This window comes from Homalodisca vitripennis, chromosome 6 (genome assembly GCF_021130785.1).
Source record: "Homalodisca vitripennis isolate AUS2020 chromosome 6, UT_GWSS_2.1, whole genome shotgun sequence".
Classification (NCBI taxonomy): Eukaryota; Metazoa; Arthropoda; class Insecta; order Hemiptera; family Cicadellidae; genus Homalodisca; species Homalodisca vitripennis.
This window is the reverse complement of record NC_060212.1, coordinates 61,850,592-61,922,680: the sequence shown is the minus strand read 5'-3', so window position 1 is coordinate 61,922,680 and position 72,089 is coordinate 61,850,592. Positions and strand designations below refer to the sequence as shown.

General features: G+C 33.9%; 1 protein-coding gene across 3 annotated transcripts; it reads left to right on the top strand.

Annotated features, from left to right (window-relative positions):
* Nucleotides 1-22,668: 22,668 nt before the first annotated feature.
* On the top strand, nucleotides 22,669-58,068 carry LOC124364376 (chitin deacetylase 1). Of its 3 annotated transcripts, XM_046819782.1 has the most exons (7): nucleotides 22,669-22,802; nucleotides 43,737-43,895; nucleotides 44,197-44,240; nucleotides 53,528-53,677; nucleotides 54,072-54,171; nucleotides 55,746-56,067; nucleotides 56,800-58,068. In XM_046819782.1, exons 1-7 carry the CDS (start codon nucleotides 22,748-22,750, stop codon nucleotides 57,641-57,643), a joined length of 1,674 nt encoding a protein of 557 aa, XP_046675738.1. In that variant the 5' UTR covers nucleotides 22,669-22,747; the 3' UTR covers nucleotides 57,644-58,068. The 3 variants fall into 3 exon arrangements, with proteins under 3 accessions (XP_046675738.1, XP_046675739.1, XP_046675736.1); XM_046819783.1 differs by lacking the exon at nucleotides 44,197-44,240 and having other exon boundaries at nucleotides 43,737-43,939; nucleotides 56,815-58,068; XM_046819780.1 differs by lacking the exon at nucleotides 44,197-44,240 and having other exon boundaries at nucleotides 43,737-43,939.
* Nucleotides 58,069-72,089: the final 14,021 nt, after the last annotated feature.

The window sequence follows — 72,089 nt, the reverse complement described above, 5'->3', positions numbered from 1 at the left end:
TACATGGTATTATAAAAGTTTAATACGTATTTCACCCCCAGGAGGCTTCACTTCTTGCTGGTTTATACCTTCCAGTTCAACGCACACTGGGTACAGCAAAACCGATGTGTCACTTAAATCTGGACCATCTTATGGATGTCCAGGAGCGGCACATCACTAACCGCAAATGTCGAGATTCAGGGGCACAAGGTTAATTCGACAGGTTTAGTCTACTGCAGGAGATAACTGTTGGAGTTATTGGGTTTGTTCCCTAAGAGTCAAAGGTTCTTGCCAGCCTAGACATAAGGGTATCCCTGCCTGCTTTGACTGGAGAGGCTGGTTCAGAGCTGACTTTTACTGCTAACGACAGGTAATGGCTTGAGATTAGTGCCCGAAACTTTTCCTCGTGAATGTTGACAGGAGGTGGCCCCTAGCCTCAATCTTACCCATCCAGAATATCTTGTCGTTCCGGAAGCAGCGCAAAGATCCTTATAGGACTAGGTGCAATTTTCTAAGCTTCTTGTCCTAAGATAACAAAAATATGTATTTCAATCTGTCCGTACGATATCTTGAGAACAAACCAACCTAAGCAACATCGTGTTCGATAATGTTAGATGTTACTTGATGGAATTTGGCTGAATGTTAATTCCCTAGAAATTTCACATTGGCAGCCATGGTGGCAGAATGAATACGTTTGTAAGCAATCCAACTATGATTTGAAATTACTTTAAATTTTGCATGCAACCCTAGTGAAGCCTACGTAACATTTGATATGGTGTACTCCTACTTTGTGTTATTAGTTGTAACAATTTAAATACTATTTCTCATAACAAATTATTGCAGTCATTTCCCTCTTACATCAGCTGCTACTTAAAACTGTAAGTGTATTTCCGGTAACATAAAGTTTATGGCACTTCCGGTGTAATGAGGTATCCAATGAGCTACGGTAGATCTAAATCGGAAAGTCGTTAGGAAGTAACGGTGGAATAAAGATATGTATCGGCACACTGAAAACGTAACACTTCCTACAAAGTCAGTCGTCTGATAACAGTTTATAGCGATTTCCATCACTTTAGTTTGATCAAACTCACGAATAAACTATAGATTTTATCCATATATTCATAAAGTTCAAAGATTTAAACCACTAAACTATTTTTAACTTATAGGTTACGTATATTTGACCGTTTATGTTACATGTGTTTAAATAACAAGAAAGTGAGAGAAATGCTTGGTTTTTGGTTGGAAATGTAGAACAATACGGTATAAATCGAGCATGTATAATACTTTAGAAGATTTGATCACATTTAAACACCTAACCATGTCCCTCTCAATGCCCTCAGGAGAGAGGGATAAATGCCTTGTATACTAATTCTTAGAAAACAACAATAAAGGCATTTCCACTGCCAGTTTGTGCAAACATAACAAACTGAAAGAAGGTCAAAAACAAACTTAATTATGTGAAACTGACGTTTTCTGTAAATAAATGCGATTTACAAAAAGTACTGGTTTGGGGTCAAGCGGAGCAAGTACTTTTTGTGATTCAATATTTATAAAAATTAAATCAGGCATTGTCGCTTATATAAATTTAATGAATTTTAAAAATCATTTGACTGGTATTTGTTTTCCAATAATATTGTAGTTCGATTATTTTTGGCGAAGCAAGTAGCCTTATTTGAGATTCTATTGAAATTGAAATTGAACCACTGGTGATGGTTGAATACTGAAAAACGCGTGTCTGGAAATAAAATAATTTAAAAAATTATATATTTGTATAATATATACATATATATATATATATATATATATATATATATACGTTAACACTGTATAAATGGCAATAGCCTTATTTGAATTGTCTGGAATAAACATAATTTTAAAAAGTATTTTAGTTGAACCCGGATCTCTCACTTGCCGGGTGAATATATACATACACCATAAATATCACTTTATATCCGATATCATTTATTTTGTATTTGGCCGTATCTGTATATATATGCGTTTATATATAAGCAATATAACATAGAGAGAGAGAAAACACCTGTCAAGAGAGAGTTACGTTAAATTGTATAAGAGAGCAATAGCCTTATTTAATTTCAAGAGAGACATTGAGAGAGAGAGAGAGAGAGAGAGAGAGAGAGAGAGAGAGAGAGAGAGAGAGATATATAGATATATATATATATATATATATATATATATATATATATAGAGAGAGAGATAGTTACAGAATTTATTTCTATAAATAGTGATATATTATTATGAGATATAAATTGTAAAACATAAGGCAACTAAACAGAAACAATTATTAATAAATACCTTGCATGAATTATGAAATAAGTACTATCAGAAGTAAAAACGTTGAACTATACCTCGTATTTGACATACAGTCAGTGTTTTTGAAAATTTTCAATACAATCATACATAGTGGTTTTTGTGTGACAGGAATATAGGCATCTAATCTTCAACACATATAATATGTATGATTGGTTAAAATTGCCGAAAGGACACGTATTCGGGCCACCCGGTTCGTAATTTTTGTTTATATCCTGGAAAAATGTAATATCTGTAAAGCTATTCAATACAGTATATTGGACGTTCTTCCTTTTAGATCACTGTTCGTCATATCACTCTAGAACGGTACAAATTAGTATATACCCAATCAGTACTGCTTCTCTTATGGGTACAAAACGATCATGTTCCCACTTCGTGGGTTCACGGCCCTCAAACCATTGCACTCTGTGTCTGGTGCATTGCTCTGCGATTCCATTTGCAATTGCCACGGATTGACTGCGATCGCTGTTTCCTCAAATTGTAGCACGGAACGAATGGCTCTTTGATTCATGTTAGCGCCGGTCCCTCTGTTTTTATTCCTTCTACTACTGTAAATATGCCATGCAACAGTGTCAAAGGAAACCTATTCTGAGTACCTTATGTGTATACATCCACAATTTCGTTCATTAAGTGGAATTTATAGCAGTATTTATTTTAATACAATAAATAGAATAGAATAAAAACATAAACATTTTTTAAACATAATTCATCTGTAGTTTAAAAATATTGATAGTTGAAACAAAGATAACTTTGTAAACCAACTAACCTAGTAAATAGTATCTCATCTAAACAATTTCACTAAAACACATAAAAAACCTTTCGGAAATACAATGAGCAGCATATATAAAAGCATAAGCACATGCTTCTGGTATGCATTATGCATATGGTGGGGGGAACAGTCACTCGAGATAATCCAAAATAAAAAATAATCCTATCCTACTAACTTTGCAGTTTCTGGATTTGTTGGCGTTGCTACTGAATATGAAGGCTCGAATTTGGAATAATACGATCGCATTTATTGACTAAAAAGAGCAACGTCAGTTGTACAGAATTAAGTTTGTTAGTGACCGTTTTTTCAGTTTTTTTTATGTGGGCACAAACTGGCATTGGTAATGTCTATATTGTCGTCTTCTAAGCATTAGTATTCATGGCATAACCCTCTCTCCTGAGGGCATGGAAAGAGCTTGATTAGGTGATTAAATGTGAAAAAGTGTTCTAAAGTATATACATGTTTTATTCATACCTTAAAAACTACATTTCCAACCAAAAACCAACCATTCTCGTAGAACTGTAAAAAATGAAATAAACAATATTTTTTGCCAGTAATTATTCTTATTATTGGCAAAAATAAAATAAAATTCGGGGTTTACTGGATATTTGTTACGCAAAATTAATTTTTGATCGTAAAACGTTAAAGAATGCGTTTTAGCAAGATTCAATCTAAAAATTGGCAAAATAATATCCTACTCACTAAATTTGTGATGACTTAAGAAATTTCCCTAAGGCAAATCAATCAATCAGAGAAAACCTTTTTGTGTGCTAGAAATTAATATTTTTGAAATATTAATACATCCTTATTTTTTCGACCGGAAGTCATAGACAATAAAACCTCAAAAGAAATAAAGAAGATCCGCAGTTCCGTGATATATCTGTATCTTAACTCTAACCAGGAGGTGCGTAAGAATCATAAATTAAAAACTACTTGATTAGTGGAGTAGAATTACTATAATTTAAATAAGATATTAATATTTTCAACCCTCAGGGAGGAGGGCTTTTGAAGAGTGCATTTTTTGAAAAGTATTTTTACTACAATTATAGGAGATACGAAGAAGCCCCAAATTAGGAACCACTATATTGAGTGGAGTAGGTCTAATATATAAACAGAATGTTAATTTTTTCAGCCTTTAGACAGCTCATAATGGTATATTTTGAAAAGAAAATTTTTTATAAGTAGGAGATATGTAGTACTCGTAAATTAGGAACATTTTTAAAAATTGACAGGGCATGATTCTTCTTAACAGTAACTTTTGAGAAGGAGATTTATAGAGTAAAGCAGTCTTATTTTTACTTAAATATATATCCAAGAGATTTTAGTATGTGTTATAACACAACTAGCATGACAAAAACCAAAACTAAAAAGTGGAACATTTTAGTTGTTTTTAGTGGAACATGTTTTGTGTTCCAAAACACAATTATTTTTCACGGTTCAGGTTTAACCCGAGAAGTTATACAACAGAAAGTCTGTAGATTGAATGAATAAGGACATTGCCATTATATAATAATAAGCTAAATTGTACCTAATGGCTGTAAGTTAAAACGACTAGGATAATTTAGCAATCTCAAATTGTACAACGGATAGTTTGTGGATTTAATGAGTTAAGGATGTTGGCATTTACAAAAAAATAAAAAAAACGAAATTGTATCTAAAGGCTGTATACGTTACAACGACTATGATAATTTAGCAATCTCAAATTGTACAACGGATAGTTTATGGATTTAATGAGTTAAGGATGTTGGCATTATACAACATAAAGCTAAATTGTATCTAAAGGCTGTACGTTACAACGACTAGGATAATTTAGCTATTTTTACAACAGTAAACCACACACAATCAGTTGTAAAATGTATTAATGGGTGTTGGCATTATGACATCATAGTTATTCGTATCTAAAGGTATCATAAAACGACTATTGGTTAGCAATCATGAATATATGTACAACGGATAGTTTTTGTTTTAGGATTTAATGAGTTAAGGATGTTGGCATTATAATTAATTAAAAAATTGTATCGACTAGTAGGCTGTCGCACACGATTTCCTACACAGGGACAGGATAATCATCAGCATATCCTCAAATTGTACAACGGATAGTTTTCCTGGATTTGCCAACGCAGTTAGTGAGTTGGCATTATACAACATAAAGCTAAATTGTATCTAATGGCTGTACGTTACAACGACTAGATAATTTAGCTATTTTACAACAGTGAAACCACACACAATCATTGTAAAAGTATATTAATGATCATGACATCCAACTGCTCTTTTTAGGCATCATAAAAGCCTACTGGTAGGGTACGTGCACATATAGCCACTAGTTTTTAATTAACTTAAAAAACTACTAGTAGTTGCCCGCAGGTTCGTACATGATTTCCTACTAAAAACAGGGACTTCATGGGCATACTCCATTTAAATGAAATTATAAACGCCCTGAGCTGGGTAATAATAATAATAATAATAATAATAATAGAACAATATTCCAATCTAATCCATCCATCCAATCTGATCCATTTTATATTAAGTCTGAATAGCAGTATTTTGAGACCCTTAAGCCGGAGGAAGAAACCATTGTATAAATACCGTGAAATGACTGGAATTTGTTTCCAATATTTCATGGTAAACGATTTCAGTAACAATTAAACTGATTTGGACCAGCGTGGAGGAATCCCAACGTCAAGGTTCTTAGCTTTTCAGTTAGTACACTTATGATGTATGATTGAATGATTAGGCTCTATGTTAAAGCGGAAATTGATTTTGTGTTGTTGCCGCGAACAAGAATAATAATAATAATAATAATAATAAACTTTATTGTGAACAGACAATGCACACATTGTATCACAATCGTCCTACCTAACCTAATCATTCACACTGACAATACACCATTCAGACATACATTGTGTCACTCACGCCTCTTTCACACGATTTACAGGCCCGGCAAATTTATTTGTTTTTATGGTCTTTGAGAATTTTAGGTTTTAATCATCCCAGCGACCCATCATAAACTCACCAACTGAGTAAAATGCCCTCGAAATTAAAAGAGTTTTCAACTGAGTTTTGAAATGTTTTCCATTTTGTTGTTTGATGTGTTCAGGGAGACTATTGATCAATCTGACACCAACCTGGGATGGTAAATTTCTGAACGCATTTGTCCTGTGCTGTTGGACGCGCAAGTTGTCCCTGCCTCTCGTCCCGTGTTGGTGAACATCCCGTCCCCTAACCAAAGCACACCTTGACACGGAGTAGAGGATCACCTCGAGAATGTAGAGACAGGGCAGAGTCAGAAATCCCAGCTCCCTAAACGCGCTTCTACACGACTCTCTATTGTTTAAATTCAAAATTACTCTTACGGCTTTTTTTTGGAGCCTGAAGACTCGCTCCAGCTTGTGCTGTGCACAACTGCCCCAAAGTCTGAATATATACTCTTACGCAATGGACAGAGATGCCTATTTCGGTCAAAAGTGTATACCTACGGCTATTGTACTTTATTATGGTCTAAAGTATTTCTAGTGCCATAGGTATTTTATGGTGTTTCTAAAATGCAAAAATAAAACTAAGATGTGTAGACTTTAAACCCGTAGCAAATGTTAGATAGTTACTTTATCTTTGCATTACTTTGCGTTACTTGTATGTCTGCATTACACTATTGATGAAGCAATGCAATACTTAATATTTGCGAAAATTTACAGTTAAAATCGTACTTTAACTAAAACTTCCTATTTTATTTTCTGTGTTCGTCAGTGATTACACAGAAGGTTAAATAAAGAATTTTTATTACAAGCTTACTCTACTATGCTTTCAAAACTATAAACGTGAAGAAATTTTAAATGTTTCTCAAATTAATTGATTTGTGTTACTGTTGACACATTGTAATGTTTACAAAGAACGGCTGATTAAAAAAATCACATTAACTATATGCTATATGATTAAGACAAATGAGAGTTTCCAGGACCAATGGGGTAATTCCCGGAGGAATTTTCAAGCTAATGATGGGCTCTATGTTAACCAGGGCCCCTAAGAATTTCCAGCAAAATTTCAATACAATTGGTACAACTATTAGATTTTTAAATAATAGTACAGGTATTAGTACAGGTAGTACAGGGAGTAACATTGATTATATGTATATTCTTATTACTCTTGTTGCTATAAATGTAAAATGGAAATAATTAATGCGCCTACTTCAATGACCTCACTTTTTAGTCAATTAAGCTATTGACTCTTAATTTAGATCTACTGCTGATCTACAAAATGTTCAAGAGTTACTGAAATAGTTGAAGGTATTATTTTTAGCTCCATACCTCCATTTTAAAATTCCATGAAAATTTGCTTATTAACTCCAAGTTATTTCATTGGTGTTGAAGAAATAGTATCACTCTTTAACTTCAGGGTCCTAATAAATTGTGTTTTAAACTTAAGAGTTCAATCATTTCACTAGCTCAGAAGCTAAGAATATCTTCCAACGGATATCACTATTTCCAAGATGTTTGGTGTGTTATTCAACAACGCCAAGTACCAATGTCATTATCATGATATCTTGTAACCCATCAATCATCTTCATGTTATTAAATTACTGTAAATGGCGTGAAATAAATAAGTATCGTAATCAAGAGAAAGAATGTATAATTATATCCAAGAGCTTCCTTACGTTTCAAGGATTTACTATAAAGGGATTCAGACATGCCATCCTGAATTGGCGTAAGTGGCAGTTACGTCACGGCGCCGAATGAAAGGCATGTCCTTGACACCTGATAGAGGAATCTGGAATGATATATCAACCGTGGCTATCTGTCTTTCCCCTTGACTTTAAAATTCGTAGTAGCATCTTCCTTCCAGCTCTTACTATCCTACACGGATTATGTGGTCATGTGGTTCATTATATTTTGTTAAAATTTTACGGCATGTTTTTACTGCATGTTCAATTTTCAGGGTATATTTAAATACTTAAGTGTCTCGTAGCAGGATTCACTCTGTATGCATGTCCATAGCTCATTTAATTACGCTACATATGTAAGCACGTCACGTGATAAAAAACCATATGATTTTACTTAACAGTTTTACAAATTTATTATTTTCTCGTTCCCATGAATAAAGCGTCATGTAAAAGTTCAAGTCTATAGCTTAATTCATTCTTGAGATACCGTGGATATCTCGAGATGAACTTTCTAGTACCTCGAGTAATAGGCTTCGCTAACGCTCAGCCAGTAACATAATATAATTAATGAAAGTACGAACCTCTTGTTTTGTATTAAAAAGGAGAGGACGATTCCCTTTATAGACTGTTCTCATGCGACCAAACACAGAAAGGGAAATGGAACAGTATGGTAAACAGTTCTCATGATTTGGTCACAGACAGAATTTGAACCTAAACTAGGTCTGGTTCTGATCCAATGTCCGATGCCTTAGATCGTATGACCACCAAGAGATTTTGAAAATAATATTTTTCTCAAAAACAGTTTTCCTCAACAAATCTATAATAAAACAAATACTGGGCATGTTTTGAAATGTCAGTTTTTCATCGCATTGTAAAGAAAAGAATGGAAAGCTTTATAGTTTTTGGACCACAATATTTTTAATCCAGTGGATTTCATAAATTCTACGTGTTACTGTTTCGGTTGACAGAATAATTTTGTAGCTTTACTATACAGGCCGTAAATATACAAGGTTTTTACGGGTGACTCGCCAATTGAACGAGGCTTCTCGTCTTTGGCCACCAGCAAGGCAACATTGTAGGGAGCTTCAACTGATATCTTATTCTCTGCTACAAAACTTCCAGTAGGGTCAGTTTCATACATTTAAGTCCGTCCTTCTTGGCGATGAAAAAGGAGGTTTGTCTTTCACTGTAGAATGATTTGATAACATATGTCGCTTTTATCGTCCAGGCATCATTATTCAACATAGTATGGTAAATGACGTACTGAGGTAAATAGTAACCGTTTTTCTCAGTGAAGGTGAACCCATATTTAATGTAAACATTACAATATTCCTACTTCAACAACACACAATTTACTTCTCACTTTTTTTTGTTTACTGGTTCAACAGACTATGCTACTAACAAGTCATGCAAGCGTTAAAAATTACAAGAAGTACAGCTACAAGAAGTTACATAGACACAGTGAGTACTATATGCCTTATCCTCCCACCAATTACCAGACGAACCGAGTGTAGCATAAAAGTTCCGATATGTTACCAAGGAAGGTGACAAAAGCTTTAAAATTGATTGTACAGCTCTCTATTCCACAGAATTATTACATAGGAAGTAGTAATTGCTCTTGGTTATTACCAATAACGTACCCAGAAAAAAGTTTTTTTTATTGGGGGGGGGGAGGAGGTCCAGACAACTGATATTTTCCCGTAGTGGAAATAGAGTAAGGCCCCATTTTGTCCCTTTAAAAGTTCTTGACACGTTTCTTTGTTGAGAACGATCTTTCAGCGGTGCGTGTCAGTAATACTGAATTATTGAAATAATAATAAACGTTTACCAAAAAAGTAATTAAAAAATTGAACATTTAGGGGGGTCCGGACTCTTTGGACCCCATCACTGGCTACGTCCTTGGCTATTACTATTCAGTTAATTTTATCTGACATTTACTGTTGCCAGATGTACAAATAAAATATTTATATTATTCAATATAAAGGCAGTCACGAATCTGAGTTACTTATATTCTTGTTTTTTTTTTAATTATTGTAATACACTGACGCCTTCCCAAAAATTCTATTACACCGTCCCAGCTGGGATAAAAAAAAATAATTTTTTTTCTCCCCTCAGCGTTGAGAAAACTGCTTCTAACTGTTCTATAATGTGAGGTGATTTTTATAAAATTAACTTTACAGACTGTACCCATGTTTTCACACTTAGAGAAAATCATCTCCCTCCAATAATTGCCAATTTTCTGATAATAACAGTTATGGGAATTATATTATTAACAGCTGTAATATTGTCTACATTTGTCGCCATATTTCTCATTGTGTAACTGAAGGGTCCAATTCAATGGAATCCCAATAGGAAATGAACATCTTTACTAACAAGTGCACATCTTCCTTTGAACATGCATTAATGTAGTCAGGAATGTAAAATTAAATGTTTAATGTTTTTTTTCTAAACATTAGCTGTAGGTTCAGTTAAAGGCGATTTCAATCAGAACAGAATACATAGGGACTGAAGTACATAAATAATAAAATTGATGATACCAACCGAGCCGCGCAAGATTCCGGCACACCCTGCGATAGTCGCAACAAGAGAGTCGTGAACATTCTCGAGGCTCAATGAAGATAACAGTACGATATTTTCATTCCGCGCGCGCTTACAGTTTGTTCCATTCGTGTTCCTTCATTGAGCGATTCTGCGAGTAGCTCTCGACATAATTAAACGCCAACGTACATTAATTTGGCTTCAATTGTGTTAATCCTTCTTACAATTAAATTTCTGTGTGAGCTATAGCTTATCATCTCCTAACAAACTTTAACAAATAACACAGTTGTTTGAACCAATTACTCACTCATATAAGCAGTCTATAAGGTAGGCCGATGCATACTAACAATTTTGCACTGTGCCGAAAGTTCTGTAGTATGGTAGGAAGATTACATCAATGGTCATTGAACTTCTAAGAAATTAGGATGTGAATAAATGTGTGATTAGTCTATTTATTTCAATAATTTATGAGGTATTCCATCCAGTATGGAATAAGTATTTAATACATCGAATTAATAGTCGATTGTTCTAAACTAGTGTTTATTGTTTAAACTTGTTTGGTGGTTATTGTTTGTTTGTTTTTTGTTTTATTTGTTTTATTGTTTTGTTTTTGTGTTATTGTTGTTTGTTGTTTATTGTTCTAAACTTGATTACTAAAATAGATTATTTCCAGTCATTGTGAATGACATTTCCAGAACGAGTACTCTCTTTAATTATACTACCCAATATGGTATGGTGTGTTAGGTAAATAAGCTTCGTTAATTATAAGTTTTAATTTACAGTTAGACTATTTTACATTAAATGAGCATGATAACCGCTAAATGTTAAAAAAAATTAATTTAAATAGTTAAAAAAATGGTTTAAAATTTGTAATTTAATAAATACATTATTTGCAAATAAAATAATTGTTATTTTTATATTATATGCAAATAAAATAATTTTTATTTTCACATTATAGTAATATTATTTATAAGAGATTAATTTAACTAGTAAATAGCCCAAAAATAGTTCATAAATGCATTATCTTAAAAATACAATAGTTAATAGAGTAATAATATCGTAAATCAACATTTTACTTTATCAAGGTAGAAAATAATCAAGTATTCTTTAAAGATGAATAGGCTACACGCTTTTTATTTGATATAAAAGTATTTACTATCAACACCCATCCGTTAAAAATAGTTCAGTCATTCGTTATTCTACTATTCGTAAAACACTGTTCTATATAAAATATAAGTTTGCTCCAACAAACAAAGTATTTGAGTATTGGACTAGAACAAACTCTAATTAATTAGTGAATAGTTTTCTATTAAAATATCCGTCTGGCTGTTACAAAGATAGCCAGATTGGTTATATCGATACATTACATCACCAGTGTCAAATTATCAGAATCAGATTGCGGCAATATAAAAATAGTAATTTGTTTTACGACAGTATCGGATACATGGTGCGTGACGTCCCTTCAATGTCGAACAGCTGTTTCTGTTAACTCAGTAAAATAAGGCAAAATAAGGATGCAACCTCGGAATGAAAGATAATGAGCTAAAAATTTTGCATACGTCTTTATTTTGATGGTATAAAACTTACCTCAAAAGTCTCATATAATCACGTGTGTACGCGTCTCTTAGATATTTAAGGTCAAAGTTCATGAAAATCAGCTTTTTGCAAATATCTCGTTTACCTTACGCTAAATGACTTTGAAGGTGGTTAGAGAAATTGTAGAACGGAAAAATTTCTCTTCAACTTTTGTCTGAAGTATTTTTATGTACGTTCAACCCTTTTTGAGATACAGCGCATAGAGTAGGGGACCGCTTACCTGTATATATACGGCATACGGTAATGCGAGGTCAGCCAGTTAGAATACAATAAATAAATGTGTAATATTGTTAATTATTCATTGAATATTATTATTATTACTCAATACTATTATTATTGTTATTATTATTATCATTATTTTATTAAATATTTATTATTATTTATTATTTAATTATACCGATACGAAACCACTACAACATATCCTATCATCGATGGTGGTTTTGTCTTGCATCGCGTTGTATGGAATAAAGATGATACTATCTATGATATTTTGAATAAATACGTCAAATATATTTACAAAACACAATTATGGGTCAAGTATCGTTGTTGTATTTGATGGTTTACTCAGACTACACTAAAAACATTAAAGCAATGGAACAATTAAGAAAAACTGCTGGTGTTTCAAAAATCTTACGAACTCAGCTTTGATGAAAACAATGGAGGTGCCAATCAGCTAAGAAAAAGTTTTATCGAATATATCTAATAAGAAATATTTATAGACATGCTTATCAACAAATTAAAAACTGTTAATATCACTACAAAACAAGCCCAGAGATGATGTGATGCTCTAATTGAAGAAACAGCTATTGTAGACGCTGGAGTCTGAACTTAAAAAAAAAAACTTCTGTCATTGTAGGCGAAGATACTGATTTGCTAGTTATCTTGATAGGACGTGCGTGATAGAAACGAAAAGTTTTGATAAATACCCTCATTCTAAGAAACACATTATTATTTTTACACGCATTTTAGTGGATGTGATACGACTTCTGCGCTTTATAAAAAAGGTAAATTATCGTTTATTAAAATGTTCGAAAAACATCACGATTTAAATCAATCAGCTGAACTATTTAAACAAACAAACTGCTCTGTACATGAATGATTTGAAAATGGAGTACGTTATTTTCTTAGCAACGTATAATGCTCTCGAAATCAGAAGACGATATAGACTCTTTTCGATACACCCAGTTCATCAATCAACCAAGACTCAACAAACCAGTGCAGTTATCAAGTCTTCCTCCTTTAAGTACAGCAGCTCGTCACCATATCCTTCGTGTTTATTATCAAACCCAAATGCCAGGAATTCGGCTGGAGTACTACAAAATGAACTCCTGGAACCAATAACAACATTATTACCACCAGCACCAGATGAACTGCTGAATACAATATTTTGCAATTGCGAGAAAGGTTGTGGTTCTAATTGCGGATGCAGGAAATCAGGATTGCGATGCACTTTAATTTGTGGGCAGTGTAATGGACTAATCATGCCTCAACGATTCATCAACTTCAGATGGTTTCAATGAAGAAAGTGAATATGCACCTGATATTCTTGAATCTTTCTATTCTGATAATTTAGTAAACGAGAATGATGATAATGAATCCGATATTGAACAGCCAGAGGAAGAAGAAGAAGACGATGAAACAAGAAGTAAATTTAAAACAAAAATATTAATCATTAAATCATGAAAACAAAATTTTACATTTTTAATTTTAATAAATTGATTATTGGATCAACAAATAAATATATAATTAAACTTCATTTGAAATATTTCTTTAATATTGTATGTTTGGTAAAAATAAAATATTGTATCATTCAGAGAATACATCATTCATAATTAATATGTATAAATATGGTATATTACATTAACATTAATATATTAATAATAATGATAATAATGCTAAAAATAATGATAATAATGTTAAAAAATAATAATAGTATTAAGTAATAATAATAATAATAGGTAGTGAATAAATAACAATATAACTCATTTATTTATTGTATTCTACTGGCTGACCTCGCATTATACCGTAATGCCGTTATATACAGGTAAGCGGTCCCCTACTCTATGCGCTGTATCTCAAAAAGAGTTGAACGTACATAAAATACTTCAGACAAAAGTTGAAGAGAATTTTTCGTTCTACAATTTCTCTAACCACCTTCAAAGTCATTTATGCGTAAGGTAAACGAGATATTTTGCAAAAAACTGATTTTCATGAACTTTGACCTTAAATATCTAAAGACGCGTACACGTGATTATATGAGACTTTTGAGGTAAGTTTTTATACCATCAAAATAAAGACGTATGCAAATTTTTAGCTTATTATCTTTCATTCCGAGGTTGCATCCTTATTTTACCGGACTATGTAGCAGTTTGATTAGCATCAGGAAAGCAGCATCCTCCATCTTTTATCTGATGCATCCATGACGGAATCATGATGAGTTAGGTGGTATCTCTGAATCGTTGATCGTTTCTAATAAGTGACAAGCAACAGGGCACAAATATCGTTCTTCTCTTGCACAAGAACTCCAATGGAAGTAAACGTCATTGAACTTCTTTACAACTCTTGCCCACAACTTTTTCAGTAGATACTATTTAAATATTGTAAATAACTTCATTCTTCTCGAGTAAAACAGTTGGGTTTTTGGGTTTTTAGTTGGGATATTCATTTTAAAATTTCTGACTTTTTAAAATTCTGTAATTTCAAATTCTTTTTTTAGAAAATACAGGGAAAATAGATAGAACTTTTTTGTCCGTCTATGAGAAATTATGGGCACTATAGAAATTAAAGAAGGAATGTTTTAAAATTTCAACCATATCGATAGAGAAACTACTAAATATACAATGTAATTTTTTACTGTTTGTATCTGAATTATTATACTACAGATTATGTGTATATTGAAATGACATTTGAAATAACTCATATATGGTAATAATTCACATCCTTCGCTTCAGCGGGTTTTATTTCGGCCTGATTTCAAAATCCCCTTAAATACTTCTATATTTTAAATAAAATTTCTCCTGGAATAATCACAAACACTATATTGTAAGGACTATGTTTAAAATAAAAGTACTAAAAATATTCCGAGCAAAAATCGGTTTTACCACCTTAATTAAAAAATAAATAACTACATTTATTTGAAAGAATGTTGAAAATTGGATTATCTTAATTTGTATAGTTTAAAATTGGTTAAAATAACGTGTTGTCCTAATGTCACGAGGCATAATTATATCCCATGGCCTGTTGTACGAAGCACATTACTGTGAGAACGAGGCTAGTCTAATTAGGAGAGTGCTCATGTTGTGCTAATTAACTTTGGCAATCATGACAAATTTCGATGCAAGTCTTGCCAAAATGCAACATAACCACTTCATAATTAATGTCCTTGAGTGGTTCGATAAATCTTCTTAACCTCATCGACTTGAGTGCTTCTAGATTCACCCGTTCCCAGGATATGGTTTTCTGCAGATGTTATCCCACCAATTAATTACCTTCTTCATGCGACAATGCCCAGGATCCATCCTGAAGGGAACAAGTTATGTGCCTAGTTTGACTTTTTTGCGGCAAAAATATCTTCCCTAAAACGAATTTTCAAATCACCCTGAATTAAATATTTGTTCTCAAGCCTTTTAGTTTACCGGCTAAGCTTTTTCGTTATTTCCTTTATATGTACATTTTTCACCTCTTCCCTAATCTATTTTGCATAAAGTATTTCATCAAAAACTCTTGGAATGTCTGTTCCAATACCTGCAAAGACTATAATTGACTGTCAAAAATAGCTTGTTTGCTCTAATAGTGTCTTATAGTTATACCTAAACTAATATCTTTACTACAACCAAAGGAATCTTAATGACTTAAAATCAAAAGTCAGGATTTCAGGATTATTTTTATCTTATCGCTTGTATCAGCTTTTGCGTAATTTATTGTAAAATGGATTGTCCGTTAATAACATAATTAAAAAACTTGATAACGTAATATTTTTAAGTTTTTAAAACATAGCATACATTTACATTAATCATTTGTACATTGTTTGACATTGACGATATTTATAAAAATTCGTGATAAAAACTAATTCAGTGTTACAAGTTAATATAGATTATATTACATATATCTATTCAATTACAACATTTCCTTATAAATTTAGGTTTTCCCAAGTCCAGTGGACTTGTCGGCAAACCCGATAATTTCCAAAAACTTTACATTAATTACATTACAATAATATACATACCATGCATTTATATTATTCTATTAAATAACTCTAAACTTTGTGTGGCTTGGGTGGGAGAATTCATTACTTACAGTATATTATAACAGTGGCATTATAACAACTATAATCTCTATAGTATTGTTGACAAAATAACTTTTTGAGCAACGGATTATTGGAAAGTGGACAGCACAGAATAGCAATCAAGAGGGAGGAAACATGGACTGTGAATTATGAATTATGGAACAGAAGACCGCTGGAATCAGTTTAAAAATGGTGAAGCAATCAGAAGAGGCCCTAGATGGTCTGGATGGACAGTTGTCTGTCATCACCGAGTACAATAATGAAATATATTCTCATTGATGAGACAACACCACCAATGTGACCCATGTTTTAATTTGCACTCTCTCCAATATTTGTATTGTTTTAAGTGTTTAATAAGCTTCGCCAGTTCTTAAGAGCTATTATCAACCAAGGAGTGCTAACTGCTAACTGTTTTGTGTTTATTCTATGAACCATGGTTTATGTTAGTTTGTGTTTTGTGTTTAATAATGTTGTGAGTTTAATTATATGTGAGTATTAACAGCTTTTGTAATGTCTGTGTAAGTTTCCTATTTGGATCCAGTTGCAAACAGCCAATAACAGCTGCTGTCTCTCGTGGGATGGACACCAGTTATTGGGCTAAACTAACTAATAATCAAAAACAGATCACATAATTTTTTTAATAAAAAAAATAACAACAATAATCTTAACGCTAGCCCACGAGAGATAATATTTTTAAAGTGCTAAGAAAATTACTATGGAAACGTTAATTATTATTATTTATTAATGAAATAATTGTTTTACAAACTCGCAGTTTCAACCTATTTTGTTTGCGCATGTTTACTCTGAACATATTGAACAATGTATATACATAAGTTCATTTTCTTAGATAATAATTACATAATTGAAAGTTTATGACTATGTTGTGGGTGGTTTAAGGCAGGTGCTATTAATACAATCTCGGTATAAATTGTAGAATTAATATTAACTAAATATATTGCATTAATTCAATTAGATAATTTTATATTCAAAATTACAATGGATTAGTATACTGTACGTGTTATATTTGTTTTCAAGATTGTCAGGTAATACGTTTTTAACCCAATACAAATGAAATATACGATACTTAAGAATAACAGTCAATTAAATAATGTAAGATAATTGAGTAACCTCTATTAGTAAACAAGAATGCAATTACAGATAATTCTTCCCGTTACTGAAAGCCATTAACGTGGTTGGAAGAAATTCCGAGTTCTCAAACAGACAAGCTTTTAATCAGTGTTGGCCCTCAACATGTGTGGGATTGCACTGCAGTGCCAGCCGCTCCTGTTCAGAAGTAATGCAATTACTCAAACGATACGCTCCAGCTGTTTTCGTTTGAACAATGTCCACAATTTCACGGATTAGAACAAAAACTGTTATCAAACAATAATCTTTTACTGTTGTTGACATGTTACATGTGTGACAAAAGTAAAATAAAAATATTATACATACATAATATAGGGGACCGACTGTCTAGTTTGTCATTTATTATATCAATATATCTGAAATTTATTACATTTAAATTTTTTTAAGTTTCCAAATGATTAATTACTTTTAGGCAAAATCAATTTTCGAAATAATTTTTGTTGTGTTGAATTGCAGGTGCAGATAATTATTTCTAAGAAATGTTATGAACAATATCAAACCAATGATTATTTACTCTTACTCTTAAGGGAGACTATTGCCAATATAATCTTTAGTTAAAATTTACAGCTATATGTATATGCACTTTGGAATGAGAAATCTACTACTGCTAAAAAGCATCTACTTCCGTATCAGCATCTAGCTTACATACTACTTTGAGTATAAGGAGTAGGAGAGTGAACAATCTAAACTTCCGGCTGTACTTCCTCTTCAATAGACCTACATTGGTGCTAAATCTCTTCACTGTACGTCAAAAGGCTTTCAGATAATTTGTGGGCAAACCTACGTGAACAATGATACAGACAACGGCAAACTAGAACTTTTCAAAATATTCCTTATTTACGATTAGTATAATTCCCTGAGAGGACACGTATGCCTATTTTGCAGGCCACCCGGCACGCTGCCATTGATTATACCCTTGATATACGTTTTTCGAAGGTATGGATATCTTCAATTCTGATATAGTACAGTGTATGCTCTCACTTCTCAATCGATCTTGGTTACATCATCCTATTTCCTTGATTTTGCCTAGGAATTATGAAGTAAACAAAATTCTTCCGAACATTTTCCATCGTTTAGTGACACAAAAAATCAGTAACACTACGTTTCGAGATCTGCAATCTGATCTCTTCTTCATGTACATAACTAACCCAGTTTGTAATTATGTGTTAGGTTAGTTATTTACCTGAAGAAGAGATCAGATTGCAGATCTCGAACGTAGTGTTGCTGAATTTTTGTATCACTGAACGATGGCAAATGTCCGGAAAAAATTCTGTTTCCGTCACAATGCTTCCATCGTCAAAAACAAACACTTAAACTAGGAATTATATCAATATTTATACACCTAACCTGTATCGTATGCCTCATCAGTGAAAATGGACGCGATGTTCTCAACGATTTTCTGTTGAAAAATGTATTTAGTGTATGATGCATTGTTTTGTAACTACACTAGCTACAGTGACGCTCTCATTGCGGTCGCGTTTACTTAAAATTGCAGTCACGTAACGAATGGTTCGTTGGATCATATTAGTGCCCCGTCCCTCTGTTTTTGTTCCTACAGCTACTGTAAATATGCCGTCCTACAATATCTAGAGAAACCAATTTCGAGTACTCTGTGTGTAAACGTTCACAATTTTGTTCATTAAGTAAACGCACCGAATAAACTAAGAGGTCAGAATTCGACATTGCTTCCTACTATGATAAAGTTAGATAATACTACTTGCCATTACTAATTGCTAATTTTATCACACTACGACAGCTGATATTTACTAATACAAAATACTGAGACACTGTGTGGCATGTTGCGTTCTGTGACTCAACCGGCTGTCTAAAATATAGCTTACTTGAAAGTAAATAAATGTTCTTTAAACTAATTTTAAGTTTTCGTGGGTGGTATTTTGAAATAATAATATATATATATACACACCATCATAAGTGGTTGTAAGTTTAAATTTATTGTATTTGATGTTGAGTGGTAGAGATTCATTTATTCATTATCACAGTAAACACTGTTGATGAGAAGAGTTTCAAGCATTCAAACACCCAAATATCTAAGCATTCAAACATCCAAACATCTAAGCATTCAAACATCCCAACGTTTAGACATACAAACAATCCAAACATTTGCACAAACTTTCGCATTTATAGTACATATAACATTATTGTATCCTATTTAAAATATTTAACAACTGATTTTGGAGCTATTAAGAAGTTTTCACGAGCTTTATCGATGTGTTTCCTAGATTTAAACTGTCTCTGTTGTTTATATTTACGCCTGAAACTATACACGGTAACTACATTAAGCGTGTTGTTCCCCAACAAAGCTGCAGGATATTTTCTGGGATGTATTTAACCTGACATGAAGTTAAGTTTATATTACTAAGATCACTTTATAATCAAGCGATTAATAAATAAGGCCTTTTATAATTTATTAAAAGGTTGCACTGGCAAATGTTGAACGGAATGAGAATTAAGATTGTAAATAAATAATAAGACTGGATTGGATTAGAAACAATTATTAAATTGATGCATTAACAAGTATAACTAGGGTTATTAAAATATTACTGATTAAGGAGAAATGCTTTAATTACTCTATAGCTATAAAAGTAATAGTTAAAGGTAAAAATGGTCATTTATGAATGGATATTCTTCACAATAAATATCCGAAATCATAGAAGACCAGATATATTTTAGTGACCTATGCAATAGCCAAGAGTAGAGCACAATCAGATCAATATTGTACATTCCATTTGTGCTAGTATTGTCGATTTGGCCAAGTGTTCAAAATGATAAAAAGTAGGTACTTTTGTATTCCAATTGATAATCTTGAGACAAGAATTCGAGCCACCACGTAATGCATGATGATACATTATGTTTTCATAGTCGTCTAGTTAAGATCAAGAAAATATTACTGAATGTAACCTGTTCCAATCCTTCCTGCTAATATTTTCTCTCTTTCCTTAGTGTGAGTTCTCCATCAATCCAACACAATACAACTCTCAATATCTATTCCTGAGTTATCAGCTATTATTGGATTACAAGCTGAGATCGTCAGTCATGACTGATATATCTGTCTAGGTTACAAAAAGTTATAATTGAGTCGTGTTATCTTTATTTTAAAGATGAAATAGCGACACATATAATTTTCTACCGAAGTGTGCACTTTAAGATTACACATAGTAACAATGACACAATATCTATAGAAGGCAAAGCCCTCACTAATTCACCGACTTTCCGATATCTCTGAAAGTTGAAATTTGACTCACATGTATTGTGCTGCAAAAGAACAAATAAAAGACACCTACCCCGGAAGTAGATTGCAATGGCCGAAGTTTTTTCACTTTAGACCAAAGTAGACTTTTGAGACCAATGAATTTATATATTTTCTTGAAAAAGGCAACAATGCAAATGCTGATATGACACCAGAAATACCTTAGGCCAGAAGAAGATTAAAATTGGTGGAAATAGACGCATATTTACCGCAGAAGAATATTCAGACCTATGTACGTATATATTTTCTAGATATATACGTATAAATTATATCTAGAAAATATGTTACTTTTTTCTTTATTTGCAACAAAGCAAACTGTCCTTAGGGCAGGTTAAATAACTTAAACCTGAAGAAGATTACAAATGAAAAGTTTAGTGAAAACAGGCACTTTTTGACTAAACTGGGATTCTTAGACTGAGGAAGTATCTATTTTTAATTGTAGTAACAAAGTAAACTCTTCTATGGCGTGTGAAACATAATTAATTCTAACCAGTGGCAATTTTGTTTAACTTTAGCACCTCTTAACAATGAACACTGCATAATTTGTAACTTAAACATGTCCACTTCCGAATTAAAATCATCATATGGCTTAATCATATTACATCATAATATGTAATACTATTACATATTATTACGCATTTAGTATTCCTGTAATCGGGCTTAAAATAGTTAATTACTGAGATATATGAAGAGGTATTCTGCTGCACAGTTGAGTGCACTGCTATGTTTTAGACATGATTTTAAAGCACGGTGGAGCTTCCAATTTTTCTGCAAATAACGTAGCTATGTTGGGAAGGGTTAGTTTAATGAGAATGTTGAGTTCAGCCCCGTTTGACCTTCAGCTTAGTGCAGCACCTGAAACATCTCACCTCTGGAATCTGGAGTCCGCGTCCATCTGAAGAGATCCAAAAAACGGCGGTGACGAAGTCTTTGCATCGATTCGATACCAGAGACATCTCTTCATCTAGATTAGACTTAAACTGGTTGTCTAGGTTCATCTAGATTATATAACTTATAGGTACTGAGTCTAAGAATCTTATTATTTTTTCGAATGTAAATAAATTTATAATAATAATAGGTAGTTTAATAAAATAATATAAGGCTGTATAACATATGTACCTAGTTTTTACATTAACTTTTATATTTTACACTACTCTATGTACAAAATATGGCTATTATTACTATTATTATTATTTGTATGTCTTTTGTCAGCCTTCCAAGTGAAATTTGGACATTGTAGTTTTGAAGATTCGATTTAGAGTTTTTGTTAATTATAAAAGAATACGAATTATTTTGACGAAATATAAGGTATATTATATTTGACAGAATACAAAGTCTCGTATTATTATGAACTTTTATTTTGATTTAAAAATAGCTTAAATAGATCAATAAAATTGCTTAATAAATAAACTTAGTTCAATATGTGCAAAAGGGTAATGAATTACATTTTAAGCAAATATAGTTGATGTTGATATTCATAACTATGCTAAAAACGTTCAATATTATGCTATAGGTAATATATTGTGAAAATTAGTTATTTGTTATAAAAACAATACCAAGGTATTTTTAGCACAAGTAACTAATAACATTGTAGTTTTAATTATTTTCTCGTGTCTGGTGCTTAAGTTCCAGTAAGAACATACTATCTACAAAACACAATGTGTAATAATTTAAGCAGTTATTATACAGGCTATAAAATTAATTCGTAGAAAATAATTTTGAATTTTACGAATTTTTAAATTGGTGTAATGACATTAGATATTATGTTTTATTGGATAAGTAAGTCTGTTCGTGTAATAAAAATTATAACGATATTTTAAATGAAACTAGTTTATATATCTTTTTGAAGTTGTGTAGGACAAGTTTGAAATTTGTTATTGTTTAAATAAATATGTGTTATTAATTAAATCGTACTCTATAGTTACTCACACCTACAAAAAAACTCTTTGAAGGTCGTACCAAATATAGTATGTATACTTTTCTGAACTTAAAATGTATGAAATAAGAAAACCGAGTAATTTAACCTTTTTCGTGCAGACCAAACCACCCCCATAAGGGTCTATAGGCCGCGGCGGGGCTGGTAAGCGCTCGCGGTTTCTCCCCGCGTCGCTATGTAGGCCGCATATAAAAGCTGCGCGGAGGTGGCGGGGCCTCCACTACAGTAGTGTCCACGGCAGAAGGAGCATGACGTGGAGACCCCTAGTGTGTTGTGCGTTTCTCATTTGCACCGTACAAATCGGTAAGTACCTCTTAATTGGTTAATTAGTTGTTTAATTGATTAGGTAATGAGGGTCATCCCAAGGCCACATTGCTGGAGTCGTTTGACCACTAAAAATCTCAAATTGGGAAATCATTACTACCTTACTTATTTTCGTCACATATGCTTCTTACCTATTTAGTCAAATAAAAAAAAAGATTTAGGCTATAGATCTATTTATTCTGTTTGTACTTTGATAAAATGTGCTTTTAGTGTTCTTTTTGTATATATAAAAGCATTACGATACTACAATCTTTGTTCAGTGTTGCACATTCACTTTGCTGCACAAAGCTAACAGTTTATCAGCACCGTAAGTGCTAAAGCTACGGAGACTTTAACGCTGGTATTACGGAAACCTTTTCTCGAATACACATTATTTTGCGTTTCCATACGTAATACATAACCGTCTTCCCGTCTTTACACTTTGAAGGGGAACCTCATGACGTTATATATGCACTTTACACATTCCTAAAACACCTGTGGTGCAAGGAGGGGCGACCTACAGCAGGGCCAGGCGGGTCTGGTTCATTATGTATTCAGCATTATGCAACGCGGAGACATTCCTGAGTGTCGTAGACTTGTCCCATAGTATGCTGACCTAATGGAGGGTTTTCGTAAACATCTTGGCCAGCTCTTGTTCAAACATCGCCTATGCTAAATGGATATATGATGTTACTTTCTATATTGGGTTTAAAAACGAAATTTGTGGTAGTGTTTTGATACTATATGTGGCATCGAAGATATTACAAGAATCAATACAGCTCCATACATTTTAATTTTAATTGGCTCTTGGAAATAGAATTATGCTTTTATATGTATACAGTGAAATAAATATTTTATTTATTTATTGTCTACTAGACATCAAATCCATTAGGTAGCAAGTAGTATTAATCAATTTCTATTTATTCAGTGTGTTTCCTTCATAGAATGTTTCAATAAGTTTGATATCGTCCGACCAGCTGAAACTGCAATTCTCAGCTCTGTTGCACTTCTGACATTTCCCTGGTGCGGGGATGCGGTTAGGTTGTCAAGAGCGTGAGAATGGTAAACGCCTCGTCGAGCCGGAGGGAAGATTATTTCGAGAGGAGAGTTGCAAAACAGCACAGGAGGGCAATCTTGTGTCGTGATTACCCATTGTCAGTTGGGAAAGTACAACCTTGAGATCCTTGTGCGAATAGAAACCATCAGGGAGTCAGCAGTCCATCTCCACACCTCCCCACCACTCCAGAGGGGCCTCCCCCACCCAACCCTCCATTTGTACTTCATTTATCAATATCTCATTATGATTGCTTCTACCTGGTTTTATTTGTTCTCATTAGTATCATTCGTATGATTAATTATCAAAATAAACAAATTGTCAGTTTTTTATAATAAATTTACTAAACAAATCCTATCATTAGCCAAACAGTCGTACATCCAAAAAATTAAAATTAAGGTTATACATATTCAAATATCGGTTTGTTGCATTAAAATACTTCAATGGGACTACTTTTACAATCTATTATAGCAATAACAAAAATTAATGTTCTTATATTTTTTAATCACGATCTGAATCTTTGACTTTTTACTTTTAAGATAGTAGTAGGTTCTATGGTTCAATTGCATTGGTTTAATTTACAAATAGACAATTGTTTTTATTGGTGAAATTGTACTTTTTCCATTAAACTTGATTCATATGAGATTGGATTTGGGATACTAACAGAAGGCAATCGTTTTATTCAATTTTATTTCTACAAATGTTTTCATGAATTACATATTTTCCGTTTTGTTCAGTATTCAAGGACAGTACCATAACTCAACATGCAGTAACACTTTTAGTTTATAGATAAAACAACCTGATATATAGCCTGATATTTATCAGGTTTCAACACCTAACGTGTTTCAATTTTTACTTAAATAACATGCAGAAAAACTTTAGTTTACTATTTATAGCGTTATTGCTCATCGAATATATCGGATCACTTAGATACATCCAGTACAAGGAATTATACCCGTATTACTTTACATTCCATTTGATTGTTTGGTAAGAGATTCAATTTCATGTGCCCCTTTAATTAAATTCTCCAACCTTCTCCAATATTCATTGAATGTGATTTCTATAACAAAGTCATTTATATTACGTACATTTTTTATGAACTTAATAATTTCTTGTATTCAATAAGCTTATATTATATGGACGCCATGCATTAGGGACAGCTGAAAAACATTTCTGTTTACTACCATTATTTGATTTGAGGCTGCGACTTTGAGGCTCAAGAAAGATAACAGGAGGAGAAAATTACAATAACAGTATAATTGAATATATATTGAAACATATTAATGTATCTCATTGTAACATTACATTTATTTAATAATTAGAGCATATAAATTAATTAAAACCGTAACATACTTTCAAGTTATTACAATTTACTGAATTGATATTTCCTAAAGTTTTCTAGGTATTGGATACGGGTGTGGGTTTGTGCAATATAATACTGGCTAGTAACAGTGGTAGCTTCCGCAATTTCATTAGATACTTGCTAAACCTGGTATAGAAGTGTTATTTGGCTAGGATAAGTTGATCAAACACAACCAATAAACGTGTTCCAGAGGGCGACCGTACGTATTTGTATCACAATTATTTTCCAAGATACACCAAAAATAGCAAATTTAATTGAAACACTTAGCAATTCTAAACAACGTTTAATCTTTTCAGTGTATTTTAAAGTTTGAAAATGGTGGCCATAGGAAGTATATAGTATTATAGCTGACAGGACAATTATTGTCATTAATTCCATCGGATTCTGAATAAAATATTAAAGATTACAGTAGACGTGCATAGGTAAATTACAAACTTCAGTGAAGAACTATCTCCAGATGGTGGTCGATTGAATTTATGAAAGATTTATATTTAAACTATTACTGTTACCTAAATTATAAGAATATTTTTAAAACTTTCAAGCAACTCCAATAACTTTTTATGCCTACACATGCTTTGTATATAATGTTAATATAAAGATGATGGCCGTTAAAAATATTAACAACTATAAATAATATCCCGGTTATTAAACATTTAGAATAAAACGGAAAGTGTTTTTAGATTTATAAGTTCATTTACAACAATGATTTGTTCTTACACTTTTTCTATCACATAAGGTTCAACAAAATAATCAATATACAATAAAAATACCAATTTTGAGAAGTATACAGTAACAATACAAAAATATACGTGCATACCTATATACACAATAACATCGAATCATTAGTGATTGTGTTAAGGAACATATGTTTTGTCTCATTTCATCAAGTCCAATATAGAAACGTTATTGTCCTTATATGCTTAATGGTAAGGTGATAAGATGAATTTCAAAATTTTAAGCGTTTACCAATCATTACCATCACTGCCTTTAAAATTTAACCATATAATTGGTAGATTTGTAAAATTAACTCCATAATAATAATGAATTTTTCGTTGGATAATACATCCTAACATCATCTTCTCAACCCTAACTTCGCCTTGTGAAATAGATATTCCATATTTTTAACATGAAATCTACCTTTTTTCCTTTTACACCGGAAGGAATATTTTTATTTCCCTAGATATTGTACGTAGAGTAATGAAAAATATGATAGTTTTTTTTAATGAGGAGGATAGGTTAGCTGAGTAGTTTTGTTTAGCTAATGTTTGAAAGAGACATTAGTTCATAGCTAAGTGGTTAGGGAAAACTATAGGGTATTGTTGATCATAATGGCAAGCTGTATGGATTTCTTTAAATACATTTACAAAATGTATATAAGCGATAAATATTACTAATGTTCTCGTATGTTGTCATTTCATATGAAGTTAGTCTGTTTAGTGAAACTGCTGGTTTTATATATTTAATTTTTATTTATTGTTACATTTATTGCACATTAAATCACGAATAAAACATTTGATTCCAATACACATTTAAACTATTATTAAGAAAAAGTAGAATTAATATTTATTTATTAGTGTAATGATAGACTTCAATTTTAAAGCGGTAGATTGTCCTGATTGTCTAACATTATTCAATCTGTTAGAGTTGCGTCATCATTGTGAAGCGAAAGTGCAAATACATGTTAGTAATAATAAATCAATAATAATAAGTATTTATCCAAATTAACAATTATAAATCAACACAATATCCTATGTTTTAAACATCTTCTAAATTCAGTTCAATCGAAACCAGTATCCGTGTCCTTTAGACTGCACACCATTAATACCACTTTCTAAACCTGCCCGACCTTGCCTCCAACCAGAGCAACATGCTGCACTCACTACAGGGCCGTAACAAGACGTTAGGAGACCCGGGGCGGAATAAAATTTTAGGCCCCCCTCTAACTGCTGCTATCAGCTCTATTTCCAACGCTCTTGTTCCAGAATATTCCTGTTAATCAGAATAACACCTTTTATTTATTCTAGGAAGCTATAGCCTGTCGGAAAGAGTTTGGTGTCCATTGAAAGAGATTTCTTGATAATTCTATTAACACAATCCAAAATTTTATTCCCATGATGTTATTTGTCTAATTTTTTAAAGCACATGCAGTGGTAAACCTCTTACTTTTGATGTTACTGAGAAAAATAAGATTTAAATGGCCTGCTGGAGATACCAAGGAATTTACTCAGCAAACTGTCCTGATTAGGACTATTTAACATGTCATGTAACTCACAAAGATACTTAAAATATATTTGATTTCCCATCAACCTGAAATGCCTGCAACGTCAATTTTGAAACGTGAAGTGAAATTTATAATGAAGACTGATATTTATTCAAAATAATACGCATGTCAAGCTAGTAAGGGAAAGTGTGTTGGAGGGGAGGTGGTTGACATTCCTACCCAGTGTAAAGTAGAATAGGAGTAACAGAAAAATACATTACACATCAAAATGATCGTTTGAATAGGGTTTTTTTCTGTGTATGTTTTTGGCTTTTTAAAAGTGAAGGTACCAGTCTAGTCTGTATGTCTGATATACATTTACATGCAAAAACGTTTTCTTTATTCTTCTAAAGTGGATACCTTTAAAGTATTTAAACGATAAAAGACAAAATTTTGAAAAATCAATAAAAATATAAAATAAAATTTTTGGGATGAGTTATGCTATTAAAATAATGACCATTATTTGTACCACGAAAACTTAAAGCAGAAGTACAAGTATATGATTGTAAACCTTGTTCCTATGTGACTAATATCAAAATGGTCTATAATTGTATAAGTAATATTTCGATGTCGTGTGAATCAGAAAACTCACGTATGGAGGTGAGTGCTATGGTTGGTATTTCCTATTTGATAGACCTATTCCACAATTCGATTTGCTATAAGTATTATAACTTGTTACCTCTGAAGTTTACTAAGAGTACTTGTTTTGAGTTGAGACCCCTCATTGACTTTCTCCATCCCTGTTGCTTGGCAAGCCTTGTATATGTCATTATCCCCGGCAGTTATGGCAATATCCTGCTCCCAAATGGGTCAATTGTCAAATTACTGGGGCTTTATCTGATACTGGTTTGTACAGCAGCAGTTGTTCCACACTAATTAGAGACACCATACATTCGACACGGTTTGTTGTCACTGATATACCAAGTGGAGATCCTCCACTTATCACTTTGTTTACGCCAGAGAGTAGTGATGTACGGTCCAGAAGTTCATTGTAAGCGGTATTAATCGTCTACGAGTAGTGTACAATCAGTTTGTCCGCGATCTGCTGGACAGAAAAGAACAGAAGTTTCACTGTAACACACTTCACAGCGCGATCGTTCTGTGAGACTTAGCTAACTCATTTACTGGGTATGGCACAACACTAGTGACTTATACTGGTTCTAGTATTAACCTGTGTAGATTTGGATTTTATTTGATCTGGCCCTTTCGTCCTGTTTTGGATTTACGACTAGGTACTCCAAGAAATGAACTTTGGTATGTGAAACATATGATATCCACTAGCTATGTGAGGTAAGTTGGTATGTGAGGAAATCGGGTGCATTGATAGAGGTGTATATCGCTGGTTTTAAGTTTTTGGTAGTTCGTAAATATCACTAAAAGCGTGGTTAGGCGACTTTACAATATTCCTTTACCCCTTCATTTACTACGCGTACTTTCTCCTCTCCTAAATTACTGAATGAAGCTAAACAAGTTCAAATTCTTTTGCAATTACAAATTTTCTTTTATTAACATATTTTGTTAGGAGAACGTCTGCTTAAAGTATATTTTAAATTTAATCTACAATATAATCTATTTATGTACTTCAGTGTACAAATATGGAAAATCTCTAGAAAAAAACCAATAATTATTGGATCTATATAGATATTTTACAATTGTTTCTTTATTTAAATATCTTTGGAACTGTTATTTTCAGAATTATTCACGAAAATAACATTTTCTTAATGAGTCACGTAATATTTAATTACCATAATATTTAATTAAGCATTTCTATTGTTTTTATTTTTTTTCAAAATTTATTTATTTTCAGAAAAGTAGTGATTAAATTGCATTATAGGTATAACTATATCTAACCCTCTAGCATTGCTAATCGAGGGAGAAAATTTCATTAAAAAACGTTTTTTTTATTATATTTAGTTAAAACACATAATGTGTTCATTATGTGAACGTGTATTGATAATGGATCAATAAAATATACTGCTTAGAACATTTTAAATTATAGTCGGAAAATTATCATATAATATTTCTTTTTCTGTTCCAATATGATACATTGGTTAATTAACCGATACCATAGAGTATTAAAGAATTCCCAACAGAAAATAACACAAGCTTTACAAAAAAAGTAATTTCATCACTCGTGCCCCTATGTCATATAATAAAATAATAATAACTTTAATGTATAATAATAACTTATATGTGTAATGTTTAAATTACACCATAATCGTCTTGTATATATACTCGTACATTTTCAGATGTCATCTTACTTTCACACTTCCATCTTACTTTCACTCACTTCATACCTTACACATCACTGTTAGGAAGTTGCGCTTTATTTATTTGAGAAATTTAACATGTATTATTCTCAGCGACTTTCCACACATTCGCCAACAACGTAAAATGCCTTGGTCATGAAAAATTTGTGGAGTTTAAAATTCAAATCTATTGTGTTAGTCGGTTTCTTACTTTTTCTGGAAGTTGCTAGATTAACTTGACACCTCTGCGATTTTCTCGCTCCACCATGATTACCCATGAGACCAGTATAAAAATGTTGTACCATTTATGTTTACTCTTTAAGTTCTTTCTTGGATCAAGAGGAATATATGTACAGATTTTAATCTTATAGGATCTTTCTATCAAGATTTATCGTTCGGACAGGTGACGTCACGATTTTAAGAGGAGTATATCAGGGCCTTTATAATAAAATATTTACTGATAATTAATATCACGTTCAAGATTTACGAATACCACTTATTCCTCAAACAAATAACTTAAATATAGTTAATAAATTTGATCTAGCGGATAATATAATTGTTGTCCACATCAATGTTGCCCTTGGATTCTAAAAGCAATGATTTCACTGTAACCATAAAAGTATTAAAAACTACAGCGACAATCCTTCATGGCTTTATATTTGAATTTGGCTTTCTAAAGGTTCAATGTATAATGTAGATTTGAAAGAAGGTATTAAATCACTTTTTGAAACAAAATACATAAAATACCACAACCGACTGACAAAAGTAACAAACAGTTTGGAGTGAAGGGAAATGTAGGAACTTATTTTGTTGACTGTTTCACAATCCTTGAGTGTGGGACAAACACCTAGAAATAGGCACCCGCCTGGATGTTTGTTGTTTATTTGAATCTAAACGATAGTTTGTTAGACTGGAAGGCATGTTCCGGGGTTTTTATACAATAAACATCACCGAATGAGGCAACAAGAATGTTGAAAGAAACAAAAGAACGCTGTAAATTCCCGTTGAAAGTATTAGTGGCCCGACGTTACAGCCTCTGAGAACACTTAATATGAGATTAAGTTACGTAAACTTACAAAACCGGTAGTGGCAACGTTGTCAGATCTCCCTATTCTTCTTCTTCACTTTCACTCTAGCCCCGATAGAGCAACCTGTCTGCCTCTACTCCACTCGTTCCGTCGTAGCGCGATCCGTGGTTCACTTAAAATCTTAAAAACTTTATTCATAGACTCCAGATTTGTGACTGAACGCCTTCTACGAGTATTTTTAAAAACTGTTAAAAACTGTGTAGTTATATCGCACCGGTTATTTTCAGTGTTAACTACCATCACAGTCATAGACATTGTAATAATACGTCATTTTAGATATTTATAGTTTTAGATGTGTCTGGAAAGCTATTAGAACGGATTAAGTCACTAAAGAACAGATTTTTTTCCAAAAATAGTTGAAAACGGGCAAGAATGTATATTTTAAGGCTGGGAGATTGTGTTAGGATTGCGTGTATTTTTTAAAAACTCAAGATATCGAAAATTTAGATATAAGAGAATTCTGGAAATTACAAATTAATAAAATATTTTCGCCAAGTACATACTTTTTTGTTCTCTTAGGACAAGAAGCTTTGAAAATTGCAACTAGTCCTATAAGTACCTTTGCGCTGCTTCCGGAGTGACAGGATATTCTGGGTGGGTAAAGTTGGGGGAAGGAGCCGCCTCCTGTCGAGATTCATGAGGAAACATTTAAGACACTAATCTCAAGTCATGTTCCCTCGGAAGAAGGGAAAGCTAGCTCTGAACCAGCATCTCCAGTCAAAGCATGCAGGGAGTGGCACACCCTTATGTCTAGGCTGGCAAGAACCTTTGACTCTTATGAAACGAACCCTACCAACAGTCATCTCCCGCAGTAGACTAGACCTATCGAATTACCCTTGCGCCCCAGATTTAAGTGACACATCGGTTTTTGCTGTACCCAATGTGGGTTCAACTGGAAGGTATAAACCAGCCAGAAGTGAACCCTCTGGGGAAAGTACATACTTGAGGTCCTCAACTCGTACAATGAGTAAGCATTAAGCTAAAATGTTCTCTCCGTTTATTACTGGATATAGTTACGGATTTCTAGCTGAGAGATCGCGGACTGAAATACCTTGGAGGTCGAGAGCCACGCGACTCCATAGCTAAAAGCTGATGGTTAAAAAATAGAAAAGAAATTTGTTGAAAGTTGACTCAGTAAATCTGCCAATTTGTGAGGAGCAAGATTTCTAACTGAGATTCTGACTAAAATCTGTCATAGTTGGATGGAATTTTAGCCGCTTATCAAGCAAGCTCCATTCCAAAACATTTGAGATATTTTAGTATTTATTTTGTTTTAATATCCACCAGTGCCACACTAATATTGGAATTTAAGATAAGTTTTTTACGTCCTGGAAACTTACTAGTTGGGATTAGTTTACGTTCGACGTCAAGTTAGGATCTTTGGTCTTGTAACATAATAACTTTTTGTACTGATTCTCTCTAGAGTTTATATCAATGAAAAGAAACGAGTGATTCGGAAAAGAAATCATTCAATAGATATTAGAATTTTGTTTTTTCCACCTTAAAACACAATCAGGCTCAATCTAGATCATTGAGAACACTACTGAAAAGATACAGTAATACCTCAGCAGAATAATAACCGCGTTAGACATCCGAGAGCCTTTCACTGCTGATATCTCCATGAACTCGTTAACAGCTGTTTGTAATAGAGCTTTCGTAGTTTTAATTACATTTTTGAGGAGAAACGTTTCAATATTTCGATTATGAAAGCATATGTAAAAACATAAATGGAGTTCATTGATATAATTTGAGTCAATAATCTTTGAAACACTTGATGTATCAAATAGTAAAGAATATGAGATTATAGGAAGATTTATATAAATAATATTGGAAATTTAAAAGCATGAGAGGATCTGAACAAATATATCTAACTGAAAGTATATGAGAAGGACGCTAGTGCGTGTAATGCTGACAAATTTTAATTTAACAATATCTACACCTCAAACAGACATGTTAACTTCCCCATCTTCTATAGCTTTATAATAATCTCGTCGAGGTAGGTTTTGAGGCTTTCTCGAGTAACCATTGTGCTAACCACTATCGCCCAAATTTTAATCATCATGTGCCTTACGATCGTGTATATTAATTGGCAATTATAAATAGATTGTCAATCCCATCGTGAAATTTCATGTATCGCTCTTTAGCAAACTTGTTAACGGCTTTTTGCAGTGACCATAAAGGAAATACTTGGACTATTATTATTATAACTAATTCACTGCTAGCGCAACTGGTGTTACAATACAGTACACAGCTATCTACTAATCAGGACAAACATCCAGGTGTTTGCTGATGTAGACCGGATAAACCCATGAAAGACAATCCAAACTTAGTTTTACTGAGAATATTACTAAGGCCAGTAAACATATCCGTTATATAAATAGTGTTGATTTATATGTCATAACGGTACTTTCTAGATATGTCTAGTAATCACCGTTGTGAATCCAGTGGGACTTCTGTATTTTACCTTTTCCTTTGTTTTATAAAAGGAGAGGCCGATCTTCTTTTAAGCCCTGTTATGCCCGTCTGCATGGGCCACTGGCCTGTGCTAGGATCTTATCAAACAGAATGAAGGAGAGAGTTGATACAGCACAAGGTCGACGATGGTACTGATAAAAAGTGCAATGGTCACAGATAGGATTCGAACCTGCGCTATCTCTAACTGAGACTCAAAGTCCAACGTTTTAGACCGCTCGGCAATCGGCATTACCAATTGATGTACTTTCGATATTTACAACGGCGATTGAAAATATTTACTTATAACCCTGGAGCTAAGAGTCAATTTGTACTACATACGTAAACAACATGTATTTTCTTCTAAACGATAGAGAAATTCACCCTATGAAAAAATCGAACGTCAGTTGCAATAGTGTTGGTGGTGGAGGTCAAATTGAAATAGTATAAAAAAGGTTCAAAAATCAAATGAAATAATAATTTTTTCCTAATCGGTTTGACAAGCTTAAAACAAACCATCGGATACATAAATAAATGGTAAATCAGCACCAGTGATATATGTTTAGAGACTCCACTCTCTGTACAGACCTTCTAAGTTGTCTTTTTATCTAGTTATCTGACGGTTGGGTTTAAGTGTATTAAGCTAGAAAAATGTAATCTGAGAAACAATATTGTTTCATATTTCAACACTTTCGATCCCTCCCAATTCGGCATCAATCAAATCTAGATTGGCTGGCTTCTGGATATACATATAGAGATTTTCCTAAGAAAAACTACGAGAGGTTGTCTGCTTATACAGTCCAAATTGACACTTGATCCCCAGACTGCTTCGTACAGTATGATGACGAATAAATAAATTAAGAAGGTGCTTAGTACAAATAATAAGACGATGTAAATAGCAATCACAAATAGGATGTACTAAATCAGGTAACAATGGAGAGGTTGAAATGTGAAGGAAGGCTTGTTGGCAGCTGCCGCGGCACGCCTCGGAAAGTACAGACTCTTGTTCTCACGGACTCTTGTTATTATGCAACACTTCAGGTGGAGATTGTTACCTTCGATACATCACAAGACGATTGGCCTTACACAGTGCAATATGACCTCCGATTGTTCTTCCATAGCAGTCGAACCGCTCTTATGTACGCCGTGAGAACTCAATCACCAGACATTCGTGGAAATTGTTGCCTTCCCTGAACATCGCTTTACTGATAGATCGACGTTTATATTTGGAAGTGAAACATTATTGTAACACAACTATCACACAGCCAACGCCCGGAATGGTATAGTAACGTCACCGGGAGAAAGTGAAAGTTATTAATATAGCTAGATAAGTGATGACCTAATAAACTTATTAACGAATCTGACGCACTGTTATTGTTTTCCAAATTTAATATGTTCTCTGCCACACCCTGAAGGAATTTCTATACATCGCAGAAGATTTTGCAATACCGGATTAACTACGCATTCATGCTTAAAGCTAGAAAGACAGCTATAGTTTGTTTGAAAGTTTTTCATAAATCATTTTAAGGGTATGCTACATCGAAAATTAAAATGGCTCACTATTTTATGAATGTGTCGAATTGTATACTCTACTTGTACAATACATTTACTACGTTCAGACAGAATCGGTCCCAGATTTATTTGTGGTTGTCGACTTTACTCGTAATGTTTTAAAGATTTACAAAACACTTCATAAAACTTCACAGGATATTTGATCACGTATAATACCAAAATTTTATAAAAATGACTGAAAAGTGTTTTCTCTTTAGGTAGGTGAGACACGACTATATCTTTTAAAATATTTATAGTCCGAGATCTGTAGATTGTTATAAATTACCTTAAGTTTCAAAACATTTATATTGTTTATCTTAATTTTGTGGAGGTCGTTTATAATATAAGACTGATTTAAGACCTTTTCAGAATAAAGGTAAATAAATACGTTAACTATTATAAAGCTTGTTACTGCTCCAAAAAAACCCTATACTTAAATGTATGTACTGTTCAAGAGATTGTAGTAGATTGGTTAAAGGTTTCTTAGTTACGTGCGCTGAAGAGTTACATATAGTAAGTAATATTTGATGTTCGGAACTTAGAATCAGCAGAATCATTGGACTATCTTTACAAGAAATGAATTATTGTAGAGTCACGGGGCGTATATTTTTTTACCGGAACAAGGAAGTCTGGAAGGAAGATGAGTTTGCCTTGCACATAAATGTAATCTTCAAGACGTTGTAGTAGATTGGATAAGGTTTTCTTAGTTACGCGCTGAAGAGTTACATATAGTAAGTAATATTTGACGTTCAAAACTCAGAATTAGCAGAATCATTGGACTATCTTTACAAGAAAGGAACTTTTGAAGAGTCACGGGGCGTATATTTTTTTACCGGAACAAGGAAGTCTGGAAGGAAGATGAGTTTGCCTTGCACATAAATGTAATCTTCAAGACGTTGTAGTAGATTGGATAAGGTTTTCTTAGTTACGCGCTGAAGAGTTACATATAGTAAGTAATATTTGACGTTCAAAACTCAGAATCAGCAGAATCATTGGACTATCTTTACAAGAAAGGAACTTTTGCAGAGTCACGGGGCGAATATTTTTTTACCGGAACAAGGAAGTCTGGAAGGAAGATGAGTTTTGCCTTGCACATAAATGTAATCTTCAAGACGTTGTAGTAGATTGGATAAGGTTTTCTTAGTTACGCGCTGAAGAGTTACATATAGTAAGTAATATTTGACGTTCAAAACTTAGAATTAGCAGAATCATTGGACTGTATCTTTACAAGAAAGGAACTTTTGAAGAGTCACGGGGCGTATATTTTTTTACCGGAACAAGGAAGTCTGGAAGGAAGATGAGTTTGCCTTGCACATAAATGTAATCTTCAAGACGTTGTAGTAGATTGGATAAGGTTTTCTTAGTTACGCGCTGAAGAGTTACATATAGTAAGTAATATTTGACGTTCAAAACTCAGAATCAGCAGAATCATTGGACTGTATCTTTACAAGAAAGGAACTTTTGAAGAGTCACGGGGCGTATATTTTTTTACCGGAACAAGGAAGTCTGGAAGGAAGATGAGTTTGCCTTGCACATAAATGTAATCTTCAAGACGTTGTAGTAGATTGGATAAGGTTTTCTTAGTTACGCGCTGAAGAGTTACATATAGTAAGTAATATTTGACGTTCAAAACTCAGAATCAGCAGAATCATTGGACTATATTTACAAGAAAGGAACTTTTGCAGAGTCACGGGGCGAATATTTTTTTACCGGAACAAGGAAGTCTGGAAGGAAGATGACTTTGCCTTGCACTTAAATGTAATAACGAGCCTTTCCTTTTGGATGAGAAGATTGTGGTCATCACAACATGACTCATATTTCCTTTCACTCACGTACTTACGGCATAGACTCGGAGGGGAAGGTTTTTCCAAATTGTTGCTGAACCAGATCTAATACTTTAGCTGATAGATACTATTTCTGGCAAAGCAATTAATCAGTGATTTCAGTACACCATGGTTGTTTTCTTGCTTATTTGGGACTATATCGGTAAAATATTTTGTTTCAATCATATCAATATACTCCTCCAATTACATGTATAGTTTTATCGTATGTGTACAGTTGACAATCCTGTTAAAATATTAAGATGAAAATACCTTAACTTAAAGTTATTTTTAACAATGTGTGAACAAGAATTTACCATATCCTTGGATCCAAAAGCACTGATAACTTAATAACTGGCTCTGAGTGATTCTCAACTGCATCTATAAATTTATGATGAAATCTATTCTTTGTTTCAAATGTGCTTTCGACGATATGATGATTTTTAGGACATTTGCTATCGTACAAGAAATTATTAACACTATGTTTCGAAATCTGAAACTGTTTTATTTTTTTTAACCTATGTTGTAGTTATGTGTTATTTTAGTTATCCACCTATAGAAGAGATCAGATAACATATCACGAAACATATTGCTTTTATAACTGAACAATAGTATGATGGAAAACGACCGGAAACTTCAGTTCCTTTTATTATGGATCAGCACTAACATCAGCATTTTTAAATTCTCAATATTTTTGTCCAAAGTTTCCTTGCGCCTTTTTGAGAACTGCCCAGCGCGCAGCAACTCAAAGGAATTCAATTTCTATACTAATTTGACATTACTATAGTTAAAATTAACTCGATTGTTAAAGTATGTTTAGGTGAATTAGGTCTAAATTCTCTAAAGGTTCATTGAAATCACAATTTTATCTTCCATGATGTACCTACAATTCAATACCATTGATGATTGGCCATGAATTAAATGTTGTTGTTTACAGTTTCTGGTTCAAGTGCATTCAGAAACTGTCGAAATCTCGATTCAAATTTGATTATTAGAATATGCATGTCTGTTTATATGTAAATATTATACAATAATACGTATATATTTTATTCTGAAGCTTGCCTAATTGACCTTTTAATAATCTATGTATTTGAAATAACTGTGACAGATTTCGCATTCTAAATTATAGAAATTCCCTAATAATGTCTTCAGGATATTAAATCTCCAAAAACATCATACCATTGGAATTTCGTTAACTAAACAGCCCCAAGACCTGTTCAGTCTTGGACGGTAATCCCAAGTCATTAGCTTCACTAGTGTTAGGATGTTAGAATAATTCTACAACCACTGCTAAGGAACTTCATAAGAATGGGAACGGGCTGATAAATGTATTTCGTGCATTGCTTAATTCACTTGGTTATTTATAACAAAATTATTGTATTGTTGTGTTTAATATACAAATTTAAGTTATTTCTTTAACACTTACCAAATTACAAATCAGTTAAATTGTTATTGTGATGCTTTAGGATTGAGTTTAATAGTTTCATTTCTAAAAATAATTAATTTTGGTAAACGATAAGTACACCAAAATTGTTTTGTGATACTACATCCTTCGTGAGATTTTAAACGTTAGACAATCAATTTTGCATAAACGTATGGAATTTAAATGAATAATTATAAACAAAAATATATGATTCTGGTAAAATAATAAGAATTATATTTACAATTTTTCAGACTGTAGTGGACTACAAGAGATAATTAGTTTTTTAAGGGTTTATCAAAATTAGTCTAAGAATATTAGAATTTTCTAAGAAATAATATCAAAATAATTGTGAAAGAATCATGATTTTTTGCGAACATTTGCCATCGTTCATTGATACAAAAAATCAGTAACACTACGTTTCGAGATCTCTAATCTGATATCTTCTTCAGGTAAATAACTAACCTAACACGCTTGTCACAAAGTTCTGATATGATTTATTTATTTTAACCTACTTTGTAATGTTATGTGTTAGTTTAGTCATTTACTTGAAGAAGAGATCAGATTGCAGATCTCGAAACGCAGTGTTACTGAATTTTAGTATCACTGAACGATTGAAAATGTCCGGAAATATCATTCACAATCCTTTCATCGTGAAAAACAAACTTCAAACAAAGAAATAAATAATTGTTGTAATAAATTATTTCGGTTTTTTTTCTTGCATCTTTCAGATAAAAATGGTTTTTGTGAGGTTTACTCTAGTCAATAGTATTAATGTAAAAACGAAGAGAGTCAAAAGGGTTTTCCAATTCCTAAGATTTAATATGCAACGGCAGCAACTTCGAATGACAATTATGATCGAACGACATTAGAGTAAAAAAATATCAAAATACTAATTAAAATTGAAGGTTGGCAAACGTATTGCATTTTATAAATGCTACTTAAACGTAATGCAAGAGCAATATATGAGTATGTTTCGATATAAATCCAAAATATGATTCGGGTTAATTAGTGTATCCGGGTAGGGCCAGTAGAAATGTCGCAAACAGTGGAAAGTTGTTGGTTCGGTTACAGAGCTCCTGAGCCCGCGCCTCCCCACTCACTCACTAGCTTTCACTCACTTATTTCACACCGCTACCGAAATACCCGTACGCTTATCCGTCTCCTCTACAGCTGTCCTCACCCCTGTCTCTCTCTAAAAAAAAAATGATTTTAAATGTATTTGTCCGTATAAGCGTCTTCCATACTTTGATTGTGCACTGGACGAAATAAATCAACAGTACAAAGAAGGATTTGGAATTTGTGTTATTTAGACTGCAGTATAATAAGAGGCCACCACCACAACAGAATCATAGTATAATAAGAGGCCACCACCACAATAGAATCATAGTATATCTTTAAAAACAGTAAAACGTAACTAAATGTTAAACTGTTTTGTTTGTTACAATTTATAGGTACACATAACAGTTAGTTTTTATATAACGTAATTCGTGTCAACATTTTTATTTATATAGTTTAAATAATCATAAATATGATTCTATTGTGGTGGTGGCCTCTTATTATACTGCAGCCGTTATTTATAAATGCATATTTGTTTTCACATTATAAAGTTTAAGAGAAAGTATAAGTATTCAATACTAGCTTTTTACATAAAATAGTCATGTGTAATTTTTAATGTGACGAAGTATAGTAAACTCTCAGAGAAGAGTGATAAGCAAAACTGATAACATATGTTCATGTATCATTTTGAAAATCATTACACTATTCAGGAGAAAGATAATTAGTTATGTGTTTGTCAAAAGAGGAAAGTGTTGTTTTCTTTCTAAAGACAGAGAAAGGTGAAGATTATCTCAAAGAGTTTTACTCTTCTTTCTACTTTCCCTGCCATGATACACGTACATTTTTCTCGCCCATTTAATAAATAGACTGTATATTTCAGCCTGAATTCTGAACTACTGCCTAACTCAAATCATGGTAATTTTTGTTGGTGGCGTATTGCTGGGAATGCCCGGAAGCCATTTTTCATTCTTTTTTAGTTTTACAACTAAAAAACAAAATAAGTATTTTAGTTTAGGAGTAATATATTTGCATTGGATTCGGTTACCAATCATGAGACCGGAACGAAAACTTCTTTGATCGGTGGGCGCGGCAAGGTCAACTGGTTTACGCGTCGGATTTTCTTACTAAGAAGCTTAATATTAGTAGCCAAAATGATGGCTATTATGTCTAATGATCCCCTTTTTTATCTTTTACATGCCATAGGAATGTCTAAATAAAATTGAGAATTAATTTAAATATGATGTTCTATATTGTTTTTTTAAGTTCCTTGCATGTGAATTAGTTTAGAAATGTTTACTTGGGCCATTACCTCATTGGACGTGTTAAAACTCCTATGTATAAAATTGGATAAGGTAAAATTGCTAGTTAGTTTCTATTAATTACAATTTTTAAATATAGTTATGAGTATGCAATTAATTGGATACCAAAACGAACCACGTAAAGCTACTATTATGTAGATATATGTTTATATTTTTAAAATTCTTCTTTGGAGTACATTCTCCAAATAGCCTATGGGCTAGCCTTTTATGCCAAATACCCTTATATACAATTGAATGGATAAAAAAGGATATACTCTCACCTTCTCCCTATGTTTTGAAAGAGAATAAAAAAGACTTTGCATAATGGGAGATGAAAACTCGTGTGGATTTTTAGCTCTGTGTTGTCTTTTATATGTGCATTCTTGGGTTTAGGCACAATTTAGAGAGTCTAAAAGTCGAAGAGCCCCTAAGTTCATCGTAGAACAAAAAAATACCGTTGTTCTCTTGTCTTCAATGATTGTTCCGCAGTTATAACATATTTTAAGAGAAACTGTAAGGTGTGTTTACAAGAATCGTATTTTTCTTCAGTGTACGGTAAAATCATAAAGGACACCTCCTTGAATTTGATACTGTTACAAGCCATTGTCCGTACTGCGGCGGTAACCTACCGTTTATAAGACACTCGGACGGCAACGGGCGTTGCGTTACCGGTACCGCAGAGCCGCAGAGACCGATCCGCTTGGCCCGGCCCAGCAGTTGGGCAAGACCGGCTGGTTGTGTAAGCCACGTAGCCGCCGAGATGCTGGTCCCGGTTATGAATATATGGCCCCAGGAGCGGATGAGCTCACTGTTCACCTTCCAGTCACAGGTTACATGTTACGTACCGAGATTGTCTCACCTTACAGCACCAAATTCATCCTTACAGGTGGGTTAGTTGAGGGTACAAAGCTGGAAGAGATAAAGCATACTAGGTCTGTCCCTTACTAACTACCACTTGCGTCACCTTTTTTACTGTCTATAAAATGGTATCAAATGAAGCTTAAGTTTTGAAAAGTCGTCTGCTCTTATTTCTAGACACGGGGTCAGTAGTATTTTTACATACCTGTAAAAAGAAGCAAGGATGGATCCCTTACAAAAGGGTTGGTTGGGGATCCAAAGCTGAAAGATTGAGCTTACCAGGTCTGCCCCTTACTAACCACCTCTTGCTTCATCTCTTTACTGTCTATAAAATGGTATCAAATGAAGCCTAAGTTTGCAAAGTCTTCTGTTCTTTTCTAGACACGGAGTCAGTAGTATTTTTGAATACCTGTAAAAAGAAGCAAGGATGGATGCCTTACAGGAGGGTTGGCTGGGGATCCAAAGCTGAAAGATTGAGCATACCAGGTCTGCTCCTTTTTTTGTTTTTAAAGGAGAAGCCGATCGCCTTTTAAGCCTTTACTCTGCCCGTCCTCATGGGCCACTGGCCTGTGGGAGGATCTTATCAAGCAGAATAAGAGGGAGAGTCGGTACAGTACAAGGTCGTTGGTACTGATAAAAAGTGCAACGGTCACAGACAGGATTCGAACCCGCGCTGTCTCTAACTCAGACTCAATGTCCAACGTCTTAGACCGCTCGGCTATCGGCACTCCCAACCTACCAGGTACCACTCTCTAATGTCTATAAAATGGTATCAAATGAAGCTTAAGTTTGCAAAGTCTTCTGCTCTTTTCTAGAAACGGAGTCAGTAGTATTTTTACATACCTGAAAAAAGCAGCAAGGATGGATGGTATATAGTTGTAATCCGTGTTACCATAAGATGGTAAAGGTCAATTGGTAACGTTCTCTGAACACCAGAAACTAAAGGTACTGAATCTTTGGAAAGGATCTCTAGGATGTTGATGCTCCAACACAGATCACACTCTGATCCTGTCTATACTGTCGGCCAGGGTATGAGGGCGAATACTTTTAGAGACCATGCTTTACTGTCTAAAACATGGTATCACATCAAGCTTAATTTTGCAAGGCTTTTTCTAGGCACGGAGTCAGTAGTATTTTTTTTTTCATTCTTGTAAAAAGAAGCAAGGATGGATGGTACATAGTTGTAATCTGTGTTACCATAAGATGGTAAAGGTCAATTGGTTCTAGGAAATGTTCTCTGAACACCAGAAACCAAAGGAACTGAATCTTTACAAAGGATCTCTAGGATGTTGATCTAAGACTCTGATCCATCACACAATCAAAATCTAAAAAATCTAATTATTCATCATTGATACCACCGCGACAATTTAAACTGCTTAAATCTTTCCCGCATGATCGGTTTCTGACCCACAAAGGAGGTACACCAAGGAACCAGCTCTTTTAGTCGGCAACGTGGCGTATGCAATTCACAACACTGATTGGTATCCTTGAAAAGTGTTGTTATGAAACCAGTTCAACAATAGGTTGAGGTTGTTGCACTGCGCGATGACAGCGCACTTTTACAGTCTGCAAGAGGTCTGTCAACACGGCACTCGCTCGTTTCTATCGGCCAATGAGCCGTTTAGTGGAAATAGCCCAATTTCCGGGATAACCGCACTGGCGGACTACTGAGAAAACCTTCACAACAGATTTGTAAAAGGTCTAAGCGAGATATCGTGCTGAACGGCGTTAAGAAGAGGTTTTTATTTCGATACTCAGCATAAATACAATTAATTCATTGTTACATAGATAAATTAGGTAATCTAAAATTCTATTTCTCTGATATCCATTGAGCCTCTAAATAATATGTGACAATATCAATTTCATTATTCTGAATGTAACAGCTCCGTTGTTGCTTATCGTGATAGAAACTTTGGCACGATGAGATATAATCTCTGATTCCTTGATGGTTCTAAATTAGAATTGATAATTCCAACTTCGTGACACTCTTAAATTGATGTCATTGTGTAGGTAATGGCTCCATCGTTGCATATAATGGCAGAAACTTCTGGAACTACCAGAAAGGACAACTAATCCTTTGACGTTATAAATTAGAATTCATGTTTCCAGTTTCGTGCAATTTGTAAATAAGTGTTATTCTGAAGGTTATGGTTCTATTATCGCTCATTAAGGCAGACTTCTACTATCGGAAAGGATTATCGATTCCTTGACATTAGCGTTGAATATGCTTTATATGTGTATATATAAGCGTTTATTATGAATTATGTACTGAACAAATTTACTTTTAACCCAAGATTATAATCTTAAATTTCTGATGGTGATAGGAGAAGTAACATGTGAATCTAGAAGTCTGAGAAGATAAAATTTGATGCTGGTTTTGAATATGTAATAAATACTGAACAATATTTTTTGGACTCTGTACCTCACACGCCTACTTTTCTGATATCCATATTTTTCTTGTAGGTGCCGCACTCACATACCACCCTCGTCGGCCGTCGTTCCTCCGAGTAAAGCGGCAGCAGCAAGGAACCCCAGACGAGACTACAACCAAGAAGGAGGAGAGCTTCGAGACAGAACTATGTAAAGATAAGGATGCAGGAGAGTGGTTCCGACTTGTGGCTGGTGAGGGAGACAACTGCCGAGATGTCATCCAGTGTACCTCTTCGGTGAGTACCAACTATGTAAGGATAAGGATGAGGACGACTGGTTCCGACTGGTGATGGAGACAACTGCCGAGATGTCATCCAGTGTACTTCTTCGGTGAGTACCAACTATGTAAGGATAAGGATGAAGGCGAAAGGTTCCAACTCGTGGCTGAAGAGGGAGACAACTGCCGAGATGTCATCCAGTGTACCTCTTCGGTGAGTACCAACTAACTATGTAAGGATAAGGATGCAGGACGAGTGGTTCCGACTTGTGGCAGGTGAGGGAGACAACTGCCGAGATGTCATCCAGTGTACCTCTTCGGTGAGTACCAACTATGTAAGGATAAGGACGAGGGCGAAAGGTTCCAACTCGTGGCTGAAGAGGGAGATAACTGCCGAGATATCATCCAGGTGAGTACCACCAACTTATGTAATAGAGACCAACAGTTTTATTGGAGTTCCGACAGTGAAGACTATGACCTTGGCTGAGTGATTGAGTGGTGAAATCCAGCCTTCAATGTCAAATTTCATTGTACCCTCAACCGAGTCCCAACTGGATAGAACTACTAAACTTGGAAACTTTTAAAATTCAAAAGGTCATACAGGATGTTAATAATATTATACATGACCAGTATCAATACACTTCAACCTAAAATTAATTTCCATTAAGCTTCTTCATAATAGCCCCATATCATATTATCCTTTCTATGTGAACAAATCGAAATGAGTTTTTATTTGTCAAAATTAACTAGACCATTTATTTCTTGCCCAGCGAAGAAACTAAGAGGGAAAATCCAGTTCATTTAAATCCATACAGGGTTGGATATACTTACACGAAACTATGGTGCGTATTTTCATTTAGCTGCAGTTTTTTTAGTATCTTAGAACGTAATTTCTATTAATACATTTTCTAGGGATCATCCTTGTTAGACATTGGAATATTACATCACTTTAAGTTTACTTAACACTGTGTTAAAGCAGGTTTTGGGTGGGTTACTTCTTCCTTTCCAGATAGACACCTGTTAACTTTCTCCAAGTATACGAATTCTTATCATTTACGATTAGGATTACATTTTAGGCCTTTAAAGCAGTAATTTTTAGAAAATTTGAAACCAACTCAAAAATGGGCTGAAGGCAGAAGTTGTACACTATATGTGTGAATTATTACTTAAGGTAATTAAATTATTTTGATTAGTTTTGAAAAGAGAGAATTATATTGCTTAAAGAAGTACTAAGAAAACTATGAGCTTTTTTGTTAAAAATTACCTAACGAAATTATATTTTATTAATAAAATTATGTTATACGTACAGTATACTGTAAAAATGTATGCCTTAATATTTAGACATTAAACCCCAAATCTAGTTTCAAGATGGACCAAACGTAATTGCCTACAACTTCTTGTGAAATGAACAAAATTATATTTTCTCTGTGCCTTCAAGGATAAATATCATGAAGAGTTGTGAGCAAGAAAATAAAATAAATAATAATAAAACTCCGTAGAAAAATAATAAATTTCTATTCAGACAAGTTGAAGGCATACTTTTCGATTGCACCGTTTTCTATTTAGCTCGACTTTGTAGTTTTGCATTGACGTAGTGGCTTTAGTAATAATCACAATAACTTTAGACATGAAAACTTATTATGGTTGTGGTCGGTCAGAGGATAAACCTACCTATTTTAACAGTTTCCTTCGGTCCAACTCATCTCATGCCTGACTCTCTCGACCGCAATATGATCACATATGGTCAGGCAGCATGACGAAATGTGTGGTTTACATTAACATTAGAACGTAGTGCAGTCTGTACCAGGCAAGGCGGGATGAAAGGGAAAGTGTCGTCTGGGTACAGCAGTTTGTGAAACGGGAAAGCATGAAATATGCCAGTTGTTGTGTTTACATGGCCGGAGTTATGACTTGACAGGTGAATGAAAATCATGCCGTTTATCGAGTAAGAAGTATTGTTGAAATAGTTTTCGCACTTTAATTTGCTTAATGTTTTCCGAAGCCAGTAAGCAGTTACCCACTATTGTGCAGGCTTTTCACGTGGATGAGCACTTCTGGTTCCAGTGAATTATATTTCCGACGCCAATGTTGAGTTTGCTTTGTTGTCCCGATCAAGTATATATATATATATATATATATATATATATATATATATATATATATATATATATATATATATATATACAGGTCTACTAAAATCCTAACTAATAAGACAGCTTAGATATATTTTTAAATGTATAGTAAAAGTAGCTTTGTTTTTGACACCTACATTACAGTACTGACCAATCACTTAATATTTTCTAAAACGTACAGTTAAAAGTGTATTTTTCCTAAAACTTATTATTTTTTTCAGCAGTGATTCTAGAAAAAGTATAAATAAGAATTTGTGTTGCTATTTAGCTTACTCTTTGTCTTTAAGACTATAAATGCAAACAAATTAATAATAATAGTTAAATTAATAAAATATAGTTGTTCTGAAATCACACAATGTTTACACAGGAGAGATGATTACATGCTCTTGCGATCAATACCATTTCTCTGCAGTATTTGTACTTTAGAGACCAGGAAACCTTTTCAAAATACAAATAGGCCTTGTGTGTTAACTAGGAACCCTAAGAAAGTGTATCTAAAACCTCAGTGCGAAATGTCCAGTAGTTTTTACGTAATCGAGTAACACACACACGTACAGAGAGGTACCAACAAAAATAAAATAATCGAAAAATGTTGTCACAGCTTTTCTCAATTAGTGTTCATATAGCCAAGTGTTTTCAAAACATGCACGAGTTTTAAAGTAGCTTTATTTCTTATAAATGTTTTGTCTTTATTGAGAAGTACTAGAGATAAAAAAATCACACAAATAAAATAGCCACTATATAAAGCACTTAAATTAAAGTAGCAAATATTAAAATCCCTTGTTTTGCTCTACGGTGTTAATAGCTTATATATAACCATAATAAGAAAACAATGCAAATCTCTCGCAATATACTCCATAATGGTGATTGAAATTATTGACAGATTTGTATGAAATGTAACTAATACACCATTAAAATAACAAAAAAAAACAACTAAAACCGTTACAGAAAGCAAATAGAACTGTGAAGCGGATGCTGCATTTTTGTTTTGTTAGTTTATGCTTTTCCATCTCGTGTCACCTCTGTAAAACCATGCACCTAGAGGATGCAAGTATTATATATTGATATTCATTTGTAAATACACCTTGCCAAGCGTAGCTTACTTACACTGCCCATACCAACTAAGTAACTGAGTAAGTGAAACATGTCATGTTAGCAAAATTATGTATGAAAACCATAATAATTTCAACACAACTTAACTCGTTGTTCGCTGAATGGATTCGCAGCGTGTGTCGTTTTGAATTAGAACTATCAGAACATTTTTAAGGTCATTAAAAATATAATAACTGAAACCCCCAATTAAAAAGTGGCCTTGGCGTCCTTGACACGCTCTTTCCAGCCGTCCTTAGGTAGATCAGGTCAGTACATTATATTTTTTGTGAGCAAAACTTGACTCTGAGTGTTTCCAAGTAGATCGTATAAGAACGTGTATACATGATACTTCCACCAAGAGTCAAGAATCATCCATTTGAACTTGTGCATTAAATGGCACAATCTCTTGAATGCAATAACTACACGAATTTTACTCCTTTAAGCACTCATTATAGATGGATTGAGGTTTCAGTAAATTCAAAACGAACCGCAAACTGGTCAGTTCAGGCTGCTATCCATTAAATTACAAAAATCTACATGTCCCGAAGTAAGCAAAAGGAGAGAAAAAGCAGTGACATTTGACTCAGCCTACATTTATTACTTCTACTTCTACAAACGTCTAGATAAATCCCTTTCATGCCCCCCATGATAGAGGTTTTGGTATTCATCCCAAATTTCTGATATCCCTTATGATAATTTCATATTTAAAAAATGTAAAGTCTTGTACATATAATATAAAAACATCGTTTTATCTAAAAATATTATTTTTATGATTGCTATTAGCTGACTTTAATATTAAAAATTAAATATTGTGGTTGCTGTCGTTTCAACATCTACAGGAACATGGTAAAATCTTAGAAAATATTTCAAGGTCATTGGAACCTATTTACTGAAGAAATTTTAAAGAGGCTGTCCAACTTATTTTTTTTAAAATGGCAACCATTACTTTGTAATTCGTTTTTAGTAAGGTGACAAATACCTATAGTATATTTTTGTAAAGCAGTATTTATCTTTATTCGTTTTCCAGATATAGAAGATCGGAATTTCAGCTTGACATATTGAAATAACTAAATAACCTTATTACAATATTGGGGAATGTTAAAGTTATCTGTAAACCCAAAATACTCGTTTTTGTAAGCATTTTAACAAAAACTTCCAATCAACCCTCAATTATATTGAAATTTTGATATTGAATACCGTATCATGAAAACGTATTTTATATCACTTTTAACATTACCAAAATACGATAAATCTATTTCCCAAATACAATAAATCTGAACCTAAGGAGCAGTTTAAAGAAGAGTCAGTATAATTTGAGATAGACAATGCAAACACGAATGCAGTGTTGAACCTGAGTCAGAAATAGAAGTATCTTATACTCAAACTACAACAGCAAAACAGAGTCTCTGAAATACAACACCTTTTGTAGCGTTTCCTTTAAATGGGTTGTCACAACAGAGAAAGTTCGATATCAAATTTTAAGTTGATGAAACCCCACTCGCAACGGAAGATATCCTATGGCCACAATCTAAGTTACTTAATATAATTTTAATATGCTATCTTTTCAAAATCAGAAGGAAGATTGACTTTTTGATGCAACATTTATGTGTATTTAGACTGCACCAGTTTTACAGAAGATTTGTTCGAGTGATTTCTTTTTGGATAACTTTGAGAAAACTAGTTTTTAAACATCTTCATCGTTAAAACAAATAGTCGAGTACAATAATACTGTTAAAACTTCAAAATGATTTTGGACAATTCTAACGTACTTACCAATCGTATTTAAAACATGCATTGTTACACTGGCAGAGGCAAATTCTGAACAACTGCTTCAGTCCATAAAATAAAAAGAATATAACTGAAATATTCACATTATTGAAGCAAAATATCATGTGTTTGCGTGCTTCTGCTCCACAATCTCTCAAAACAATAGTATCCCAATTACACATTGATATACCATATATTTTAGGAATTCCATTCTACATCAGCACCATTGACTTTCAAAGACACAAATCACAGTTATTGATTTCATCTCGAGTAATTATTCCAAATATTACGTCACGATCTAAAATGTCAAAATGGCTGCCTTTCACTGAGCAGGGCCACCTTCTAACTGTATATTATACGGCCTCAGTTATGTAACAATGACGCGACGGTGCATCCTGGTAAAACCTCTAGTTTAAACTCTCGGCAGACCGACGCGACGTTACGCCGAGCCGCCGATGGCGCAAGACGCCCCAGTCAAGGTCACTCGGCCGCAGCTAACCTTGGTGTTGTTCTTGCGGCAATCCCGCCCGAGTATTTATGGACGGAGCTTACTTCAGTGGGATTTCTAGGAATCTATGCAGCACTCGGATCCGCCCCAAGACCGGTCGAGACTGGTAAACAGGACCTCGTTAATTGTGTTTCTTTCTGTAAACACGTCACGGCACGTGCGGACATGCTACGACTCAGCAATCAATTCCGTCGTTGAGGTCTCGTTAATGGATTGTGTTTTCTACGAGCTTTACTCGATGGTATTTTAAATTTTAGAAGGGGTTAGTTGTAGGTTTTGCAAAACAGCTTCACGCGCCACTGCTGGATTAAAGTGTCGACCATTCAGTGTCATAAGTTGCCATTCGTCTAGCACTTTCATTAAATGAGCCGATGGATTTTAAGCTGTTAAAAGGCATCCGAAATTTTAAAATAATATTTAACCGATTAGAAAGCTACTAATGTTTAACAGTTGGATCAATACATATGTAAATTTGATTTTCCACTGATATTGATGGTAGCCGTAGAGGGTTCAATGCCTGAATTGATTTACAACACCGTCATCTTTTTATTACAAAATTATTCAAGGAAGGAGTAAGCTATACTATACCACGTGTCGCGTGACAGGCTTTGCTATAGTTTCACGCGTTTTAAAGTCTTCAGATGAAATTTTTTCCTTATATCCATCCAGATGATACAGTTACAGCTAGGTTTCCAAAATAAGCAGTGTTAAACAATAACAGTTTCGGTGAAATAAGGCACTACAATTAGTCAAGCGTTTGTTAAGCGTTTGTCAACCTTTTGGCATTGGTTTTCTACGCAGTTACATGTTAAAATTTCATATTATTGTACTCAGTTATTTATTCAGCTGTTTTGTCGTTGCCATCATGGTTACCTTTAAGACCAATGTAAACATATTCGCTAACGCTCAGCCACATCCCATGGAGTGACATGCGCCATTATCGTACTCCGTGTTGCCTATATATAAATGAAGGTTCATTAAAAATTTCAAGTATATAGGACACCTTTCATACAGACAGACAGTCAGAAATTCAGCAATAAACATTTTCCAGTCCCACGAGTGATAATCTTCGCTAACGCTCATCAATCGAATAATTTGTTTTCAAATATTGATTAAATGGACTTAAGTAAATAAGTGTCCTCTGCTATGTGGCCGTGTTAAGGAAAGCAAAACCTGTTAAAGTTTTAGAGTTTATAACACCGTTTCAGCAGACGGTGGGTCGGTTCACGCTAGCGATTGTAAAGGCCATAAGTATAGGAAGTGGTATTTTAACTCCTACCGTTAATACCCACAGCTAGTCAAGAAACAGGTATTTCAAGGAGATAACGTTTATTAAGTCAGCCTTTCCCAACCGTTAACGAGCAATTTAATAAATGTACAAGTGGTGTGAGTCAATACTGATTTCACAAAGGTGGAATACGACTTAAAAAGGTGCATTTATGCCCTTTATTGATGGTATATAACTGTTTAAAGCATATTTAACTGTAGGCAAAAACCTGTTTTTGGTGTACTCAAATAAACGTACGTACTTTACATTAATTAGTAAACAATTAATTCGCTAGTAAGGAATAGTTGTTTTACATATAAATTTCACGATTGCTGGTTACAAATGAACGTTTTCTTCCGTAATCAAATATACCTTGGGTGGTATTATCATTATCATAATTTCATTGTGTATTCAACGTTTCAAGTGAAATGTACAGTGTTATGTAAGCGAATTCACCGAGTTTGAAGGATGTCGAAGTACCATTTATTAAAACGTATTTAAACCCCACGTTAAAAGAGAACATTTTATTCTAAAAGAAAAATTCAATTATTAATTCAAAATCCCAAATATTTTGTAGTATAAGTTTAAAATTCATAAAATTTAAACACTATTCAGAAATCAGATGGAAATACGAAAAATTGTACGACTAGTCATAAGATTCGCTTTTAGAAATTAAAACTAAATGTTTAATTCTAGTTCGGAGTTCCGGCAAAAGGAATTTGGTATTTATTTTCCAAGAAACAAATTTAATTAAACAATTTTGGCCTAGCATGATTGTGTTCATTTATATATTTTCTGAAAACGATGAAATGAAATATTGAAAAGAAAACACGACATCCTAACCGGTTGTTCCGATCTACAACATTACAAGAAGTGCCTGGTTAAAGTCTTTTAATTAGAGACCGATTTCACATTTAAGTGATTTTTAGATAACCGAAGGTCACTAAACTGTTTTCACTTGATTATAATCTTTTCTTACAATATATTAGTGTTTTTATTTCACGGAGCGGCTTCAATTGGTTCTTGGATAATGTTAACTTTAAATCCACGTAAAATGTTAATTATCCAAGAAACTGCAGTCTTCCGTGTGACTACATCACGAATCTAATGTCTTCATAGTTGTTAGAATTAATATAATCTTGTAAATACACTTTTTCTTCAAAAGGGTTAAACCATTTTGGTTTTTTTTGGAACGTACTTTACAAAAAAAATGATATTGTTATGTTACAAGATAAGTTTTACACTAACTAACATAATAAATTTTGTCCTTGAAGTGTATTTCAAAGTTGGCATTTTAATACATAATTTATTAAAACACATATTGTAATAATAATTTGCACTGTACTATAATGCATTTATTAATAATTAACTAAACAAGATAGTCGCGTAACTGGTCTATAACATGCTACTATGGCACGTCATGTAATTGTATCGATTTGTTTACAAAATTTTGTGATTTTCTAGTTGGCATCAGGTTACCATAAGAGCAGTGTAAAAAAATGCTCGCAAACACTCCTAATCTTGAGCAGTTATATACGGACGCACAGCATTAGGCATAATTTCAACTGCACTGCAGGAACGACATCTATAAAAGCCTATCAAGGCGAAAGAAATGCAGGAAACGAAGAGAGAACCGTTAGGCGGCAAGGTTGGGACCTTGGGGTGTGTTCGCAGTCTGCAACGTCTGCATTGCTCGGCCTTTGGAGGCAAGTTGTCTGATTGAATCACAGATTGGTCAATTTCAGCAAGGTCCCCCGTGCAACCGCGCCTTGACTTGTGGCGCATGTAAACCTTGACAACAAATTATACTGGCTTTATAATCGTACAGGTTAACGGAACTATTTCAACGTAACCTTAAGTACGACTCACCAAGTTGGTAGAATTTCCCGATCAATTTCTTAGGCTCCCGAACAATTAGTTCTAAAACTGCCCTCAATTCTTAGTTGTTCTATCGCTGATCATTGGTGTTAGAGAAGAGTTGTGTATTTTTATTTGTTACAGTGTATTTTGATAAAACCGTACTAGATTTTTATTAAAATGCACTTATTTATGATACGATTGCATGATATTATGTTATGTTATAATTTGTTGTTAAGCCAGCATAAAATATTAGAAATTTTCAATATGGCTGCTGTTCACATATGGAGAAAAAAGCATGCAGTTATAACTCATCAACGTTGTTTTAAAAGTCCTTTTTCAATAACGCAAGGTTTCTGGATGGTAGTAGTTCACTATAAAAAAAGAAAAGTTACAATATTAAGGCTTTATAAAGCGAATATCAAGTTTCTTCAGTATTAAAATTGTAAATTCTATCACTTTTAGTAGATTTTAATCTTTGGAAAGCTACCAAAGTACAAGTTACATATGAATGATCTCTTCATGGTCCAAAGATTCAAGGTGAAATCAACTAAGAAGAAAAGTAACACGAGTATCAAGGAGTTTATAAAGAAGAATGTTATTACAATTATTATTAAAAAACTTAACTGCGACTAACTATTTATTTATTTTATCATTTTTTCAAATTAATAGCATGGAATATTCGGAACTATTTTGAACAAATTTCGATTTTTTCATGGTTGGGTACTTTGTATCCCCTCATTACATTACATCTTATGACATGGAGTCTTGATTTTTACACCAATTCTCTATTAAAAACAATCAATGCATTCATCACAATAACCTTTATTAAAATATGTACTTTTATCACCACCTGTACTTACACCCTCGGCTCGAAAGTTTACTGTGAGTAATGTATTGAAATAGCTATTACAAAATTTTTTGTTTCTCTCAGTGATTAATTTTCCCCAACAAATTGAATAAGCAGAATCCTTCTGTTCCCAGGGACTGCAAGCCATCAGGTGTCCTGCAGGACTGTTTTTCGACATCGAGAAACAAACTTGCGACTGGAAGGATGCAGTGAAGAACTGCAAGCTGAAGAACAAGGAGAGGAAGGTCAAGCCTCTCTTGTACACTGATGAGCCACTCTGCCAGGTCAGCATCCAGAGTATAACAGACTATCTTGGTTTTAAAGTGGACTAATATGCGTAAGAAAACATTTAAGCAGGATATTTAAAAGTCATCGCCAAATTTTTAGAGAATGCATATTATTACGAAAACATTGCTTATCTTCAGTGTAAAAAATTCAATATTAATGATTCCAATCATTCTGAAACTCTTGATTAAGAATAATACAATTTTTGAAACTAAAATCCAAAGGTATGTTTTATTGTTCAAAATCCCATAATTTCTGGATTTGTAATTGTTTGATCCTTCTCTCAATAGGCTCTGAGTAACAAACGCCTATTTATTAAGTCTTGCGAGATAAGAAAAGTAACAAGGTATGGTTGTTAGTAGAAACCTTGCAGTAACCTTGCTGTTTCCGCAGGATGGGTTACTGGCCTGTGGAGATGGTGCGTGTATTGAGCGAGGACTTTTCTGCAACGGCGAGAAGGACTGCGGTGACGGCTCAGACGAGAATACTTGTGGTGAGTCGAATCCTTCAAGAGTGATACATTTAGTTCAAGCTAATAAATTAATTTCAAACTGTCCTCACACGTTTTCAGTCTCGTGATGACGGATATTCACTTCATTTTTTTCAAATATTCCATCGGAATATCGTGTTGTTATTGCAGCATTGGGGGTTGTTTCAAAAAGGAACATTTGTGGTCCGAGGAGTCGACCCAGGGAAAGGCCGCGCAGATACCGTAATGATAACCACTGGCGATAGATCTTATCACAGAGCAGGATACGGTTCATTTGTTTCTCTTATGTCCACAGCACCTTGCCTCGGTTGCGCAATGAAATCGTCGCCTTCCGCCAGTAAATTGAGGAAACGTGGGGAGAAATTAAATTTTCGCAACCGTCCGTCCGTCCGATGTCAGTCGTTTGTCTCGATCGCTTTAATAAACGTCGCAGACAATGAGTGGCTGGAACGGATTTACCGAAAGAAACATTACGGCCGGCTATTACTCACTCGGTCGCTGAATAAAAACAACAACTAACCTCCTCAACGGTAGAAATTGAAAAGCAGCAATTAAAATTGCGCAACCTGTCGCCTCTCACGGCTGCAGCGACTGCTGGGTTGTGTAACCGCAAAAAGTGGAACGTAACACACCTACTGTATATCAATCGGCCGCGGTCCGATGTGGAGAAGCGTCATTTCGACATTCCGGAACTCTTTGTGTGATATAACTTACTGCACTTTTTCCTGCCGGGAATGCACAAGTAGTTAAAGATCAGTTTTCTGTAAAAACTCAGTTCTCTAGGTCGGTATGCTGGAGGCAGAGTTAACACTCTGAAATCGAAATACTTGAACTGTTGCTGTGACGTGATATTAATAGACACACCGTCAGCGGATGTAACGTCATGATTTATTCATGCCATCTTAAGTGATGTTCCGCTGCAATTACGGTCTGTGCAACTCCAGTTGCGTATCTGGGTCGACCGCCGGTCTCTATCGAGGGACTCCGGACGAAAGCGCCCGAGCAGCGACCCTGTAGAAAGCAGGGACGATGAAACCACCCGATAAATTCGGCCGCATCAGGTGTTTCGTAATTGTCATACACTGACAAGCCGTGGCCATCGACATAGCTTAAAATAACAAATGTAGTGATTAACGCCAAGGCCTCGGTAACCCGGTCGGGTCGGGGTGGATGGCGCAATGCATTGTTCGGAATGTGAGGCGTGGATAGATGAAAGTGAGGGAAAGCTGCTGGGCCGCGGCGTGGCGGCGGCGGCAGTGGTTGGCGGCCAGCCAATAACCACCTTGTGTTCAGACAATGATAACGGCTGCCGCGCCCACCCCGCTGCGCTGCGCCGTGGTGTCCTCGACACCTTGCTGCCTCGTGCCCGAGCTCGTTGATGGGTCGAGATTCTTGAAGGAATTTCAGTGATGTAACATTTGTCTAATATACTTGTCTGAAAAGCCAGCTGCTCCATTAGTTTTATAACCTCTGTATCAAAGAATGAAACAGGATTGATGACAATGTAAGTTATGTCATACCTTCTAAATTCTGATTCTAATCTCCCACATCTACTTTGCCACCGTCATTTGTTGCAGACAATGACAATGATCCTAACCGTGCGCCTCCTTGCGATCCTGCCGTCTGCGTCCTCCCCGACTGTTTCTGCTCAGAGGACGGTACCTCTATCCCGGGTGACCTGCCGTTCAAGGAGGTTCCCCAGATGATCACCATCACCTTTGACGACGCCATCAACAACAACAACATAGAGTTGTACAAGGAAATGTTTAACGGTAAGAGGAAGAACCCGAACGGCTGCAACATCAAGGCCACGTTCTTCGTCTCCCACAAGTACACCAACTACTCTGCTGTCCAGGAGATGCACAGGAAGGGCCACGAGATCGCTGTTCATTCTATAACGTGAGTTACTAACCCACGGTACTGAAGGTAATCCAGCACTGTTGAGGCCCTTCTTGAGGTTTAAAGTGGTCGGCGAATGAGAGTTTGTATAGGTGTCAAAACATTTGCTTTTTTCAAATCAAATACAGGTTTGCATTCTCCTTGATCTATTTTGATATATCAATTCATATTTATATAATCATCGTCAAATTAGTATACGTAAAAGTTTTAATAACCCTTTTTTCGAGTTACAGGATATTACTAATATAAACGTTTTCAGTTATAGAACCTTTTGAATGCATGTAAACATTAAAAACGAGTGAACTTGATAACTTATCAAGAAATGGCCTCATACAGATATAATGATTTTTAGCTTGTTGCACAATAACAATGATGCAACTGACCTTACTCGCTAAGATATGTGTGGCATGTTTTCTGTGACTGTTTGCATTTAATATGTTCTATATTCTTTTTTTCCTCCAGCTTAACAATGTTGGCATTTTTCACATTGCAAATTGTTTAACGCAGTTTGTCGCTTCTTGTGACTAAACAATCTTGTGTGTTCAATCTTTTCAATATATTAATAGTGGGTATTCTTTCTTGAACTCTGTGTGTCACTTTGCTCGATCTTGAAATTTCCTTGTCTATAGTAAAGGACTGATGATCGTCCTCTCTGTCTATCCTGGGCTGACTAACACGACACACCGGTTCTCAACTCTGTATTGACCTTGTGTTTGTATTTTTATTCAATAGTCACGGGTGTTGCAGACACAACGACGAAGAACAGTTCTGGAGCAACGCCACGGTCGACGACTGGGCCAAGGAAATGGCCGGGATGAGAGTTATCGTTGAGAAATACGCTAACTTGACAGACAACAGCGTGGTCGGTGTGAGGGCTCCCTACCTCAGAGTCGGCGGGAACAATCAGTTCACTATGATGGAGGAGCAGGCCTTCCTGTACGATTCCACAATCACAGCTCCCTTGTCCAATCCACCTCTCTGGCCCTACACAATGTACTTCCGTATGCCTCACCGCTGTCACGGCAACCTCCAGCATTGCCCAACCAGGAGTCACGCTGTCTGGGAGATGGTCATGAACGAGCTGGACCGCAGGGAGGACCCCAACTTCGACGAGTACCTCCCGGGTTGTGCCATGGTGGACTCCTGCTCCAATATCCTTACCGGAGACCAGTTCTACAACTTCCTCAACCACAACTTTGACCGCCACTACGACCAGAACCGCGCACCACTGGGTCTCTACTTCCACGCCGCTTGGCTCAAGAACAACCCCGAGTTCCTGGACGCCTTCCTCTACTGGATCGATGAGGTCTTGGAGAAGTACAACGACGTCTACTTCGTGACTATGACGCAAGTGATTCAGTGGATCCAGAATCCCAGGACGGTCTCCGAAGTGAAGAACTTCGAGCCCTGGAGGGAGAAGTGCTCTGTGGAGGGCCCTCCTGCCTGCTGGGTGCCTCACTCCTGCAAGCTAACAAGCAAGGAAGTTCCGGGGGAGACGATCAATCTGCAGACCTGTGTCAGATGTCCCAACAACTACCCCTGGGTCAACGATCCCACTGGAGACGGGTTTTTCTAAGTCAACGATCTCATCGATAAGGTATCAAATCGAGACCCGCCCCGCGAAGAACGCTCCATCCTCCTCTCCCACAAACGACTGATTTGTGTTGGTTACGCATTGTGATTTTTTATTTTATTTTTTTTCAAACTTAAAACCACAGGGGATTGAAGGACCGAGGGTTTTGTGGGGCAAAAGAGTCAAGTGTAAAATATAGTCCTTGTTCCGAATGTACAAAGTCTGATAATGGAGTGTCAAGGACATGTGACGGTCAAGGATCGCTCAAGACTATAAGAACTTGCCAAATGTTAATGTGCTTTGCACCAATACTGAATTTATTGTGATTTAAATTTTTTTTGTCATAAATATCTGTGTAAATTATTCAACTTACTGTTTATTTCTTACGTTGTACTAATAATAGTTAAATAAAAACCTACACACACTTCTTTCTTGTTTTGTTATATTATAGATTTTTTATTGATACCCTATCATACCCACTAATGATTTATATACAACAGATTTTATTCTGAAAATATCTAGGCTTTATTTCTGAATGAAAAACATCCATTCATAAAATAAACCATATTACATGTAAAAATATTTATATTCTTGGACATTTTTATGAGCAAATGTTATTTACCACCCTATCATATTCGACTAAAAGAATAGTAAATTCTAGTGAGGGGCCCATATTATTCTCTTTATGTGGACACTATATAAATACAGAATTGTACTTTTGTACTGCTCTCATACTTTCTTATATTTGTAATGTTAATGGTTCTTTTTGCACCCTACCATTCAAAACATTAAAGAAAATGAATCTCAACACAATAATTGACAAAAAATAAAATACCTTGCTAAGTATAAGTGTGGGACTTGTTCTCACCCTCAGCTGTAATAGGGGCAGACGGTATTAGTGGCCATCTCGAGTTTAACCTCATATTAACAATATTTAACATTAAATTACTTTTCACCCTTACTTTGGGTAGAATTGTTAAGATGGTGAATACGTATACGAAAGATTCTTAGGTTTTTTTTTAAATATTTGTAAGGTTATTAAGAAAAATCAAACAAATTTGTATTTCATCGTTTGAAATACTCAGAACGTAAATGCTACTTAAAAACTTTGCTAGGAAAACTGAAAAAGGATTTACTTGCGTATTAACCACGATACTAAAGTGACTGTAAAAGTGTTTGAATTTTAAAATTGTTCTTATGAGGTTAAAATCGAGGTCTTTCCATCAAAGCCGGTTCTTAATAAGGACTTCGTTTTAATCGAACTTAATTGGGGTTCTCTTTTGGTCACTAGAAATTTTCTAGGAATCAGGTTTCAGTGGGAGGGTTAGTGAGTTGTTCATAGACGTTCAAAACTCACATATACACTTCTTATTGTTAGTATTATTGCAGTTGTATGCAACAAGTATATTTTTATTATTAAAACAAAAATATCTTTATGTGATCCTACCTCTTATACTTAAAAGCTAAAAAAAATTCGATCACTTTGTTGGCCTGGATTATAAAAAATATAATTCAGTTCATTCCTATTGTACTATTTACATATTCACTATGATTTTGACAATTTTAAACTAGCTTGTTATCTAAAACACTGACCATATTCCAAAATAACCTTTTTTGTATTATGCGAAAACCCGTAGAACACAATTAAAATTTGAAGGTGTGAAATTAACCTCATTAATTACACCTCAGGAGTGACCTTCAACCTCTAGTAACCGCTACCGCTCTTGTTTGTTTCGGTTGGGATTTTCAAATTTGTGTTTACAGATTTATTTATACTTCCTGTTTGGAAAGATGTATAAATTGATTCTGTTTGTTAAGCAGATAACAATGGACTTTCTATTATTAAGTGATTGGCCAAGAGATATTTTCAAAATCTAAAAATAATGTTGTGGTTTTCGTTTTAACCCTTATTATAACTATAAGTATTTTTCAGTAGTCTATATAACCTTAAAAGGGACTAACGTTTTAAACCTACCTCTTTTTTAAATAGCGATACACAAAGAATCAATAGAAAGCAACCAATGTAACATTGGAAAATTTACTCGATTTCAATATTAAATATCTCAGCTTAAATGCATGTAACTTATTTAATTTAATTCTGATGAAAATTACCTAAAATATTAAAGCAGGCACATACTACTTTAAACTACTAGTAATTTTACAACAATAAATACCCATTATAATTGAAAATGTCATTTATTACATGCTAATGCAAAATTTCTATTTTTTTCTTCATATTATTTAGAAGCAAATTCGTGATAACCTTAAATTTTTAAATATCAAAAATCAATAATTAATTATATTAGCAAAATAACAAAAAGCACTTTTTCACATCATAAAAATGGACTACAAGCATAACCCACGTGTCAGAATAGTAAATACGAAGTTTTATCATGTACAATAACATGTTTCTATTGTTTATTTCTTTTACCACACACTTCTGGAAACCCACACATTTAACGGAATTCTCAGGATTTAAAAACTCTTCAATTGAGTGATTATTCTAAATTATCATTTCGTTTGAGTCTATTGTTGCTGAGAACCAAGATTTTCAAGGATCTTCAAGAATGCACTTCATCCAGGTAACATAAGCAAGAACATTTTATAGTGTTTTGAAATTGAAACTGGACAAAACAAATCGTGGTTGCTGTGACAACAGTAATTTACATAACATATAATGGTTCCTTAACTTACGCTCTGGGTAGTAAATCATTGAAATCTTTCTCTTTGAACAAAAATATTTAAGAAGGAGAATTCTTACCAACTTAAGTTTTATCAGCCTTAAGGACAATGTTAAACTTCACGTATACGCCTTTATTTTTGGCCGCATAATTATTGAAGATGTCCCATTTAAAAGAGATTATTAATATGCACAGAATATTCTTGGGTTTTCTTGTAGAGATCATACTTTATTAATATTAAATTCAAAAATATTTCAGGTTTTTATAAATAACCAAAAATATAGTAATTTTTTTAATGGGTTTGATTAATTATATATTTAAATGAGAAATATACCATATGTCTACGATTAAAAATATGGGCGTAAAGGTTTTTGAGGTTTATCATTGTTTTATGGGGTTTAAAGTAAGAAGGCCACTATTATAGATGATTAAGGTTAAAAATAATAACAAATTCACCAATGTATATTTTATGTTATTTTGTACTTAATATAATTATTCTCAGCTGGAAAGTTAGTTTCAGCGATTTGCTGAAAAATTGTTCAAGTTTTGTATTTTTACAAAAAAACTCTATGTTGGTGTCATAGGATTGATAAACAACTACAGTATTTTAATATTATTTTGTGTGTGTACAAACACATAAACTAAAAAGAAAATTCGTTGGAAATCATGTTTTTGAAACTGCTTCAAGGTACTCACTTTTTATTGATGATAATTCATATAATTTTCATTGCAAGTTTTTAAATAACTAATTCGTTCTGTGATAAAATGTTATGTAACTATAAAATTAGTTAACTATAAAACTAGCTAAAAAAAAATACATAAATATTATTTTCTAATCTTGTGCATTAAACTGATAGATAAATACATTTATACCTTTTTTTCCACACGAGAAACAGTACCATCCAATATATCTGTTCCGAACAAACATCATTATAACACTATTGTGGCACCGGTTTAATATTAAAAGTTACGTGAAGCTTATATTAAATGACGAATGTCAATGCGAAAGTATCGTTTGATTTAAATAATAGCTATAAATTGAAGCCAATAAAAAAATCAATTTATTACTTTTGAACAATATTTAATCGTTTACAACTTTAAGTTAATTCGAATTACAATATGAGTTGTATTTAAATTCAGTATTTTACACGCTAGAAAATCATATTCTAGCATTCAAAGAGTTATATCTAACCTTCGAAAATATTTTAGATGCAATGCCATAACTGCTGAATAAACTCTCTGAATAATTCCTTACTGTCTCAACATGCTATCCGCATTTCTGTTTATTCGAATTTTAGTGGTTTAAAATAAAGCAACCTGTCTTGCAAACAGTACTATAGGCAGTTCTTTTACTAAGTCGAGTTTGGTACATGTTTTAAAGATAAATTAAGCATTCTTTTATGGTTCAAGGCCACGCCTTAAGGACACCTCTAGCAAAAATCACTTATTATTACATTTATATAATTCATCAATAACAAACTCCAATTGGTTTGAAATAGCTCGGGGCCATAAATTCGTCCATTTAAAAAAATGTATTGCGATATACTCGGCAATTCAATACTATTAGTAAATTCAATATTCGATTAATGTAAATATGTGGTAAATATTTAAAATGCAATGTGGACAACAATATGACAATGCAATTTTTCCAAGTAGGTGTCAGCAAAAAATTCTGTCACTAGAGTACAGTTTTCAAGTTACAGCGTTGAGATTAAGAACTATAAATGTTTTAAATTTATCATTCAAAGATAACTTGCATTGAAGGATTGATTTCAGTTGCATTTTATTGAAAATTTCGCTATGTAAGGCTGACGCAATGTTTTGATACTGGAATAATGTCAAAATGAATCTTTAATATGTATGTGTGTGTGTGTGTGTGTGTGTGTGTGTGTGTGTGTGTGTGTGTGTGTGTTGTGTGTGTGTGTGTGTGTGTGTGTGTGTGTGTGTGTGTGTGTGTGTGTCAACCAAATAATTTTGTAGCAGATATATAATAAATTTTCATTTCTATTAAATTGACAAATTAATAATTGTGTTTTTAAGTAGTGTACGAATACATAGAGCGATAATCATATTTATTTTATCAATAGAATAAAAGATTAAGCGGCTCCCTAATTAGTTACATCTGAGGCTCCGATTTTAACATGGGGATATAAAAAGTAACATAATAAATAACCATGGGGGAGAGTCATAAAACCACCACGTTTTTCACTTAGAAACTATTATCTTAGAGTCTCGGTGATAATGATTTGTTAAAACTACGTTTACCTATGAATACTACGGGTTTATAGTTTATGTTCAATATAATTTCTTATAATCAATTCTTTACTGAATATAAAATTATGAAGAATTAGCATAACGGATAATCATAATTTTAGCTATTAATTTCTACCGAGACACAAAAATCAAAGCTTCTGAAGTGAAACATTTATGATTTTATTACGAGTAGTATTCATAACACTGTTATGGACTCTATCCGAATGTCAAATTTGCTTGCTTACCACTTTTATTAGTTATTATTTATCTATTAAGTTTGGTACAATAAGTTTTATAAGCGAAGCCTCAGATGCGCTGCTGGTGGCTAATTAAAGTTTCCTCTTAGGAGAGATAACCAAATCCTGTTAGACTGTTTATAGTCAAATATTTTATTTGAAAGTAGATTTTAAAATAAAATATTGGTTATTTAGACAGTGTAGAATCTTGATTAGACTGTTTATAGTATCGAGAATGTCTATTTGGTATACCCAACTTCGAACCTTCAAGACCTTATATTTGAAAAAGTTCCACACTCGACGTATACTGTTTACAGTTGGAAAATATAAGATCTTATAATGTACTAAATAATATACGTCAAGTATTAAATAATAATTATCTGTGTCAATAACTTCCTCTTAAACCAAATTGTAAATTATATACTGAATCTTTTTTAAATTTACGACCTGTACCCTATTCCACAATTGTTCAACCCAAACTATCTCTCAAGAGAGAAGTTTGTGGGTAACGATTTAAACCAACTTCCATTCTTGAATTCTCTCAATTGACAACCATTAACTATCCTTATATCCTTCTCTGTCATTTTGTTGTTGGTTTATCACTACGTTTTAATTAACGCTGATTCATCTATGAACGAAGTACATGAGACAAAAGTGCATCAGCGGTCTGTTTATAATCCTATGACAAAATCGGTATAACCCGATCCTGGGACAAAATCGGTCAGAGCCACCTGACGAGCTACTGGGCTGCCTGTAGTGTTTTGGTACTCCTGTCGGAGAAATTATGGTCCAGAGCACGTCTCGGTCGGCAGGTGGTTTTGAACTCAGGGAAAGTCCAAATATCACTGACTCAACTCTGCTCTCTTGGTACTCTGGGTTCAGATCACGTCCAGTTTGCTCACGTTAGAATCTACTTCTTCCACCATAAACAGATAAAAGAAAGCTACATTTGAATGTTCAGTATCGAGTTTGATGCCTTGTGTTAGAATGACACCTAGGAAATGTACTAGTAAGATGGCCAAACTATAATCTCCTCTCGACAAAGTTTTGCATAAAATGTTGTGCTTATAAAACACTCATCGGCAGACACAGAACTTAACATGCTTAACTGTACATTTACATATATATCCTCTGTTTGAACCTTAAATTTAGGATAGTGTATATTTGAAAGAATCAGGTACTTAGGGCATATTTTCCAAATCAAAAGATTTTTCCAGGTATCTAAGAAAGAGAGGTTTTAGCTTCATTGTAATGCATCAGACCTGATAACTTTTTATTGTTATTAATCGTTCAAGAGCCAGTCTCAAGCTGATAATGCTTTGAAAATATATATAAGTTTGATCCATTCCCTAGCATAGTTCCTGGTGTATAAGATATTTTAATTCACAGGCCACATGATCAAGGATGTTTCTTTTTTTAGTTCATGGGAGACTTGACAGGTGGGATCCTCCGGACATTGGACCACATGTCCTGTTGTCTGAGAGAACAACACACTTACTTGGTAACCTTTCCTGCAAGAGCTCTTTGCCTATACAATGTACTATATGTTGGAATTTCAATCTACCGTGATAAGAAACGATCTTGATAGAGACCTGTCTCCCAAAGTTCTCTGCCTCTACAAAATGTCTAGAGTATCCACGTATGATTCAAACAGATCTTTAGGAACACCCCGCCCCTAGGATCTGTCATTCTAATCTATCTATTGAAGAATCGGCCATACTATCACTCTAACTTCTAAAATTTCGAAGTCCTGATACCTCCTATCCCCTAGGAACCTCCACAGTATTGAAACTTTAGGGCGGCAGCGGGCCTCCTGCCCAACTAGCCTACCTCTAATCCCTCCTCGCCACCCTAAAAGTATTACTTCTCTAGCACCACTAGATTCTTGGGCAGCTCTGTAATTAAAGGGCTGAAAATTCTAGGTACATTTACTATTTGATTGTTACTTTGTAACTAGGAATATTGTTTTTATAGACGTTTACATCTCATATATACGCAGTTGTACTATAAGATGGGAGACTAGGTATTGAATTTTGGTGTAGGGCTGAGGATGCATAGACGCTGGACAGGTTGAATTCTTCTGCAAAGCAATAGGAGACCAATCTTAGGAGAATAAATAGCAGTCTGGCACTTCTGGTTGAGGCCGCTCTGAGTCGTAGAGTCAAACCGTCTCATATACAGACAAATGGGTTTCTTAGGTTTTATAATAAATAAAATATAAATAAATAAATAACGTCTTTATTTTGAAGCATTTTTTCGCATACAGTTGTATACAAAACTAAAGTTATACTAAAATGTACATATATATTCCAAGTACTAAAGCTAATACCAACCAAATATATTTCTACACAACTTAAACTTAAATAATCATGTTCCAAATGTAGCCTAGGTTTATTTTTAAAATAGTCATATCCGAGTGCTTTGAAATGCTGTAGGATTCCATTGTAAACCTGGGGAGCTAACTTAGAAAAAGCATTTATCACTACCTCGAGTCTAACCTTGCGTACCTCTAGCATTTTGTCCGGTTGTGTGCAACGTTCTCTAATCTCCCAACGAGTCTGCAGCATGTTCTTCAAATAGGGGGGGGGGGAGGTACCAGGCAGCAAAACCTTGTGGACTAAGCAAGCCACTTGTAACTTCAAGATGTGCTTTATTGGAGTCTTTGAGAGATTGACTGACATTGCTAAATTTTCTAAGATCATACACAAACCTACTGTAGAGTTTTGCAGCATTTAAAGAGACACGGTGTTGTCAAGGGGTAATCTACCTCCGAAGACTGGAAGGGCATAAACAAAGCAGGGAAAATAACAATGTAGCCAATTTGTAACTTGGGTTGCTCTTGGAACAACCCCCTAAGCCTAACAAAACTCTAAGTCCGCACATTTTGCTGTAGATCACAGTCCGAATATGTCTTGAGTAGGTCATAAACACAAAACTAATTTAAAATATTGTTTTTGTGTTTCCATCTTATTTTCGAGTCTTTCTGTTTATATTTGATGACGTTTTATGTGAAATATGTAGCCTACCTATATTATGGTAACGAATGTTACTATTTCATGTTTCATCCAAACCTATTTTACCACTCTGTTTACAACGCTATTGCAATAGTAGTGTTTTAAAACTTGTATTAATATAATCACATCCATAAATTAATACAATGTGTGTCACAACTGTTTATTAAATCATCTTATGTCAAAAATTAAAATACTTGGTAAATCCATTTAAACATATGTATGTCTAGACAGGAGGTATAATAAACATTCTTAAAGTTTACCTGATATCAGTTATTCTACTTTGAATATGAATTAATTGCAAATAAGGATCTAATCTTAGAATAGATAAGAGCCATTGACGATCACACAAAACTATTCAAGTTGTATATTTTAAAACAATTAGTTTATAGTATGAGCAGTTTCAAAAGTAACAGAATACTGAGAAAATATTTAAAAGTGCCGAAATTCTAATCAAAATTAAATGCATTGTTTCGAAAGTCCAATGTATAGTATAGGTACAAATTTAATGTAGACCTTCTTTTCATCTCAGCATTTCCACAGGCAGGCAAACACTTAGTCGTAGCAACACGCCATCCTATGTTTTCCAAGAAGCGCTCGTTTTCTCGGCATTTCGTCAGTTAATTGGCCGAACAATGAGTGACAAGTGTAGTGGCACTGCAGGTGAAAGTGCTCTCCAGCTAAGAAAGTACTGCTGGTAATGGTTTCCACCATCACTCCTCGTGAACTTTCAACTGGATCTTGAGAAATTTGTTAAAATTGTCAATGTGATAACGAAATAAAAAGAAAGACAAATACTGTTAAATTTCATTGAAAAGGTTTTACAGAAATATGACCTATTTAAGAGAAATCACCTTCAAGCAGATGCTTTGCGGCACAACCATGTGGATTATGACCACTAATCACTCATTTGCAAAAATCTCCAACTAATCAATAAAGATAAAGCAAGTTACTATCGTTTGGTGAATGAAACCTAACTGCATCCAATACATACTCCGCGTGATTCTCGCTCGTGTAGGAAATAATACTTCGTTATCGATACTGCATCATAAAAACGCTAGCAAACTGTGATACCTTACAATAAAATCTTCAATATACGAAATATATTTACAATAAATTAAAAGAAATAATGTTCGTTAGTAATTTATGTTAATAATGGTGCTTTTAAAATTGCATTATTCTTCCATTCTTCAAGGTCAAAAATATTATTAAACTAGCAGTTGCTCGAGGCTTCGCTTGAAATTTCGTAGGTTTTACATTTGTATGAGCATTTCTCATTCTAGTAAATTGCATTTCCGATGCCAATGTTGAGTTGTCCTTCTTCCCACGATCAAGAAATTATGTTAAAAAGTTTATATTTATTGTATTTATAATTTACTCCGCTATTAGTATTTTTGTTCCATACGTGATTTAGCATCTTTCCCGATTTTATATATATATATATATACATAACACAGCCCAGAGAAGCTCACTTCTGTCAAGATTTCATAACAGACTTTAAATGTATAGTAAAATTTAGACAACTTTGTCTTTTATATCTGCACTGCTAGCAGTTACCCGCTGGTTTGAACGCAATTTAGTAGGTTCGTGCCATAGCTGAGTTAGCATTTTCCCTATACCAAATAAATACACATAACACAGCCCAGAGAAGCTCACTTCTGTCAAGATTTCATAACAGAATTTAAAATGTATGGTGAAATTTAGGCAATTTTGTCTTTTATATCTGCACTGTTAGCGTTTACCCGCTGGTTTGAACGCAATTTAGTAGGTTTTGGACCTGTATGAGCACTTCTGGTTTGAGTGAAAAATATATTTCTGACGCCAAGTTACCCTTGCCTTGTAGCCACGATCAAGAAAATATGTTAAAAAGTTGTTTACCTACTTGTATGTAAAAGTAGGCCAAGATGGGTTTTATGGATCAGTATTTAAATTTATAATAAAAGTTTAGATAATAACATTGTCTTTTAGATCTGATACTTTATATGCGTTACAACTGTACAGTTAAAAGTAAATTAACAATAAAATCTACGGGTTTCTCTCTCTTTATGAAATGAAAAATACACAGCCGAGCTAACTTATATCTAGAATAGTTCTTAACAGCTGCTTCAAATGGAGTCTTCAGAGTCAAATTTCGCCTATCTTTTCTTTTAGGACATTTTATATAAGGTTTGACGAATACTTATCCAATAGCTGAAATCTAAATCTGTGTGAAAAATAATAATTCCTAAGATAATGTACTTACTATAAATGTAAACGAATTGAAAATAATGATCATTGTTCACACATAACAGTTGATAACATTAGACATGCTCCTTTAATTGATATTTCATATTTAGAGACCAAGTAGGGATTTTTCGCTACTTTAAAGACCAGTGAAGCGTAGTAGTCCGGAGTGATTTTCAAAATACGAATAGGCCTATATTCGTCCCAGAGACCGTAAGAATGTTCATTTAAAATTTCAGTGCAATCGGTAGAAGAGTTTAGACGTGAAAACAAAACAAACAAGCAAGGGCACTTTCGCATTTGTAATATTAAATTAGTATTCAATATGAAGTTCTTTATAAAAAACTTATCTTAAGGAATATAAAGTATTGTTTTCGCTCAAATCTTGCATTATGATACAAAAGGGTGTTATTTGTAGGGTACTTGGTTATAATTAATATTAATTATACATATAATAATACATTAATACATAATTATAATTCTTAATGAAATAATGATCCCAGTCAGAATATGTGACTCCCCTAAAAACTTAAGTCAATAATAAATTCCTATTACTTCATCCAAACTATCTTCAGATTTAACAAGTTATCGTCCTCTGGCATTTTCCTTTTCCAATTGAAAATAAAATTTCAAGGAGTTGATGAGCTACTGTTTACTAGAAGACTATCCTGTACTTTAGGTCAAACATACTTGCCCCATGAGTTGGACTATTTATTGGTCAAAAATATATACCAAACCAGTACACTCTAAATACAAGTTGAAATAGTGGAAGAGAACTTAAGATTGGAGCCAAATTTATCTAGAAATGCCGTCTTTGAATACTAGCTTTGATGAAATGTATATTCTAGTGAGTGACTAGGTTTGATATTATTCGCCTTAGTTGATGGGACAGATGTATAACCATACCGGGTTACTGTATACTGGGTGTAATCATTTCTGCAATTATTATTCTGAAGTTTATTTTATTTTATTTCTCTTAACGTCTTACACCAATTTCCAATGTAATTTTATAAATAGTTCTGAATGGTACGTGTTAGATTAGAAAGTTAAAATTAATATACTAACAACACAAAAATACTACACGAACAGCAGTAATATAACAATAACAAATGTAGCAATTACAACAACCCATAAAGCTAAGACTAGGCCTACTTAGAAGTCAAAATAGATTAGTAAAAATTGCATATAAATTAAGTTTAATAACAGTTAGTTTATATAATATAAAAACCACGACTTCTCTATTTCCTTCAATAAATAAGTAAATAATGACATGCTTAATAAAAACAACTGACAGGAGTATTGCAAGAGTGTGGATGGATAACTTTTCACGGCTGACCCTAATAATAAGGCCAAAAAGGAGGGTGTTTCTCTATTAGATAAAGATGACAAGTGCCTCTATGATCTTAAGATGAGAGTCATAATTATTCCGAGGTCTTTTACAAAGTCCGGTCACTCAAGTGATACTTCTTCAAGGGTGTAATCAAATATCATTAAGTTTCTAAGGAGAAAGAAAGTCATCATTGAGCATTTGGAAATGTTAAGGTTCATTTCATTAATACGACACCACTCACAAATCTCATCTATGTCCTTCTGAAGATTCATTAAGTCTTTTGCCGATCCATAAATATCTCAGCATCAAATATAAAGAAACTCAGAGTTCTTTATTATATGCTTGATTTCATTAATTAATAAAGGCTATAACATAGAAGGGGCCAAACGAGAACCTTGAAGTACTCTAGAGGTTACTGGGAAGGAGGAAGATATTTCCCCAATTACACTCACTGAGAGGTTTCGTTCCTCAAGGTTGCTAAAATGCATTTTAATAAGTTTTGAGAGTTACTTCATCCACGAAGTTTAGCCAGAAGTTGATTGTGGATGACAGAATAAATCGTTAATATTATCACGACATAGGATATATTGTTTTATTTTAAAGTTAAGATTCAAGGATTAATTTGTTTTGAGTTACTGTCTACCTTAGTTAGGTGTACTGCTCTGTAAGCCATTTTGGATAACTTTTAATAGTCCTTAAATTTTAAGTCATAAAGTAAAGGGAGAGTACACTAATTGTTAGAAAATGAAACTCAGATTGAAGAAAAGTAAAAATTCTGTAGGATTAGTTAAGTTGTACTAATTTGTGAAAGTTAGAAACTACAAATTATTTCATGCACAGGTTTCTCCAAGTTTTTATCAAAGCATGTTTCTCACATTGCTGATTTTAAAGTTGTATTTTTCTTACGTCTTGCAGCAATACATTAGGTTATATGTTCGCGAGGTTCGTATTGAATGATCACGGTATTGTCAAACTTGCATTTATATAAACAAAAAACAGTATTGGACCACACAAGAACTCTTAAATGAAATCAATAATTAACTCAATATAAAGCCTTGCGGGTTATCAAATTTAAAAGGCAAACTTGACGCTAAACTCGGCCGTCCTTCCAATATATTTTTCCATAGATTTATATGACCTGAATACGGTATTCAAGTGGATAATTGAGTTATACCGTAATGCTGCAGCGTGAGTTATATTAAAGTAAATTAAAGTAACTGTGTGATAATATATCTTTTTTAGACCCCTTTGATTTTAGAAGACTTTTAATTCGTGGAATGCTTGAAGCTAAAGGTATATGGTTGGTTTTAGCAAAACACTTTTGAATTGGATAATGTCTTTACTCAATTGCATATCACTGAACTTGTAAGTGATGCATACATGTCGCTTATGAAGGAGTGAGGTGTTCCTCAAGGCACTTGCCTTAGGCCTATTTTCTTCAACTTGGACGCATCTGACTTTCTCAGTAGCGTGCTAGACCGTAATTCCCAATTGAAAGCCAATTGCAGCCAGTTTCACTCATCTTATGATCTGGCTACGATGAAAGAAACTTTGGATTGGATTAATTCATAATTGAACAAAATCGGCAAGTAATCGGTCTGTAATGGCTTGAAGCTGAAATGAACACTGTCATCTCAGTCTCAGTGTTGTACAAAACACCAGTCGTTACCACTTTCAAGTCATGATGAGTGATCGGTCTTTCAGCGCCTGACTCTGTGAAAAATTCTAGGTATCATCGCTTAGATGGTATTCTCGCTGACTGCGTCACTCAATTTGTTTCTCCTCACTAAACACTTCTAAAGTTTTAACAGCTGCTAAGTTACACCATTTCATACACAGCCACTTATACAATAAGAGCTCAAATACTGATCCATCGTAGGGGTGACGCTCAACAAAGAAAAGAATACAATTCATTGTTCGAAGGAATTGGTAATCATGCTCATTTGATTGCTTAGAACTTTTAACATTGTTCAAGTATCTCGAGATACTTCTAGTTGCCTGTGCTGGAAAAAGGATTGAAAGTAATGACTGCGTTGCAGAGTTTACTCAAGAATCTACGTTGCGGTAAGCTTCAATACGTGTTCGACAAACTTGTTCCTTTGAACCAAGTCACCTAATAGTAATAGTATGACAAGAATGAAAACTCTAGTAGTCCACAAAATTTCAAATGGAAGACTTCATTTAAGAGAAGCTTCTCTAATTTTAGCCACAAGTTGAACAACTATATATAATAGCGTGAAAACTACTCTTACAGTACTTTCCAGACTCGTTTAGTGTTTTTTTAAGTAAAAGTAAAAAAAGGATACTTTTGACGCCAAATTTGATGCCTCAATTCTAACGGTAGTGTCATACATTTGATACTGGGCTATTTTTGTATTATGTCTATTTTAGTAACTAAGTTTTATTCCATCTATGAGGCTAGTGCTGCAAAAATATTTTAATAGTTCTAAAATGACCTCAAATGTACAGTTATAATACTTCCTACAGAGTAGCTAGTAGTAGTAAATCATACCTTATTGTCAAGTACTATAAGCGATCCTTATCCACTTCTGTGAATATGTCTCTTAAGAGCTTGTTAATCAGACTGAAGGGTGGTGGCCCAGTGTAAAAATTATGTTATGAATGGATGTTATGAATTTTACCTAAACCTTAAGTACATGGAAGTAATCATGTTAACTGGGAAAGCTCTTCAACGCTCTCTAAAGTACAGAAGTC

Coding starts and splice junctions, on each gene's coding strand:
- LOC124364376 (XM_046819782.1), top strand. CDS start 22,748: ATGACGTGGAGACCCCTAGTGTGTTGTGCGTTTCTCATTTGCACCGTA. Junction 22,803..43,736: donor CATTTGCACCGTACAAATCG/GTAAGTACCTCT, acceptor TTTTTCTTGTAG/GTGCCGCACTCACATACCAC. Junction 44,241..53,527: donor TCATCCAGTGTACCTCTTCG/GTGAGTACCAAC, acceptor TTCTGTTCCCAG/GGACTGCAAGCCATCAGGTG.